General features: G+C 38.3%; 3 protein-coding genes, 1 non-coding gene and 1 pseudogene across 4 annotated transcripts; 3 read left to right on the top strand and 2 right to left on the bottom strand.

Moving 5' to 3' along the window:
* Positions 1–19,853: 19,853 nt before the first annotated feature.
* Positions 19,854–19,925, top strand: TRNAH-GUG (transfer RNA histidin (anticodon GUG)). The gene has a single exon. It is a non-coding gene; the product is annotated as a tRNA-His (tRNA).
* A 385-nt stretch (positions 19,926–20,310) lies between these two features.
* LOC104214711 (cysteine-rich receptor-like protein kinase 10) lies at positions 20,311–32,170 on the bottom strand (annotated as a pseudogene).
* Positions 32,171–38,370: 6,200 nt separating this feature from the next.
* Positions 38,371–48,415, top strand: LOC104226975 (probable UDP-3-O-acylglucosamine N-acyltransferase 2, mitochondrial). Its single transcript, XM_009779096.2, has 11 exons — positions 38,371–38,740; positions 39,312–39,561; positions 43,814–43,890; positions 44,059–44,108; positions 45,072–45,136; positions 45,259–45,310; positions 45,379–45,449; positions 45,617–45,683; positions 46,796–46,867; positions 46,967–47,019; positions 48,155–48,415. The coding sequence occupies exons 1-11, from the start codon at positions 38,554–38,556 to the stop codon at positions 48,174–48,176; spliced, it is 966 nt and encodes a 321-aa protein (XP_009777398.1). The 5' UTR covers positions 38,371–38,553; the 3' UTR covers positions 48,177–48,415.
* LOC138877103 (NDR1/HIN1-like protein 26) lies at positions 47,613–48,452 on the bottom strand. The gene has a single exon (XM_070156633.1). The coding sequence runs from the start codon at positions 48,450–48,452 to the stop codon at positions 47,745–47,747; it is 708 nt and encodes a 235-aa protein (XP_070012734.1). The 3' UTR covers positions 47,613–47,744.
* A 3,095-nt stretch (positions 48,453–51,547) lies between these two features.
* LOC104226978 (peroxidase-like) lies at positions 51,548–52,566 on the top strand. The gene is made up of 2 exons (XM_009779101.1): positions 51,548–51,614; positions 52,148–52,566. The coding sequence occupies exons 1-2, from the start codon at positions 51,548–51,550 to the stop codon at positions 52,564–52,566; spliced, it is 486 nt and encodes a 161-aa protein (XP_009777403.1).
* The last annotated feature ends 19,523 nt before the right edge of the window (positions 52,567–72,089 follow it).

Below are 72,089 nucleotides of genomic sequence, written 5' to 3'. Positions count from 1 at the left end.
CTTTGCGGTTTATATACAATAGATATGGCCACATAGAGGGGTTCAACAAGCCGGAAAACAAAATCTGTAGCAAAGGAAACCGCCTTAAGTGGGAAGAACATAGGTGTTTTGCATTCATGGTAGCCTTTTTGGGACTCCTGGTGTTTCCTAGAAAAGACGGGAACATTGACATACGAGTATCTGAGGTTGTCAGCACTTTACTTACTCAGGCCAACAGCACCCTCGCACCCATGATAGTAGCTGAAATCTTCCGCGCTCTCACAGCCTGCAAAGCCGGGGAAAGCATTTTTGAGGGGTGCAACGTGTTGCTGCAGATGTGGATGATCGAACACCTATGTCGTCATCCTCAATTCATGAGTTATGGGTCGAGGGAGAAAACGTGCATAGAGGAATTTCCTACAAGGGTTGATGGAATCAGCTTACCAGAAGGGGTCACAGAGTGGACAGCGTGCCTCCGTTCTGTCATTGCGAGCCAAATAGAGTGGACATTTGGATGGCTACCTGTGGATGAAATCGTATATATGCCAGCCACTGGACCCCATTTCCTTTTGATGAGGCTCAGGAGTATCCAGACCTATGCCCCATATCGAGTTTTGAGGCAGTTAGGGAGATGCCAGATAGTTCCAAAAGATGAGGATCTTAGCGGCCAAGTAGTTGAGATTAGGCCCCACGGACAATTTCATGAAGCAGCAGTCCGGCAAATCTAGAGCGAATGTCAATACTTAACAACCAATACATGTGTACGTGATCGGTCCAAGGGTGAAGTTTCGCCGCGATACCTTGCATGGTTTAGGAAAGAAATCGAGTTGGGGAGACCAGCCAAAAGGCCCCATCTCCAGGAGTTCGTCCAGGCATCGCAAGAATAGTGGGATTGGTTGGATAAAGAAGAGAGTTACATGGCAGAAATAGGCAAGCTGAGGCAACAGATTAGAGACCTGGAATTTGAAAATAGTCTGCAAGTTGATGCCGATCGCGGAGAAATGAGCAAATTGGCCCAAGAAAATGAGGCGTTGAAGCCCAAATCAGACAAATGAGAAGAGATGCTGACAAACAACAAAGGAGTCGGTCGGATGAGCGGTTAATAAAAGGGTTGAAAAAGGAAATCGGTGAGTGCCGGGATGATTTGAAGAAATCTGAGGATACCATAGCACAACTTCGGGCACAATGGGAAAAGAGAACGAAAGAGCACACACAGTACTTACAGCAGGCGAGGAAAGATTATGAAAAGATCATTGTCAGTCTAAAAAGGAAGATGACCACCCTAGAGAGCAAGGCGGCTAAACAAGCCAAGTCTTTTGAAACCGAAAATAAACACTGCTATAATCTAATGGCCTCGATGGAAGATGAAATACAGCAGTTACAGAAACATCATCTGCATGATTCTCGGGTTGTGAATGCTAGAGGGGATCAGATAGAACGCCTACTCCTAGAGAAAGACCGAACAAGGGACAAGATTCTGACTACTGCTCATGCTATTACCAGGAAATGTCGGGTGTGTGAAAGCATGACCCGCACTACTTTCTTCTCGGCGGTGATGATATTTGTGAAGCAAATCATGTATAAATTGGAACAGTTGGAAAAGGACCTTACACCTAAACCTTCGGCGAGGCCGAATGACGCCCCGCGGGCACCCAAATTTAAAACTTTAATGTGTTCATAGTTCGAATCTGCATTTTCTTGTTCCTTAGAGTCTGTTGTCAGTTAAAGTTTGTTTTTTCTTTCGCATCAGAGTTTGTCAGAAGTTATTGAGTTCGTACTTGGTTTGGTTTCGAGTCTGTTATTTTCCTTTCCAAAAGCGTCTGGTTGGTAATAGAATGTTTATTAATGAAAAATCAAAAATTTCCAAAAATTGTCTCTTTGCTTTTCGCACTTATAGGCCAAAACTACGCACGGTCTGATTCATGCGGGGACATGATACGTAGGCAATCTCTATAGGATTCGACCACCACTAAAAAAGAAAAAAAGAGGGGAAAATGAAAAATAAATAAAGAATGATAGAATAAAGGAAGCTTAAAAAAGGGGCACAATTATGAGAGGCCGGAATGACGCACGCAACCGAAGCAAATGCATGATAGAAAATGGTTAATTTCCTAGGTGCATTGCATCCCAATGTGTAATTGCATATGTGTTAAACTCTAAAAACTAAAAAGTTTGTCAACTTCCAGAGAATTCAAGCAGTTAGTTTGTTTAGAGGATATTGGCACATTATCATTACCAAACCATATCAAAGGGACCAATACCGGAAATCATGTCTATCCCAGATGTCGACACTAGTGTTGAGGTAGAGGAGGTGGACGTTTATAAAATGAAAGATGAGATGCTCAAGCTTAAGCAACAGATGGCCGAAATGTTCCAGGCCTGGTCCAAAGGGCAATCACCGCCAGCTTACCCTGCTAACCCTGCTTTTACCCAACCATTAGCTCAGTCTCAGTATCATCCCACCACCGATCCAGGTTTTTCCATTTATCAACACTGCCGTGGCACTACTTCTCATACGCCACAAGCTCCACCACCAAAATTAATTCCATACCCTCCTCCGCCAATCACCCCTGTCTTTGTGGCATCTCCACCAGCTGCACTCCATAAATCCCCGAGCGAACCTGTGTGCCAAGCTCAGGATAACCAGTATTACGGAGCTCACCTTCAAAGCACCCGAAGCCTATCCATATGATCCACATTCTGACCTATCGGAGAAAGCAGAAAAACTGGCCAGAAATCCTGAACAGGAAGAGATGTTCATAAAAATGAAAAGCATATAGCAATCCTTCAGGGATATGAGAGGGCTAGGAGGTCAGGTAAGCGTGGCTTACAAAGATCCGTGTTTATTCCCGAATGTACAACTACCGGCAGGGTTCAAAATGCCCAAGTTCGGCTTGTACAACGGGCATGGCGATCCGGTAGCTCATCTGAGAGGTTTTTGTAGCAAGATGAGGGGAGCGGGCGGAAGAGATGAATTACTGATGGCGTATTTTATCCAAAGTTTGAGTGGATCGGTGCTAGAATGGTACACCAATCAAGATCATAACAGGTGGTACACCTGGGACGATTTGGCCCAAGCATTCGCTTGTCACTTTCAATATAATCTTGAGATCATTCCAGACCGACTGTCCCTGACCAAACTAGAAAAGAAGCACAGTGAAAGTTATAGAGAGTATGGGTTCTGGTGGAGCGAGCAAGCAGCAAGGGTAGATCCCCCAATGAAAGAGAGCGAGATGGTTGATTACTTTTTGCAGGCTCTGGAGCCAACTTACTTTGGTCATTTGGTATTCGCAATTGGCAAGTCTTTTAACGAGGTTGTAAAAATGGGAGGCATGGTCGAGGAGGGACTTAAGTCCAACAAAATTATGAGTTATTCAGCGATCAAGGCGACCACTCAGGCCATCCAAAGCAGCACTGGGGGTATACTTGGGAAGAAGAAGAAAGAAGATGTCACGACTGTTGAATCCGGAGCCTGGTTCGGATCTAGAGGCCCGTCACCCTACTATATCTAACCACAACTCTACCCCCAAAATTACCCCCATACCCCATATAGCCCTCCACAACATTACTACCCACCGCCAGATCCCCATTTTTTCGTCCATCATGCACAAACCTATACCCAAACTCCAGCACACGCACAATGGCATGCGCCATCTCCACAAAATCCCTACCCAGCTCCACAAAACACATATCCACCCCCAAGGGCCTACAGAAATCCCCCCCCCGGGATAGGTTTCCGACCAAACCCAGCCCTCAAGAATGAGAGGTCACAGAAGCAAAAGACTTTCACTCTATTGGGGGAATCATATACCAGTCTTTTTCACAGATTGAGGCAGTTGGGCATGTTGAATCCAATTGAGCCTAAAATGCCAAATCCTCCCCCTAGAAATCTTGACCATTTAGTGAGTTGTGAGTACTGTTCAGGGGCCCCAGGGCACGATACAGAGAAATGTTGGAAGCTGAAAACAGCTGTGCAAGAGCTTATCGATACTCATCGGATCAAGGTTCAAGCACCAGAAGTACCAAATATTAATCAGACTCCACTGCCAGCTCACCATGAGACACACATGATTGAGTTGATACACAAAGAGGGGGAGCCCATGAAGCTCTCACAGACGGTAATGATGATCCTTTCCAGCGAAACCAACTCAAAGGAAAAAGTAACCAGTGGGAAATCAGTGGTCCAGTTGAGAGGGGTAGATAATAAGCCAGTTGTGGTAGCCGAGAGAGGGTCGTCGAGCCTTGTTGTAGTGAAACCCGAGAGAGCTAAAGTGGTAGTGCCAGGGGTTGCAAGTAAACCTGTTGTGGTCATGAAGGGTGCTCGTACAGGGCCTATTATTATAAAACCGGTAACTCAACTTCCAGTGATCAACAGCAAGGCTGTCCCTTGGAATTATGAATGGGTGACGGTGATTTACAAAGGGAAAGAAGTCAAAGGAGATGTGTGTGAAACCCAAGGTCTAACTCGTTCGTGAAGGTATTTTGCTCCCGCAGAGTTAAGAAAGGCCAATCTAGTAGCAATAAAGAATCTAGTTACCAAGGAAGAGGCGGAAGAATTGTTAAAGAAAATGAAGGTGCAAGATTACTCCATTGTGGAGAAGTTGAGGAAGACCCCGGCACAGATCTCATTGTTATCCTTGTTGATCCATTCAGATGAGCATCGCCAGGTATTGATGAAAATTCTGAACGAAGCTCATGTTCCGGATAAGATCTCTGTAAACCATCTGGAGAAAATAGCAAACAAGATTTTTGAGGTCAACAGGGTCACTTTTTCAGACAATGAGTTGCACATGGAGGGTACTGAACATAATAGGGCCCTCTATTTGACTGTGAAGTGTGAAGACTCGGTAGTCACTCAAGTACTGATTGATAATGGTTCCAGTGCCAATATATGTCCTTTGACCACCTTGAACAAACTGAAGGTCGATGGTGACAGAATTCACAAGAACAACATCTATGTTCGAGGATTTGATGGTGGTGGTACAGACACAGTGGGTGACATCATCTTGAATTAACAATTGGTCCAGTCGAGTTCACCATGGAGTTTCAAGTGTTAGACGTGGCAGTGTCATATAATCTTCTGTTGGGGCGGCCCTGGATCCACGCCGCCAAAGCAGTGCCTTCTACATTACATCAGATGGACAAATTCGAGTGGGATAGGTAAGAGATTGTAGTACATGGGGAAGACAATACAAGCGCCATAAGTGATGCCATCGTACCCTTCATAGAGACTGACGATGACAAGGGGCCGTGGTTTTACCAAGTTTTCGATACGGTTTTAGTGGACAAAGTTCCCGAGGGTGAAAGCATCATACTTCCCAAAATAGCAGCTGCAATTGTCATTAGCCTCGGAGATGTTGAAAAACGGGTTTGTGCCAGGCAAAGGTTTAGGGGCTGATCTTCAGGATATTGTTCAACCGGTTTCTTTGCCCAAAAATCTGGATACCTTTGGGTTGGGGTTCAAGCCTACAGTTACGGATGTGAGACGGGCCCGCAAATTGAAGAAAAGAGTCTGGGTCCTTCCCAAGCCAATCCCGCGCTTGTCCAGATCTTTTGTCAGGCCGAGCATCAAAACGCAATTTCTATCCAAAGTTACAGGGCCTTGGATTGGTGCAGATGGAGACTTAAATGAAGTCTTTGAAAGATTATTCACCTAAATCAACATGGTAGAAGTTGGGGAGGGGTCCAGCAAGGCGGATGTGTAGTTTGTGGGGCCAAAGGCAAAAATCAACAATTGGATGGCTACTCCTTTTCCCATTCGGAGGGAGTCTTGGTAGTTAGCTCTGATTTTCCTTCCTGTTGTCTGGATTATTCCAGGGTTGTAGTCCATATTCCTTTTATTTTGTTTTGTTCATCAAAGTGTAAAACCTTGTTATCCTGTAATTCAATAAAATAAAAAGTTTCTTCTTCATTCCTTATTTAATTTTAATTTTGTTTCTTCTTTTATTTTTCTGTACAGTTCTCTTTATACTGGTCTTAATGACATGGCGTGCATAAGGATTTCTCAGCCCAGTCTTAAAAATCAATCTGATTCCGAAATGATAGTTCAAGAAGTAGATTGTGATTACGAATCAAAATATGATGATGAGGATGAAGCCTTCGAAGAAATTAGTAAGGAGTTAATTCACTTCGAAGAAAAACCCAAACCCAATTTGAATGACACGAAAGCCGTCAATTTAGAGGACACTGACAACATCCGAGAGACAAAAATAAGTGTCCACCTCGAGCCAAAAATCCGGGAGGAGTTAATCAAAGCACTCATCCAGTACAAAGATGTTTTTGCGTGGTCATATGACGACATGCCAGGTTTGAGCACTGATTTAGTGGTTCATAAATTGCCCACTGACCCAGCATTCTCCCCCGTCAAGCAAAAGTTGAGGAAGTTCAAGACTGGTATAAGTGTGAAGATTAAAGAAGAGGTTACCAAACAATTGGATGCAAAGGTTATCCGGGTCACCCGATATCCTGTCTGGTTGGCTAATGTCGTGCCTGTACCGAAGAAGGACGGCAAGATCAGAGTATGTGTCGATTACCGTAATCTCAACAAAGCAAGTCCAAAAGATAACTTCCCACTACCCAATATCCACATTTTGATCGATAATTGTGCCAAGCGTGAGATCGGATCTTTTGTGGATTTCTATGTCGGGTATCATCAGATTCTAATGGATGAAGAAGATGCAGAAAAGACGGCATTCATCACACCCTGGGGAACTTATTGCTACCGGGTAATGCCATTTGGTTTGAAGAATGCTAGGGCAACTTATATGAGGGCAATGACTACTGTGTTTCATGATATGATACACAAGGAGATTGAAGTATATGTAGATGATGTGATCATAAAATCAAAGCATCAGGCCGACCACGTCGAGGATTTGAGGAAATTCTTCCAGAGGCTTCGCAGGTACAACCTCAAGCTTAACCCCGCCAAGTGTGCATTTGGTGTTCCATCCGGAAAGCTGTTAGGATTCATAGTCAGTCGGCGAGGCATCGAGTTGGACCCATCAAAGATCAAAGCCATACAAGATTTTCCCCCTCCGAGGAACAAGACTGAAGTGATGAGTCTGTTAGGAAGGCTAAACTACATCAGCAGGTTTATTGCTCAGCTCACGACAACTTGTGAGCCTATTTTCAAGTTGTTGAAGAAGGACGTTGCGATCAAGTGGACTGATGAGTGTCAAGAAGCGTTTGACAAGATAAAAGGTTACTTGACAAACCCACCTTTGATTCTTTACTTGACAGTCTTGGAAAATTCATTTGGATGTGTACTGGGGCAGCATGACGTCACCGGCAGGAAGGAGCAAGCCATCTATTATCTTAGCAAGAAGTTCACAGCTTATGAGGTTAAGTACACTCACTTGGAAAGGACATGTTGCGCCTTAACTTGGGTGGCACAGAAGTTGAAACATTATTTGTCATCCTACACTACTTAACTCATTTCACGCTTGGATCCATTGAAGTATATCTTTCAAAAGCCTATGCCGACATGAAGGCTTGCAAAATGGCAGATTTTGCTCACAGAATTTGACATAATCTATGTGACTCAGACTGCGATGAAAGCCCAAGCATTGGACAATCATTTGGCCGAGAACCCGGTCGATGAAGAGTATGAGCCACTGAGGACTTATTTTCCTAATGAAGAGGTGATGCATACTGATGAACTAGAACAGGCCGAAAAACCAAACTAGAAACTTTTCTTTGATGGGGCTGCTAACATGAAAGGAGTCGGAATAGGAGCTGTGCTTATTTCTGAAACAGGGAATCACTATCCTGTTATGGCTCAGCTTCGTTTTTATTGTACCAACAATATGGCTGAGTATGAAGCATGCATTTTGGGTTTAAGGTTAGCTGTGGACATGGATGTCCAGGAAGTCTTGGTCTTGGAAGACTCGGACCTTCTGGTACATCAAATTCAAGGAGAATGGGAAACGCGAGATCTGAAGCTCATACCATACCGACAATGCTTACATGATCTTTGCCAATAGTTTAGATCAGTGGAGTTCAGGCATATTCCAAGGGTCCATAATGAGGTCGCCGATGCTTTGGCTACCCTAGCATCAATGTTGCACCATCCAGACAAAGCTTATGCCGATCCTTTGCATATTCAAGTCCGAGATCAGCATGCTTATTGTAACATGATTGAAGAAGAACTGGATGGCGAACCATGGTTTCACGATATCAAGGAATACATCAGAATGGGGATATACCCAGTGCAAGCCACGGGGGATCAAAAGAGAACAGTTCGACGGTTGGCAAGTGGATTTTTCTTGAGTGGGGGAGTTCTGTATAAGAGAACACCAGACCTGGGATTGTTAAGATGCATAGATGCTAGACAGGCTATGGCTGTCATGTCCGAAGTACATTCAGGAGTCTGCGGACCACATATGAGCGGATATGTGCTGGCAAAGAAAATTCTCCGAGCAGGTTATTATTGGCTCACCATGGAGCGAGATTGTATTGGTTTTATGCGCAAATGTCATCAGTGCCAGATACATGGAGATTTGATTCATTCTCCACCATCGGAATTGCACACAATGTCAGCACCATGGCTCTTCGTCGCTTGGGGCATGGATATCATTGGACCAATTGAGCCAACAGCATCCAACGGGCATAGGTTCATTCTGGTAGCCATTGATTATTTCACCAAATGGGTTGAGGCCAAAACTTTCAAATCTGTGACCAAGAAAGCAGTGGTCGATTTTGTTCACTCACATATCATCTATCGATTTGGAATCCCAAAGGTGATCATCACAGATAACAGTGCTAATCTTAACAGCAATTTGATGAAAGAGGTATGTCAACAGTTTAAGATTACACACCGCAATTCCACCCCATATCGTCCCAAGGCGAATGAAGCAATTGAGGCAACCAACAAAAACATAAAGAAGATACTTGGGAAGATGGTGGAAGGTTCGAGGCAATGGCATGAAAAATTACCATTTGCATTGTTGGGTTATCGCACTATTGTCCGTACTTCAGTAGGGGCAACTCCTTATTTGTTGGTATATGGAACTAAGCCGTAATACCTGCGGAAGTTGAAATCCCGTCCCTTCAGATTGTCACTGAAGCTGAGATTGATGATGATGAGTGGGTCAAAACCCGTCTGGAGCAGTTGAACTTGATTGACGAAAAAAGATTGGCAGGTGTGTGTCATGGCTAGTTATATCAAAAGAGAATGGCAAGAGCATACAACAAAAAGGTACGTCCCCGGAAATTTGAAGTGGGTCAGCAAGTGCTGAAACGCATCCTTCCACATCAGGCTGAGGCAAAAGGCAAGTTCGCCCCGAATTGGCAAGGGCCATTCATTGTAACCAGAGTATTGTCCAATGGTGCTTTATGTTTAACAGATATCGAAGGAAAATGCATAGACATGGCTATCAATTCTGATGCAGTTAAGAGATATTATGCATGATTTCTTTTAATTGTAATTGTTGTTTGTTTGTTTGGCATGGTATCGGAGAATGAAATGACGGAGGCAATTTGTTCTTCCATCCAAACACTTCAACCTTTTCTTCCCCTTTTGAGCCTTATTTATTCTTTCATACCCCTCTTTTGGAATCAGTAATGAAAATGGAAAAAGAAAAAAAATAATAATGATAATAAAGACAAAAGAAAAGTCACAAGAAAAACAAAGGAATTGGGAACTACGTTTGACCTGATTCCTCAAAAAGGATACGTAGGTGCCTCACGGCTCGGTCATAGTGTAATAAGAATCAAAAATCCCCAAGCAAGAAAAACTGGGGCAGAAATTGTGTTTATAATTTTGGGGAAAGAAAGTTGATTCCAAGAGTTGTAATGTTTTACCCATCGAAATTATTTTAAATTTTTTCTTTAGCCATACACCAGAAACCCATATTGATGTCCAAAAGACCTCCCGATCAGTATCCGAGAAGTGCCAAGTCGGGCAAATGGAAGTCTGGAGTAACATTCTGGTCCCCAGCAGAAAAGAAATGAAATAAGAGAATCCCCAGCAGAAAGGAAATGAAATGAGAGAATCTTATCAGTAACACCCCAATCCCCAGCTGAAAAGAAATAAAATGAGAGAGTCTTATCGGTGAAAACCTTCACAGGCACCATAAAGCGATGGAAGTTGAGAGAAATAAAATGAGAGAGTCCTATCGGTGAAAACCTTCACAGGCACCATAGGGCGACGGAAGTTGAGAGAAACGAGAGAGTCTTATTAGTGAAAACCCCTCGAAGGGCACTATAAGGCGACAAGGAATTGAAAGTGGGCAAACGAGGTAAGATTGACAGAAATGATCCGTCGAGGCATCAAGCAGAACAAAGATGTTGATTCGGCAAAAGAGTTCGGTGGCGGGACCTTTTGAAATGCAAAGTAAGGTCATCGAAAAGATTGAGTGATATAATAGACTGTGTTGATTAAACTGAAATGCACGACATGATCATTGAGAGCGGTTATACCATTCAGATAAGTCATTTTCCTTTTTTTTCGTCAAACAATTCTTTAGGAAGATTTTTCTTTTTATCTTTTGAAGTCACCATCTTTCATTTCTTTTGGTTAAAGATTTTTATAGTAGTTTGTTTTTAAGAAGGATTTTCAAGGCCAACTACCAGTCGCCAACATGGGACAAGGTAAATGGGGATAAGACAGACCGAAGATAATGTGACGAGACAAGAAAGACGTCATTATAAGACCAAATGATGGATTGCTCTAAGATGTCGTGGAAAATATGGAGTAAAAGTGGAAAACAATGGTCGAGAAGTTGGCAACTAATAGAAGCATCAAGAAGGTTGAAAGTTATCGGCCAAGCTTCAAGATGGTCGAACAACGCAGAGCATGGGAAAAAGAAAAGGGGAAAACCATCCCCAGCAGGAACGTCCCCCACATTTTAAACTAACAAATTTTATTTGATTTGAAGCAGGGACAGGAAATGTTATTGATAACGGGAAGACATGCCACAAGAAAGATTGTCAAACTGGGGCAGAAAATTTTCTCTCATTTCAAAAATTTTTTGGAAGTCTAAACACAAGTTTTGATGGAAGCGGTATCCCCTGCAGTTTTCGGGAGAAAGCAAAACAAGCTTAAAGAAAGCAATTTCAGGAGGAAGATAACACAAGTCGTAAGGGAAGTAGTTTCAGAGGAAGGAAAACACCAGCTTTAAGGGAAGTAATCTTTGAAGGAGGAGAATAACATATTCTTGAAACACAATGTGATATCCCCAGCAGTTTTCAGAGTAATGAAACACCAGTTTTGAGGGAAGTAGTTCTGAAAGAAGATGATTCAAGTTAGAAGGAAAATGGTTCAAGAGGCAGGAAGGAACCACGGCAATAGAACGCATTTAAAGAAGTTGTTGAAATCAGGAGCCTGCCTGGAGAATGGAGGTATTATATTTTCAAGTTGTAGTTGAAGTCAGGAGCCCGCCTGGAGAATGGAGGTGTTATATTTTTAAGAAATCGTTGAAGTCAGGAGCCCACCTAGAGAATGGAGGTGTTATATTTTCAAGTTGTAGTTGAAGTCAGGAGCCCGCCTGAAGAATGGAGGTGTTATAATTTTAAAAAGTTGTTGAAGTCAGGAGCCCGCCTGGAGAATGAAGGTGTTATATTTTCAAGTCGTAGTTGAAGTTAGGAGCCCGCCTGGAGAATGGAGGTGTTATAATTTTAAGAAGTTGTTGAAGTCAGGAGCCCGTCTGGAGAATGGAGGTGTTATATTTTGAGGTTTATTAAAGTCAGGAGCCCGCCTGGAGAATGGAGGTATTATCTTGTTAAGTCATAGCAAAAGTCAGGAGCCCGCCCGGAGAGCGTAAGGTTGCAACAAAGATCCCCATCATATATTAAAGTTCAGAAGTCGGAAGGAAGGCAACACTAGTCAGAAGAAGGCAGTTCAAGCTTCGAAGAAAAAAATAATTTGAAGCTCACAAGAAGGAAATAAGCAGTTCAAATTCGGCAATCAAGAGAGAATACGAGTCAAGTCAGAAGCAAAGAAACATCAGAGGAAACACAAGACAGCAAGACAGCAAGGCAACAAGGCAACAACAGTCACATGACCAAGTTTGAGAATAAATCTTTGTAATTCATAAACCATAGCTTAGTATAACTTCTTTATTTTTATCAAGGTGTAACAAGGAGGTCAGTAAGTAGTGGCAGCAGTAGCAACAGCAGTAACAGTAAATCCACAGCTCCAGGGTAGTCCCAGCTGCCAAAACTTCCCGAACTACTTTGACCTGATTCCCTTTTAGCCAGGGATATGTAGGAAACCTTTGAAACAGAGGTTCGGTCAAATATTTCAAAAATGCTTCACACGGAGTAGCCGAACGGGCAAAAATCGCTCGTATCCACTCACCTTATCTTTGCACGAAACTCTTCGTTTGTCCGGACAAAGAGGGGCAGCTGTGAGCACGTAATTTTTGCCCTATGAAAATTAATCCAAAAAATTCAAATAAAATGGTTTTGTGTTGTTTGTGATTCATTGGTATTTTTTGTCTGTGCATGTTTTAAGAAAAATACAAAAATATGTGTTGCATGTGCATTGAGGATTTAATTTTACAATTTAGAAATTAATTAAACAATCAAGTTTGTTTTACAAAATGGAAAAATCAAAAAAAAATATGTACTTTGCATTTTTTGGCGTTTAATGTCAAATTGTGTGGTTTTATTTTAATTGGTATTTTTAATTTGGTTTATAATTTAAGTTAGGATTTTAGTTTTGAAAAAAAAATTAAAAAAGAGGGAAATAAAAGAAAGAGGAAAAATGAAAAAAAAACGAAAAGAAATCGGACCAGGCCCCATACCAGAAACGGCCCAATACCCGCCCCAAGCCAGTCCGTTTCAGAGACAAACCAAACGACGTCGTTTAGTAACGCTCAATATAGGCCATTGATCTCAGATGATCAACGGTCCAGATCAAATCCTCCAATACCCGACCCATTCCCATCCAAGACCGATCCGGTCTCAAGGGTAAACGAAGCGACGTCGTTTCCATTTATGAATGGATCCAAGCCATTGATCTCATCAGATCGAACGGCCTGGATTCATCCCACCCTTTCATATATATACTTCAAACCATACCCCTACCCCACCCCCAAGCCAAACCCCTCCCCTTCGTCTCCAAGAACCAGAGACCAAACGACCCTCCACCAAACCCTAGTCGCCCTCATACCCCTTCACCAGAAAGTCGGTGGCAACGATGCCGATGACCACGAAACTCACACCCCTGAACCTTCTAGCCACCCTCTCCACGAATCCATGTTTCGTTTATTTCGAATCTCAACGGAACTCTTCGAATCTTCAATCGAAGATCGTCCCAAAAACCTCACCTTCTCCGATTAACCCCAAAATCACACCCCACAACCACCTTGACCTCCTCATACACCATCCATCATTGTTTTCCCTCGAATATTACTATGTTCTTTCGAATCTCAAATCTGAGTCTGAGCCTTAAAGTTTCAAAATCGGTTCTCGATGAGTTGTTGGCATACGTCGACTCAGGGTTGTGTTCCCGTAACAAGAAGATTCGACTCGCTGCAGGAACTGATACTGGTCATTTGTTCTTAACAAGAACAAATTATTAGCCTCAGTTCCCTGCGAGTCAAGATGCCAAGTGAGTTCAAAGTTAAATCGGTGAGCCCCTGTGGCACTTTCTTCCTATTTTACTCGATTCACCTCTGCTTCTCCCTCTTTTCTTCTGCATGTATTTGATTGGTTCATTTTTCTGGTTAAAATTGCAATTTACTTCGAACCATATTTCTTTGCTTTAGATTAGTTTAGCTGTTCGTATTTTTGTTAATTTTAGTTTTCTTGTCCAATTTAGTTGTTTCTGTTAGTTCTTATTTTTTGATTTTGGACATGTTAATCAACCCCTGTATTTAATTGTTGATGTTTGCACCTACCATATGAATCATTAGATTTCTAGTTTTTCGTTTTCACAGTTTATACAAATCAGTTAACTTGTGTTTTAATCAGCATGTTCGTGTCTCGTGGTGTTCTGATTCCTCGTTTGAAATAATTATATTAATTGTTTCGGAAGTCGAATATCAAATAGGTTTGTTTATTGAATGTTTCTTGTTAATGTCATGACAAGTATGTTTTAAAGAATCGTTTGTCCTGGTTATAACAATTTAAAGCTTTATGGGGCTTTAGGAATTTTTAATTAAGAATTGAAAAGGCAGTAGAGCTGACACCCTGTCTAGCACCTTTAGAGAGTAGAAATCAGAGAATAACATGGGATTTTGATTAAAAAATTGAAAAGGAAATACGACTGAACCATGCCTAGTGCCTTTAAGGGTGGAAAATCAGAATAGCATGAGGATAATGATAAAAATTGAGGGATACATGTGCAAGAGGAGGTACAACTTGGAAAGGTTAAGGATAGATTTAAAAGGGATTAAAATATACTTCAAAAGAGGATCCGCAACAGGATAAATAGGACCTTAAAGAAAGCAATTAGGGAGGAGAACAACATTTGGGAGCTTTGAAAGTGATCAGTTTCTTTTAAAGAGTGCTGGAGAGTTTAAGAATAGAAATAAAAAAGAAAGATACTGTTTCATTGCATCCGTAGATGTAATTCAAATTCTGGACAGTGATTTACATTCCTTTTTGATTGCTTAAGTGGTTCAGTGGTCTACTGGTTCAGTTTTGGGTTTAATACAGGCTTGGTTGAGTCTGTTTGTCTTGGTATTTGCTATTGTTGTTAGTTTACAACCTTTCTGGTTTTTTTGGAGTATTGATTGAGTTGCTGCTGCTGGTGTATTACTGTTGTATTGACTGTTGCTAGCCTGTTGCTGACTATTCTTTCTCCTCTTCCTGTGTTGCATTTCTCCAGGTACACATTTGAACATGTTTTGATGTAGTTTCTTCAGTGGAATGGAAAGGCAATTGCTGTTTAACATCCATTAAAGCTTTACTGTTTTTTTTAGTTTATTATGATACAGTTAGCTTTAAGATTTGTATGATAAATTTGTGCATTAATGCGCCTGTAAGGGACTAGCTGGATTATTAACATGCTATGTATTGTTTTATAACTTGTGGGCAACAGGCACCTGTATAATTAAGATTGTTGTTTAACCGATTTGAGTTGTTTTGAATTGTGATGGACTGTTAACTCTAATATGTAGCTCATTTCTGTTGAAATCAAGTCCATAGTGTCAAATAGTTTCATTGTTCGGGTTAATTGCTTGCCACACTAAAAATCAAAGGCAAATCACAGCAAATAGGTGCATATTCACGTTAGTCCAGGTCACGTATGTTTAGTTTCGAATTTCAATGACTCCATGTGTGGTTTAAATCATTATTGGGTAAGTGATGCGTTAGAGTAAGTTATAGGTAACACCATTTCTACTCTAATAGGGATGAGCAAACAATTGTGAGTTATGGGCTAAACAGAAATGAGAATTGAGTTGTGTGTTAAAATCAGTGCTACAATAGCTTAAAAATGATGTCAAGCTCGAGTGCAAAAATTAGAAATTATGAGTTTGATGCAAGTATGATTAATTCTGCAAATTAGCTCCCCTCTGCAACCATTGATCAAGTTGGATTGTCATGATCCCTGAGGCCTAAATAATTCCTGCCCTGGCTATGGAAGTTCCATTGATAGGATACTAGGTGCATGAGCCGTTGTGGGCTCAGGTGGCCCATTTTCTGTGAAATGAAGCTTTAGTCGTGTACTGGAGATGTCCCGCTCTCTTCGTTCAACGCTGGGGCTTAACTGTTTGAAATCGAGTTATGTAATTTCGAATCTTTCATGCACATTAATTAACTAGGACTGCTTTCATTTTAGAGACGAATTAAATAGAAAATTATAGATTGTTTTAGGATGGACCTTTAAAATAATAAAATAAGGCGAGCCTCGCCTAAATGCATAAATTGTGGGGCCCTCGATAGATGTATATATTTAAATCCTTAGATTTCAGGAACGGGCCGCTTAGTGAATTTCACGGTCCTCCCCAAAGATAATAACGCGCTAGTCACTTTAGGCGCGCTTTTAATAAATTACTTTCTTAAACTCGGGTGTACATTTATGTGACCCAAATCCAAATCTCAACGGAGTCAAAATGTGCCACTAACCATGGGTGCATTTATGTGACGTGGTTCGAGACGTGTTTTCACGACGTTGTAATTCTCATTAAAAATAATAATAATAATAAAAGCGGTAAAAAGTTAAAATTTGCACATAAGGTTCAACATGTATTAAAATCAGATAAATAAGCCGAACATGACAATTGAGTAACCGTGCTAGAACCACGGAACTCGGGAATGCCTAACACCTTCTCCCGGGTTAACAGAATTTCTTACTCGGATTTCTGGTTCGCGGACTGTAATACAGAGTCAATCTTTTCCTCGACTCGGGATTCAACCGGTGACTTGGGACACCATAAATCTCCCAAGTGGCGACTCTGAATCTTTAAATAAAATCCCATTTTGATTGTCCTTTATTTGGAAAAACTCCCTCTGCGCCCCTGCGGGTGCGGTGAAAAAGGAGGTGTGACAAATAAGACCTAATCCCTCAAGCCAAGGTTAACCACGGCATTTACCTCGCTCCAACGGCCAAACTCAAAGCTCAACCATGGCTTTTTCTCTCAAACGAGCCTCTGAACCAGTAAAATCTAGCAAATTACCAACCAAACGATTCAATTAAAGCCTTAGGAACTACCCATGATTGCAAAGAAATCAATTTAGACCATTTTTTAAAAAGTCAACACCTGGGCTCGCTTGGTCCAAACCCGAAATTTGGACAAAAACTTGATTACCCATTCACCCCCGAGCTCGAATATATAATTAGTTTTGGAATTCGACCTTAATTTGAGGTCTAAATCCCCAATTTTCCAATTTCCTAGTTTCTACCCAAAAATCCCCAATTCCACCATGAAAACCTTAGATTTTAAGTTGAAATCTTGTAAAATAAAGTTAAAGATTGAAAGAAACTAGCTTAGAATCACTTACCAATATTTTGGGGAAGAAATGGTCTTTGAAAAATCGCCTAGAGAGTTTCTTGTTTTGAAAGTTTTGAAAAATGAAAAAAAATCCCGTCTAAGTCAAGTTTTACCAGCTGCAGATGTCACAAATGCGGCCTCGGCTTTGCAAATGCGAAGCCCCAAATACGAGGAACGCATCGCAAATGCGAACCTTTCACATTTCTGCCTCCTTCGCAAAAACGAAGAAATATTTGCAAATGCGATCCAGTGATCAAATTTGCGAAGAGTGCCTCCCACCCAGTCCCCATCGCAAATGCGGAGAAACGTTCGCAAATGCGAACCTAAGGTGGCCCAGCTTCTCTTCGCATTTGCGATGAGAAGCTCGCAAATGCGAACCCTTCAAAGGTCGCAAATGTGATGCCTGATCTCGTAAATGCGAGATCAGAGGCCTGCAACAAAATTTGATACACCAGCAACTTCTCCAAGTCTAATTTCATTCTGAAACTGACTCGATCCCTCGGTGCTCTAAAACAAAAGTGCTTACAAGTCTAAAAATATCATACGAACTTGCTCGCGCGATCAAATCGCCAAAATAACACCTAGACGAATTTAGTACCAAATCAAATAACATTTTTCAAGAAAACTTTAAAACTTCTATTTTCTCAATCGGACGTCCGAATCACGTCAAAATAACTCTGTTTCTCACCACATTTCATAAATAAGTCATAAATATGGTATTGGGCCTATATCGGGTTCCGAAACTAAAATACGGACCCGATATCTAAAATGTCAAACCTTGGTCAAACATTTCCATTTTATTAAGCCTTTAACTTTCAAATTTCAACAAAGTCCGATATCTCAGGCTAGGGACTTTCGATTTCGATTCCAGGCATACGCCCAAGTCTCAAATCACGATACAGACCCATAGGGACCGTCAAAATACGAATCCGAGTCCGTTTACCAAAAATACTGACCGAAGTCAACTCAAATAAAGTTTTTAAGCAAAATTTCTTATTTTATCAACTTTTAACATAAAAGCTTTCTGGAAACACGTCTGGACTGCGCATGCAAATCGAGGAGGGTAAAAATGAGATTTTTAAGGCTTAAAATCGCAGAATTGAGTTCTAAAACATAAGATGACCTTTCGGATCATCACAACCCCAGGCAGAAAATCAATTTAAGGCTACTTTTATAATAGGATGGAAAGCTTTATAATTTGGTTTATTTAATTTGTTTAAAACTAGCTTAGGAGTATTTGGGTCATTATTAACCCAAATATCAACCATAGTATAAATGTAGTATCTTATTTCCAATTTTTGGAGTCTGGAAGATGCTAGGGTGCATTTAGAATTTTAGATGGATGAATAAGCCAATTGAATCCTTATTTTGTGAACTATCAAGGTAAAAACATAAATAGGCAATATTTAAGATTTTTTTTGAAAAACCTGGCAGCAATAGTTTTTTACTTGACATGGCAGCTAAATAATTACGTTCTTTAATACGTACAATAAATAATGCTCTCCTTATGTGCAGTAAAAGAGGAATAAAATTTACTACTCCCTAAAAATAAGCAAATTAAACGGTAACCTCCCTAAAATAAGTGCCTGCGATATTTACTCTCTCACCAAAATCATGGTAGTATCTTATTGGTATAATAGGGTATACTGATATTTTCAGAATATATTATAGTTGTACAAATTATTTGAATAATATACTACTTGTATACTATTTATACAGCATATATAAATGGTATATACATATGATATAATTATCTAATTAAGTATAACATGAAAAATCTATTATTGGTATATAATATTATATTATTTGGATATGCATAATACATAGTCTTTAACCATATATTCGCTGAATACATGAGGAATATATACGTGATATATTCGGAATGTGTGAAATTAAATAATCTAATTTGATGTACTTTTGTTGCATAAATATAACTATGCAAATACCATATATATTATTAAATACACACATCATATATAAATAGTATATTTTATATATAGGAAATATATGTGATATAACCTGTCTATATATGTATACGTAATACGCATCACATACATCTCATATATTAATAATTTCAGTCTTTGCTTTCTCCGCTGAATCCCTACTTCACCATGTCTCCTGCATCCAATTCCATGGCCACCAAAGAACAAAGAAACCCCCAAACCCGCTGTACACCACCACCAATCTTCATCTCAATCCCACTTTTCAGTCACTTCTTTCTCAAAAATTTCTTACTTGCTGCTCTTAAAAATAATGGATTTCATTATAGAAGACAGAGAATTAATTTTCTGACATGTTCGGTTTGAGATATTTGAAACATCGAAAGAGCCGGTTGAATTTGGAGATTTAGAATATAAACTTCGGAGAGAGAAAGAATATCTATTCCATGATTTGTGATACTGTTAAATCATTAATTGTAAGGCACAACGTTTACAACATGCTAAGATTGTAAAAAAAATTGCTATTAATGGAATAATCAAAAAGTAGTATCATTTTCTTAAATACTAACTTAAAAATGATCAAACGTGTATTTTTCCCATAAAATGTCCTAGCCGCAAAATGCGTGTTTTATAACCTTTTCTTTTTGATTTATCGAAAGAAAATATTTTAATACTTATAGTTTTAAATATGTCATGATATTCACATGGTTATAAAAATATTTTATTAAGAGTAAAAAAAATTAATTATTTTCAATCACTGATTTAATGATATACTTTGCCATGATAAATAACGTAAGAGTGCACGGCCAAGATTAATAGATGACCCTATATATGGGGGCAGAGCCAGTAAAAACTATAATGTTGTGGTAAAAAGAGTTTAAAACTCATTTAATTCATAAGTTTCAATCTCAACTATACCATTGTAATATTTCTTGAATACCTATTTATAAATTCCTATCTCCCCCTGCCTATATGACTACTATCTTATAAGGAACTTGAATTATTGTAATAACTAAGATATTAAAATTATGTTTACTGCTAGAGCAGCAAAGTGGCTGTAGTTTAGTGGTGAGAATTCCACGTTGTGGCCGTGGAGACCTGGGCTCGAATCCCAGCAGCCACATTATATTTCTAACTCCTTACCTTTTGTAACTGCGAGCTTACGGATTAGTCATTATGGTGTTTTCGCAATAATCAGATTATTACTTAAAACACTAATTATGAACTGATATTTGGAAGCGAGTCCTAGGTTAGGTTGCACTAAAATGGTAGAAATTTTAGACGAGACTCGTCAAACTTTGTTAGAGCCAGTGGCGCACTATTCGAAACTCGTAGGATAATGGGCGCTCCCCTCTACACTTCTTACTTAAATATCGGGTTTTCATGTTCTAAACCTTGTACTAATAAGAACTATAAGAAAACTAGTAATGAGAATTCTAGAAATTAATGTATAACTTAACCGTGTATTTCTATGGTCATTTCAACAGATAATGTCATATAGATAGTGCTTTCTGCTGAATGAAATACTTAGTAAATAAAAATAGCATATCATGAAAAATGCCTTATAGCAATATAATTTACCCTCTTAGTCTCACACAATCACCTTATTCATTCCTATTAGATATAGATTTAACACAATATATAAACTTCTTACACCATCAGGTTAAGTTGACCTGTAACAGATTGTAAGTGTTTCACAATAGATGGCATACTTAAGCTCCATCATCGTACGCGTCTATCTTGGATGCAGTTCTGTAATGGATACTTCATTCTCAGACAATAATGGTATCGAGTTGCTTGTAGAATATTGATCTGATTCTAGCCCTTTTGGTAGCATCTCTGTTCGACTACGAAAAAAGAATGCAGGTTGCTGAGGCGCCGGCTTGGTAACAGAGTAACTATTAAGCATGAGCACCACAGATTCCATTGTAGGTCTTTGATTAACATCATCTTGAACACATAGCAATCCAATATGTATACATTGTATCACTTCATTTCTTGAGTATGAATCTCCAAATGTTGGATCCATTATATTCAATGGTGTGCCGTCCCTCCAATTCTTCCAAACCTATAAGATTTATCGATCAAATGATTCAAAATTAGCATCAGCAAGCAACTTATCTAGCAGAAGCTGCATTTATAACTTTAACCAAGTATCGCAGAAAGTCATAAACTATCTTTTTGTAACCAAGAAATCACTCAATTTTGCGATTATAGAAAGTCACTAGTGGCGGCCAGGGGGGATTTAGGGGGGGGGGTGGAAGGGGTTCCGCCAGAAAATAAACGAAATCCGCCTCTATATATTACATTTTGAATCCTCTATCCAAAAGAATAGCTCCGTGGTAAGGGGGTTCAGAACCTTTGTAAGGTTGCTGGTTCAATTTCCACTGACCATAGTCGCTTTTAATTTTTTAACTTTTTCTTTTTTGTATCCCCTAAGCGAAAATCATGCCCCTGCCACTGATCGCAGCAACATCTTCTTGTGCATGATTATAATTGGTGACTTAATATGATACTTAGACAAAGTTGAGCATTTCTTGTATGTAAAACAGTTTAGTGACATCAGGTGATACTTGCACAAAGTTGAATTATTCTATAGTTAATTTAGTGCTTTTCAATAAAATGAACGTTCACTGATCATCCATGAAATTTATCCTGAATGTGAACTTACATAGCTAAGAAGATCTTCAGCTCCATCTGATTGGTAAAATGAGCTATTCTTCTTTCCACTTATGATCTCCAAAAGTAGAACACCAAAGCTGAAAACATCAGATTTAACAGAGTATTGTCCATGCATAGCATACTCCGGCGACATGTAACCGCTATAGTACAACAATCAAGAAGAAATGTTAAGCTAGAAAAAGGATATTTTTTAAAGGAAAACAGACCTTTAACAACTTTCAGATTCTTAGTAGAAGTTGCAAATGTGCCTATATGCAATGATTCAATGAGCAATGTGAAAAGAGAAACAATAGAATCTAACTAGACAGGAAAGAGGATATATTCAATAGCTAATTCAAAACTTACTATGTCCCAACAATCCTGTTTGTTATTTCTTCACTTTGATCAATTTCAAATATTCTCGCCATTCCAAAATCTGATATTTTGGGATTCATATCGGCGTCTAACAGTATATTGCTTGCTTTGAGATCACGGTGTATAACTCTTAGACGCGAATCCTCATGAAGGTAAAGTAGTCCACGTGCAATCCCTCCTATAATCTTGTAACGTCGAGACCAATTCAGTAGCTGCTGCTTTTCAGGATCTAAACATTTATCAGAAACAAAGTTACGTTTAGGCAAAAAGGTGTAAATCTTGGAATCAAGAAAACTAGCAATGACTACTTGAACTACCTCTTAAAGATCTTAAGAAATCACTCTATGTAGAATCTTGCATGTAAGTTGCATAAGCTAGATTTTAACTAAATGCATCTTTGTGATACATAGGCCAAAAAAGAAAAAGAAAAATAGTTCGGCGTACTAAGCGCCGGCTATATGTGCGATCCAAGGAAGGATCGGATCACATTGGATCTATGCACACAGTCTTACCTTGTCTTTTTGCAATAGGCTATTTCTTTCCATTATAAGAAACTTTAGCAACAAACCTAGTGCAATCCCACAAGTGGCGTCTGGGAGGGTAGTGCGTACCCAGACCTTGCCTCTACCTTGTGAAGGTAGAAAGGTTATTTCCGGCAAACCCTCAGCTCAAGGAAATCATAGCAGCAGCATTGTTGAAAAACAATACGGTAGCGTAGAAGCCATGGAAAAAGAGGCAGCAAGATAAAATAAGAAAATAAGATAGCCGAAGCAAAAGAAACAATTAGTAGTAACAAAAATCTAAGAATATGAAAGTACGAGAATACTATTCATACTACTGCCATGGAAGATTTTAGCAACAAGAAGAATAAAATGAATATTAGCAGATTGAAAGTTGAAACCAACCAAATAAGAAATAGTCAAGGCTTTTGTTGGGGACAAATTCATAGACAAGTAGCTTTTCCTCTCCTTCAAAGCAATATCCCAATAGTCTCACTAAATTTCTATGTTGAAGCTTCGCGATCAATACGATCTCATTCTTAAATTCTTGTGCACCTTGCCCTGAACTTCTCGATAGCCTCTTACAGCTATCTCTTGTCCATTAGGAAGTATACCCTGAGTGTGTAATAAGATATCGAATTATCAATACAAGTTAAGAATATAATGGAAGATGGACTGAATTGACAATATTTGGATGTGTTTGAGACGACTGAAGTCATTTTCGATAAAAAATAAGTGAGGGAATTCACAACGGAAAATGACTCTCATGGAAAACATTGTTATGGAAAAATAATTTTCGTCGTAGCAAATACACCCCTTATGTTCTAAAACTGAATTCACCTTGTAGACAACACCAAATCCACCTTCACCAATTTCGTTGTCAGCTGAGAAGTTAGTCGTCGCAACTTGAATAGAGGTCAACTGATATTGCAGTGATTCAGCAGTTGAAATTTCATTTCCATCTACACAAACAAATAAATTCTCCGAGTTTCAGCAGCTGCTACTTTGATTACTTTTAGTAACAGTACTACTAAAAAACTGGAATAAGCTACGAATTTCATCTCTAATTTTGTAGGACGAAAATTGTTCTAGTTATGCCAATTTACCTGTCATATCTTGTGCAACATTGAATTTTTGCGAAGCTCTTCTTCTTAGCCAACAGAAACCAAAAATAAACAGTAGAACTGAAACAGCAATAGGAACAACTATGGCAACTATTACTCCAGATGCAATTCCCCCTTTTCCTGCATCAGTTAAAAATTGTTTTATTCAAACATTAAACCTACAACAACAACATAGGCCAAACATTAAACTTAGATTAGGAAAAAAAATATAAGGTCCCAAAGAGAAAAGCGAAACAATAAATAAGTCACTAGAATTCATTGTGGTTGTCATTATCATCGTAGTTCTTTTTAAACTGTTGTGATTATGCTCAGAGGTGGAGCCAAGATTTAAAGTTACTGGGTTCGTAATTCTAGTATTTTTATGGTACTGGGTTCTAAAGTAAAAATTTGTATCTATTTTGATTTTTTAAGACAAATACACTGTTTGCACTAAAGCTACTGGGTTCGGCCGAACCCATAATCGAAGCTGGGGCCCCGCCCCTGATTCTGCTATCCCTGAGCTAAGGATCTATTGGAACAATCTCTACCTTTATAAGGTAAGGAGTAAGGTCTGTGAATATTGTATACATCACCCTTCCTAGATTCCAATTGTGGGACTACACTGAGTATATATTATTATTGTTTTTGTCACAACAACAACAACAAATCCAGTGAAATCCCACAAGTATGATTTGGGGAGGGTAAAGTGACCATCGACTCAAGAAAAGTGAAAATGAAGCAATAAACAGAGATATAAGAGTACGACACTATAAGAATAGAGTCATTCTTACTGGAAATAATGACACTGTGTAATAGCAAGAGGTTAGTGTTGAAGTTTGGCAAAATGCCAAAGTCCCACATTGGTTGGGAGTTAAGTTTGGGGGGGATTTTTCCCCTATAAAAGAAGGCATAATGTTTAGGATTGAAACACACCTCTCATTTGCCTTCTCATTTGTTTAAGGCATTTGTATCTTTTCTCTTTAGTATTATTTCACTTGTATTTTGGAGTGGAATAAAATATTAGTTGTGTCCGAGGAGTAGGCAAAATTAGCCGAACCTCGTAAATTCTGGTGTTTCCTTTATTGTTGCTTTATTGTCTTATTTATTATTTGGTGGCTGTCATAATTTTTGGTATAGTAGTTGTGACTTATTCACACTATATACATTTGGCTTCCGCAACAATTGGTATCAGAGCCAAGGTACTGTCTAAGTATGCTCTGTGGTTGCAGCATAGTCTGATCTTCCACATCAGAAAAGATTTATCTTGGTAACTGAGTCAAGGTTCTGTCTGAGTATGCTCTGTGGTTGCAGCTTAGTCTGATCTTCTACATCAGAAAGGAAATAATCTTGATTTGTGTCGTCAGCTATTAAATAATATTTGTGTCAAATATGAGAGACAATAAACAAGAAGAATCTACATCAAGTGTCAACAATACGTCATCATTGGCATCTTCGCTTATGACAAGAATTGTGTCAAATGCGAAATTTGCGGTAGAAATTTTTGACGGGTCCGGGCATTTTGGGATGTGGCAAGGCGAGGTTCTAGATGTCCTTTTTCAACAAGGGCTAGATCTGGCCATTGAAGAAAAGAAACCAGATGTTATTGGAGAAGAAGATTGGAAGATTCTCAACCGTGTTGCTTGCGGTACCATTCGATCCTACCTTGCTAGAGAGCAGAAATATCCATACACAAAGGAAACTTCTGCAAGTAAATTATGGAAAGCACTGGAGGATAAATTTTTGAAGAAAAATAGTCAAAATAAATTGTACATGAAGAAGAGACTGTTTCACTTCACCTATGTTCCTGGTACCACGATGAATGAACATATCACCAGTTTCAATAAGTTGGTCACAGATTTGCAAAATATGGATACAACTTATGATGATGGTGACTTGGCCTTGATGTTGTTGGCGTCACTTCCTGATGAGTACGAGCACCTTGAAACTACTCTACTCCATGGAAATGACGAAGTTTCTCTTAGAGAAGTTTGTTCGGCTTTGTACAGCTATGAACAAAGAAAGCGAGAAAAACAGAAGGGCGGAGAAGGAGAAGCACTATTTGTGAGGGGTCGTCCTCAAAGTCAAACGAGGACAAAGAAGGGAAGATCCAAGTCAAGATCCAGACCCAGCAAAGATGAATGTGCCTTTTGTCGAGAAAAAGGGCACTGGAAGAAAGACTGTCCGAAGTTGAAGAATAAGGCCAAACATAACAATGGAAAGGCCATTATGGATTCAAATGTAGCTGATTGTGATGATTCAGATTTCTCATTAGTTACAACAGAGTCATCAACATCATCAGACATATGGTTGATGGACTCGGCTTGTAGCTATCATATGTGTCCCAACAGGGACTGGTTCGTGGAATTTCAAGAAGGAGAATATGGAGTCGTCCACACAGCGGATAACAACCCTCTTACCTCATATGGCATTGGTTCAATACGATTAAGGAACCATGATGGAATGATCAGAACATTAACAGATGTTCGATATGTACCGAATTTGAAGAAGAATCTCATCTCTGTGGGAGCCCTGGAATCAAAAGGGTTTAAAATCATTGCAGAAAATGGAGTGATGAGAGTATGTTCCGGTGCACTAGTGGTAATGAAGGCTAATCGGAAGAATAATAATATGTACCGCTATTGTGGCAGTACAGTTATTGGGACAGCGACAGTGACATCCAAGTGACGACAAAGAGGCAGAAGCAACCAAGCTATGGCACATGCGCTTGGGACATGCTGGAGGAAAATCCTTGAAAACTCTATCAGATCAAGGATTGTTAAAAGGAGTCAAGGCTTGCAACTTGGAGTTTTGTGAGCATTGTGTTAAAGGGAAACAGACAAGGGTTAAATTTGGTACAGCGATCCATAATACTAAAGGCATTTTGGATTATGTACACTCTGATGTTTGGGGTCCTTCCAAAACACCTTCATTGGGTGGGAAGCACTATTTTGTAACCTTTGTTGATGATTTTTCCCGAAGAGTATGGGTGTATACAATGAAGAGCAAAGATGAAGTGTTGGGAATTTTTCTCAAATGGAAGACGATGGTGGAGAATCAGACAGGCAGGAGGATCAAGTGTATTCGCACAGACAATGGAGGTGAATACAAAAATGATCATTTCAATAAGGTCTGTGAAAATGATGGCATCGTCCGACACTTCACTGTTAGACATACACCACAACAGAATGGAGTGGCAGAACGTATGAACCGGACCTTGCTGGAGAAGGTACGGTGTATGTTGTCCAATGCTGGCTTGGGCAAAGAATTTTGGGCTGAGGCAATTACATATGCATGCCACCTCATTAATCGTCTACCATCTGCTGCTATTGATGGCAAGACACCATTTGAAAAATGGTATGGAAAACCTGCTGTAGATTATAACTCTTTGCACGTGTTTGGCTCAACTGCATATTATCATGTGACGGAGTCAAAATTGGATCCAAGGGCAAAGAAGGCTATTTTTATGGGAATTACTTCTGGAGTCAAAGGATATCGCTTATGGTGTCCTATGACAAAGAAAGTAATATTCAGCAGAGATGTTACCTTTGATGAATCTGCTATGGTAAATAAGGTAACAGAAGATACCAAACAAAATAAAGGTGCTTATAAGCAGGTGGAGTTTGAGGGAAAATTTATTTTTCCTACACAAGAAGCAGAGGAGGAAACAAATGAAGATTACCCTCTGGAAGGAGAGCCAGTAGAGGAAATTCCAACTCAGGAACCTCAACAACAACTTGAATCAATAGCAACCATCGTCTCATAGAGACGGTTGCTTGTGCAACCTCAATTGTAGCTGATGATGTTCCTACTACTTATAAAGACGCTGTCCAAAGTTCAGAAGAAGATAAGTGGAGGATTGCCATGAATGATGAAATACAGTCCCTTCATCAGAATCATACATGGAGATTGGCCAATCTCCCGAAGGGAAAGAAAGCAATTGGGTGCAAATGGGTATTTGCAAAGAAGGAAGGATTTCCTAACCAAGTAGATGTTCGCTACAAAGCAAGATTGGTGGCCAAAGGATATGCTCAAAAGGAGGGAATTGATTACAATGAAGTGTTTTCTCCAGTTGTAAAACATTCCTCCATTAGAATTATGTTGGCTTTGGTAGCACAATTGGATTTGGAACTAGTTCAGATGGATGTAAAAACTGCGTTTTTACATGGAAACTTGGAGGAGGAAATCTACATGACTCAGCCAGAAGGATTCAAAGTTGCTGGAAAAGAAAATATGGTGTGCAAACTTGAAAAATCATTGTACGGATTGAAACAATCTTCTAGACAATGGTACAAGCGATTTGACGAGTTTATGTTGCGGCAAGGGTACAAGAGAAGCAAATACGATCATTGTGTGTATTTGCACAAGCTTAAAGATGGTTCCTTTGTATATCTTCTCCTATATGTTGATGATATGTTGATAGCTTCCAAGAATTCGGAAGAAATTGATAAGTTGAAGATTCAACTGAAGAAGGAGTTCGAGATGAAGGATTTGGGTGAGGCAAAGAAAATTCTTGGCATGGAGATAATTAGAGATAGACGTTCAAAGAAACTCTGTTTATCTCAAAAGGAATATTTGAAGAGAGTACTTCAACGTTTTGGCATAGATGACAAGACTAAGCCAGTTAGTACTCCACTTGCTTCCCATTTTAAGCTAAGTACTATTATGTCGCCAATGGATGAAGCTGAACGAGAGTATATGTCAAAGGTACCATACGCAAATGCTGTTGGTAGCTTGATGTATGCAATGGTTTGCACAAGGCCTGACATTTCACAAGCTGTTGGAGTTATTAGCAGATATATGCACAATCCAGGGAAGGAGCATTGGCAAGCTGTGAAGTGGATTCTACGGTATATTCATAATACTGTAGATGTCGGGTTAGTTTTTGAGCAGGAAGACAATCAGTCTGTAGTTGGATATTGTGACTCAGATTTTGCGGGTGATCTGGACAAACGAAGATCAACTACTGGTTATGTGTTTACTTTTGCAAAAGCACCAGTTAGTTGGAAGTCCACTTTGCAGTCAACAGTTGCTTTGTCTACAACAGAGGCAGAGTACATGGCTATTACAGAGGCTGTGAAGGAGGCAATTTGGCTTCAAGGATTGCTAAAGGAGCTTGGTGTTGAACAAAAAGGTATCACAATTTTTTGTGATAGTCAAAGTGCTATTCAATTAGCGAAGAACCAAGTTTATCATGCAAGGACGAAGCATATTGATGTTCGGTATCATTTCGTACGAGAAATCATAGAAGAAGGAGGAGTCACAGTGAAGAAAATTCATACTACGGAGAATCCTGCTGATATGCTAACTAAGGTGGTGACTGCGATCAAGTTTCAACATTGTTTGGATTTGATCAACATTGTTGAACACTGAAGATTGAAGATGAAGACACAACCAAAATTTGTTATTGAGAGAGAATTGAAAATGTGGAATTTTGCCAAGGTGGAGATTTGTTGAAGTTTGGCAAAATGCCAAAGTCCCACATTGGTTGGGAGTTAAGTTTGGGGGGATTTTTCCCCTATAAAAGAAGGCCTAATGTTTAGGATTGAAACACACCTCTCATTTGCCTTCTCATCTGTTTAAGGCATTTGTATCTTCTCTCTTTAGTATTATTTCACTTGTATTTTGGAGTGGAATAAAATATTGGTTGTGTCCGAGTAGTAGGCAAAATTAGCCGAACCTCGTAAATTCTGGTGTTTCCTTTATTGTTGGTTTATTGTCTTATTTATTATTTGGTGGCTGTCATAATTTTTGGTATAGTAGTTGTGACTTATTCACACTATATACATTTGGCTTCCGCAACAGTTAGGAATAGAAAAATACAAGACTAGTATTATAGTAGTTTTTATATTATAAGTTCAAAATCTAAGTTTGCTTAAATTTTAAAGATTTATATATATATATATATATATATATGCATGTATTTTCCGTTTGAAAATATTGAGTTCAAATGAAGAAATTACCTCGATCGCTGCTCGTAGGACCGTGCTGTGAAGAAGGTGGTGGCGGAGAAAGGCGAACTGGCGGCGGAGATGGTGGCGCGACAGCCATAACGTTGTAAAAAGGATACAACTCATACCTAACATTACAGCTAGGAAGAAGAACTCTACGACCTCTACTGCCAACACCAAGTAAATTTCCAATAGCAGCTCTCAAGCAACGGTAACAAGAAGAATCAGAGAGATCAGGAGTGCACTGTGCAAGTGTATAAAGTTTCTCGGGTGATGAAAAATTGGCTTCTTTAGTAGCAAACTTTTTCCCATCATTTTCCTTTGCTGCCAAATTTGCTATTTCATCCATCATATTTCCAAGTTGTGACAATAACTTTCCTGGTTCACTAACATTTTGTGTATTATACAAAATGAGTGCACCTGATTCACCACAGTAGCAAAAATAGTTCGACTTGAGTGAAGTAACAAGCTTTCATCATATACCATATAACAGCTAGTTTCCCCTTTGGACTACATTTTTCTATGATTTCTTTACTAACAGTGACAAACATAACGTGAAGATTAACCTAAATAGTCACCCACTAATCGCTTAAATTGAGAACAGCCGACGAATGTTTACGCATGGTTCGAGAAAGGACTATACACTAAGGGTATGATGTAGACAACCACAAAAGGCGGAGCCAATTTTTAAAACTTATAAGTTCAGTATTTTAATTCTTTTAAGTTATTGGGCTCTAAATTAATAATTTGTGCATAATCCAGTAACTTTTAAAGACAAATACAGGGTTTAAACAAAAGTTAATGGGTTCAGCCGAACACATATCGGAAGGGCTAGCTCCGCCCCTGCAGTCAACCTTAATGCAACCTATAGGTCACACGGAGATAATTCTATTGTTGCTTCAATGTGTTAGGACCAAAAAATCAGGTGTCATGCGGAGCTAGTAAAGTAACACTTGAACGACGATAAATCAAATAACAAAAGAGAAATATACCAAAAGAGACACAAACATTTAACGTGGTTCGGTCAATTGACCTACATCCATGGCGGAGATGAACAATCAACTATATAAAAGATAATACAAAATATCGAGAGAACAACCTCACGAAGAGGCAAACACAAGTGACATACTAACACTTGTCCCATAAAGTTCTTCCCCTAAATACGACTCTCAAACCCCCCATATGACTACATTGTGGATGTTACTGAATGAGAAGAGAGGATCATCGAAGTCTAAACATTTTCCTACAAGAAAAAGGACTAGCCAAATGTGTGAGAATTATAATTTCCTTTCTACAAAAAAAGAAAACTCAATTATGGTAAATGTGTTGCCCTCTCCCGCAAAAGAACCAAATATGGTAAGAAAATTAGGACAAACACCTAACACAAGACTTCCCTTCTAGTAGGCAAATGTGGAATTTATGTATAATATATGTATATTGGAAAAATAAACAGTGTATTCGACTGCATATTCTTGAAAAGATCTCATAAGAATATGGTAGCTTATGTTAGAGGTAGGTTTAAGCTAGTCCCTTGAAAAAAAATTAAACATTTTCGGTTCCTTAATTTTGTCAAAAACTCAAAATTGAGTACTTTCGGCTTACTGGCAAATTTTAGCAGAATTGTGTGTTAAAAAAAAAAAGACACACTAGCAAAGTCCCGTCAAATCCCATAAATTACAATTACAAAACTGCACAAGACACCAAAAATAGACAAAAATTAATAGTGAACACCTTAAAAAATTAACAAATAATAGTAGAAACTTCAAAAATCGAACAAGATAGATAATATGTATATAATTTATGTATACCTGCTAGAAAAAGTAAACAATAAATTCAGTCGACTATCCATATTATTAAGATCCCATAAGAATATGATAGCTTCTTTTCGACGTAGGTTTAAGCCAGTCTCTCGAGTTCTTTATAAAAAAAATAACTTTTGTTCTTTAATTTTTATTAATGAGTACTTTTTGGCTTATTGGCAAATTTGACCAGAATTGTGAAAAACAGTTTTAAGTTTAACCAAACACTAGGAAAGTCCCGTCAAATTCCAGAAAATTGCAACAGTGAAAAGTACACAAGACACCAAGAATAGAAAAAAAAAATAACAACAACAACTCAGTAAAAGTTCTAGTGGGGTTTGGGGAGGGTAGTGCGTACGCAGACCTTATTCCTACCCCGAAGGAGTAGAGAAGTTGTTTCCGAAAGATCATCGGAGATAAAAAAAAAACACCTTAAAAGAATTAACAAATAGTAATAGCAGAAACTGCAAATACTGTACCACAATGGATTCACCTGATTCCTCCAATCTACCAAAGATAGGTAAATTCGAGTAACGTAACAAGCAATCATCGTACCAAATTACAGCAATTTTTCCCATTGGACAATAATTTTCTAAGATATCTTTACTAGCTGCTGTAACACAGTCTTGACAATCAAGTGGCGCAACATCTCCTCTACATAAAAACAAGCCATAAACTATCTCTGACTCCGTACGACCAACTGTAGAGTTGTAAAATCCATTAGGTCGAGAAGCATTAGATGCTAAAGATGATAATAGAACATTGAGATTAGATCTGTAAGTGCTGTTGGGACTATAAGTAGTTGTATTTGGACAGACAGATGCAAGAGCAGAAGAGCTAACTTGGCTATTTTTTAGGCAGAAAATCAAGAAGATGTTGCTACATAGCAGAAGATATCCGGGAATATTGAAATTCATCACCATGATATTTTAGAATATCTGGGGCTCGAGGGATATCCTGGGATTATATTTTTTTTCTATTTAACATAGTTATGTGAAGATATAGAGAAGTTTATTTTAGGTTTTCCTGTCAGGTACAAGTTGGGCCTGACAAAATTCGAATTTGCCCCGGAAAGTCTAGTACAAGAGGTAATGTGGTTTCTAGCAAAGGCGATTCTATATTTAAGGTTTGAACCGGAGATTCCCGATTAAAGATAAAGGAGTGATGTAAACAACCTATCCTAATACAAATATTAATGATAGCTTTTACGATTCGAATCTATGACTCACTTGTAGATCATACCGAAATAACTTTATCCTTGGTCCAATTCACTTATTGGTGTAAGAAAGACCAATAAGACTTGGTTGTAAGAAGACTTGGTTTTTACAAGTCAAAAAATAGGCTTTATTAGGCAGCTGTTGTTTTTGTTGTGTATTAATGAGCTAATGGTTAATTGATGATGACTGAAGTTGAGATGGTGACTGTAACTTGGAATTTAATTTCCCTCGTACTTTTCTCCACCTCGTCAATATTTCACCATGAAAATTTTCCTACGTCTATGGCCCACCTTATCGCAATTTTCCTACGCCTATGGCCAACTTTTATCATACAAAAGAAGGGCCGCCTGCACCTAATGGCGTGAGTGTGGCCTAGTGGTCAATGAAATGAGTGAGAATCACGAGGTCTTATGTTCAAATTCAAACGGAGGTAAAAAGCATTAGGTGAATTTTCTCATCTATTCAAATCTTGGTTTTTATTCTGTGGAATTAGTTGAGGTGCGCACAAGTTGGTTCAGACACCACGGTTATTAAAAAAAGGGTTATCCTATTGTACAAAGCATTTGGCATTCACGTAGGTTCCAGGGAAGGGTTGCATCCCAAGGAGTATAATATAGACAGCCTACCCTAATGCAAAAATTAGTGACTACTTCCACGGCTCGAATCTGTGACCTATAGGTCAAACGAAATTAATTTTACCGTTGCGCCAAAATTCCTCCCATTAGGATTTTACCCTGAATTTTTAATCTATTAGCACTCTCTTTCTTGGAGGAATGAAAAAGACTCATAAAATGAATAAATCTCTTTCATATGTCTTATTCTTTTCTTGGAGGAGAAGTTTTGTATTTCTATAAATTGAAGCTTTCACAACAATAACTATAACAACCTCCATAATGTAGTCTTCTACAGAATTTTGTTTAGGGGAGACTATTCTTTCAAAATTTATTCTCTTTTTATTTTAGTGAGAATTATATGTAGGTCAATTGACCAAATCATAATAAATTATTATGCCTAATTTAGTATATTTTCTTTGTTGCCTGATTTATCATCATTAAAGTTGTCTTTATTGGCTTCCGCATGCATCATGTTATTTCGATCCCAACACTCTCTGCTATACAAAAGATGAATGAAAGAAAATAAAAAGGAAGTTTTCGCTTAATTACGACGCCGCTGAAGTAAACTAATTAGAGTTTAATTTCTTGCAATGGCTGGGTAAAAATGTTTACATCCTCATTTCAATTATAGAGTTAAATAATTGGGGTATTATTATTTTTAGGCCGCATCACAAACTATTTATATTTGGTAGCCGAAAAAGTATATAAAATTTGTATAATTTTTGTATATAACATACCAAATGTATATATATACAAAATAAAATACAAATTTTATACATTTTTTTTACTATTATTTTTATAGCAATTATATAGTGTCATTTTTCCTAAATAATTTGTACATTAAAAGTGCTCAAAGAACTTTTTCCTTGAACTCTCTAAAACGTTGTCTTTTAGATAAGTTGAAGCATTTCCAAATTCCAAATCAGTAATCAAATTAGCCCACTAGGTTGCCAAGTTAAAGACATTAAACTTGTTGTTTGACGCCCAATCAAGCAAGAAAAGTAGTTTCCACAACGCGTATTTCCTCTTTGATCAAAATATTACCTTTCTTTTTCCTTTCCAAAGGAAACATAGAGTTTGTTCCAAACTTTCAATTCAAGGTCCAGAGAAATTTTCATAAAACACTATCTTTTAGTAGTAATTAGTTATCTATAGATACCATTTGCTATATTACAGATTGTAGATACATTTTCTGTTGTTACAAGATGTATTAAATATATTTAAGCTACTGTATTCATGAATACAGTAGCAAAAATAGGCGTGAATCAGGAAGTCTAGCTAATCAGTTGTTGTATTCGAGTGTATTCGACTGTATTCATGGCGTGAAACATGGGATTATAGCTGGACAGATTATTGTATTCGACTGTATTCACTGCGTGAAACGGGAGATTACATTGTTTTTAAACGGAACGTGAATCAATTAACATAATAGACTCCTAATATAACTCAACAAACTCAATTATAACACACAATTTTTGTATTTTCAGTTATAAAAAAGATTCTCAACCGAAAAATACCCCAAAAACATAGCAATCTTCAGAAAAAATTATATAATACATCTGAATACATAAATTATATTAATTAAAAAAACATATGAATACATTCATGGCATATAGAGAGACAGTGAATACAATGAAATACATAGAATACATCGGGATACATTGAAAAAAAGATAGTGAATACAATGAAATACATGGAATACAATGAGATATATTGAATTACAATGAAAAAAAAAGACAATGAATCCAATAAACTACATGAAAATATAGCGTGATACGTTGAAAAATACATTGAAATATATTAAGAGAAAATCAAGTTGCTCAGCCCCAAACTCCGTCGTCTTTGTTCAAGAACAAACCCTAATTTCCGGCGAATCCGCCGTCAAGCAAAAACCCTCAACTCTTTCAAGTTGCTCAGCCCCAAACTTCGTCGTCTTTGTTCAAGAACAACCCTAATGTCGTCTCGTCAAGAGGGCCGCGATTCTGACTCGAAACTCTCAAAATTTGGAGCACACTTGGTCTTGAAGATCTTTGCCCCTGCTGCTTCGTTCCCCAGTGGTGCCTCTGCGAAAGATGCCATTTTTTGAATTTGGGGCTTTTTCTGATTTTCTAAAAGTAGAAAGCAAGAAGAAGGAGAAAGCTTATAGGTTTTTGGTGCCGTACAAGGAAATAACAAGGAAGAAAAAGAGGAGAAGAAAGCGGCAAAAATCTGAAAGAATAAGAGAGAAAAATAATACAAATAGTATTTTATGACTTAAGGGTAGGAGGTAACCATAAATAGATATTTGGCTATAAAAATTAAAAAGTAGCTATAGAATATAATTTTTTAAAATGGTATTTATTTAAAATAAATAAAGTATCAACCTTTGCTATAGGAGGTAAAAATTCCTTATAATTTTGTCAGAGTGAAGACCCACTTGGTCCACAATCACAATAGCTTTAATTCATATCATGTATTGGTCATAAAAATATATTTAAATATATATTAATTATTAATTTAGAATACAATAATTTAATATAACTAGAATTCAGAACTTGTAAATTTCAAATAATGGCTCTGCTTAGGTCAAAGATGAATTCATGCAGCTAGGGTTAAACCTAAACTTGAGAATAAGTAGTAAATTTGGTTATTTGGTGATGGGCAGGGGTGTTCATCGTTCAGTTTGGATCGATTTTTTTTTCGTAAAAAGAAATCAAAACAAGTAAGTCGGTTTTTCAAATATTAGAATTAAACCAAACCAATTAAGTCATTTTTTTATCGATTCGATTTATGTCGTTTTTCGATTGTTTTTCAATTATTTATTGATTTTTTTAAAAATATGGGACATACACTACAAAATACATATTCCGGCGATTACATTTTTAATGTAACACTATCAAACCAATTGCTCTATGATAAATCAATCATACCAAGATATATTGATAATAATTGAATTAAATTGTGATGAATACTTTAAGGACTCAATTAAAAATAGATTATTTTTAAGATAAAATAGATTCTTGTACTTAGCAAAAGAAAACTACCAATCAAACTAGAATATAAATGCAAATAACTAGATTATTATAATAGCAAAGAACTAGAATAAAAATGCAAACAATTAACATGTACCATAAAAATTTAGAAATTTTGTATAAAAATATACATATGTATAGGTGTAACAATAAATTTTAAATAACTACTTCTAATATACATATGTGTAGGTGTAATAATAAATATTAAATAACTACTTCTATAGTCGTTTTAGTTCAGGTTTTTTCAATTATTTTTTGATTAAAATCAAAATCAAAACCAAACCAAATTTGATCGATTTTTAAAATTCAAAACCAAAACCATACCAAAAAAGTATCGATTTTTTGGTTGGTTTGGTTTGGTTTTGTTTTCAATTTGAACTGGTTTTCGGATTTTTATGAACACCTCTAAAGTATTCTTGTTATGTGACGACTACTCTAGTTAATTGTTCAAAATACATTAAGATTACCCGGAAAAAAAAAAAAAAAATAGAGCGGATATTATGGAATTTCCATGATGCAAGGGTATGAAAAAATCCTTGATAGGCAGCGCTTCCCCCCGAATGGGGCCCTACGCGGTGCAAATCCGGATATAATTGTGATTTAATGCGGGTACCGAACACCGAATGAGAAACCAAAAAAAATTGTTTGGAAAAAGTCTTTCATGAAATAAGTTCTACCAAGTCACAATCTTGAAGTCAAATATTATGGTTGAACTTTGGACTAGTCTTACAAAGACTTGTCATATGTGCCTCAAGCCATAATTTCAAATATTACATGAACCTCCTTTGATAAAAAGATAACTATCTGTTTCTCTTTAAGCAAAGTTTGTTTATTTTAATTTAGAATCTTTATTAGTGTTATGTGTATTTTTTATTTATACTTTTGAAAGAAAAGTCTATCTGGAAAAAAATTATGGAATTAACATCTACTTCTCTCTGGCCCAACTTATATGATTAAATTTCCTTTTTACTTTGTTTCAAAAAGAATTATTGTATACGATCGAAGTCGAGCTCGACTACAACTTGGTAGATTTGTCTTAGAACGTGGCGACCACGGACTGGAGATTGACCTCGAGTCTCACCGAGCTACAACCTGGGATCAGAAGATCTGCCTTCGAGGAACGTTGAGTCCGGTATCGACCTTAGCCTCGAGCGAGCTCAGAAATAACAAACGAAAGACCGAAATATCCGCGACCTGGTAGATAATATGGCAGGAATCTCGGCGCATATCGACAAGGAACCGGCAATTAGCAAATCAAGAGATTTTTACCTTTTATAGAAAAGTATCTCTAGTAGGACTCCTCTACTATATAAATGAGGGTCTGATAATTCATTGGACACATTGTAACATGAATCCCAAAGCAATATACGGTTATTACTAGTTCTTATTATCTCATCATTTTGTTCCGATATCAATTAAGACATTTTTGAAATTTCAATATTAATCTAATTTCTCAATCTCTATCAAGATAGATCACGTATCCTTAAAATTGCATATAAATTCAATTATTCCGATTTTGAGAGTAAACAATTATATCTTTGAAATAACTTAATTTTAAATTTTGTATTTAACTTAATGAGATGATTTACAGCTACAACTTATTTACTTCACATGTTTCACAATTCTTTTCTTCTTTTATTAACTTCGTGCTTAGGGAACACAAGAATTTGTTAAGCACGAAGTTACCGAGATGGAGAGATTGAGGGTGTAATACACAAACTTTATGGGGTCGTTTAGTTACCGAGAATAAGATACTAATTTTGATAAAAAATTTGACATTATATTTGTCCAATATTTTGTTACTGTGTTAGTACGTGAAAATAGCAAGGGTTAGCCAGTTTTCGGACTGACAATAAAAAAATAGCCAGTATTTGTAAAGTCATTAAAAATAGCCACTGTTTTGTTGAAACACAGAAAGTTCCAGCATAATATGCAGAATTATGGAGCTCTTACGTTGAAACTTCCAGCATATTATGTTGGAATTCCAGCACTCAAAAAGTTCGAGCATAATATGAAGATTATGGAACTCCTGCATATAAACTTCCCGCTACTTTGGAACTCCAGCATATTATAAAATTCACGCACATTATGTCGGAAGCTCATATGTAGAAAAATTCGAACTTCAGTATATTATGCTGGAATATTTTCGGATTTTTAAAGGTGTTTTTGTTTAGATTTTATATTTACATGAAAAAGTGATTAAATTTTAATTACTTTTGAAATTGTGAATATTTTTCAATTACCACTTGTAAATGTGAATATTTTTTATTTTTTTCCTCTTGGAATAGCTAAAACCGATATAAATTTGTAGCAAAATCTTGATATAAATCTCGATCACATGTTGGATAGTGGGTTAAAATTCTAGGATTATTAATCTCGAAATTATAATTTCAAAATAACCTTGTTCGGAACATATAGTTGCCGAGACGCCTATAAGCAAGTGTTATGGCAAATTTGTGACTCTGCTTTGACTATTACAAACTTTGTTTTGCCGTTGGATCTAGTAATCAGCTACTTCACATAATGGCGTCTTGCCTTAAAAGATTAGCTTCCATTCGTACCCTTTCCTCTATAACTGGACTGGTTCGTAGCAAATCTCACACAAGGTTGGTTGAAAATTTGTTAGCCCCAAGACTTGCATCAGCAACTACTTCTTCTGATTGTTTCTCTGTAGGCCAAAGAGCTTCAAAGCATTACTCTACTGATCCGGGTAAGTTTGCCGGGTATCATTTTCTGCATGTCATTTTACTTTAACATTTAAGTAGCTCACGTGTTTGTGAAAATGCCACTTAGACTGCGTTACTTGTTTTTACAGTGGAGTCTATTCTTTTTCACGAGTTTGGGCAAGAAATAAATTAAGAATTAAGTTTGATAAATATTTAAGCTCTTATGCATACTCTATCCCTTCTATTTTGTGTGGCATATTTTGATTGGATTTTTTAAAAAAGACAGACTTTTGATACTTATAAGCTAAGCAAACCATATAAATTATTTCTAAATAATGGAAAGTGTTATTTCTTTGGGACAAACTAAAAGATAAAATATGGCATATAAACTGGGAAAGATGGCAGATAAATAGATTTTTTAAAATAAAACATTCCATATCAAGGACACCTTTAGTGTTGGTTGTGGAAAATTTAGATTATAAATCAGATGTTGACACTGCTTTTTGTTCTGTTTCTTTTGCAGCGTGAAAGATACGTTGTGTTCTGTGTTTGCTTTGGTGGTTTATCACTTAAGGTTATTTTGCTTTCAAGATGACTATTTCTAGGTTCCATCAGGTACCACAGTGCACCCCGAATGTGCTTTGAATTCAAGACTTCAGAATGATGGTGAGGTTGATCATCAAGATTACCTCAGATGGGGCAATGGTGGTGGGACTTTTCACAAGACGGCTAGCATTGATCCCTCGGCCTTTGTGGAAATTGGTGCTGTAGTACATTCAGAATGTGCCGTGGGTGCAGAGTGTCGCATTGGCTGCGGAGCAATCATTGGACCTACAGTCACTATAGGCCAATCAACGAAAATAGGGTAAACATCTTGTCTATGTTGAAGACAATTCTTTGGCCAGAGTAGTCAAAAACAAAAAGCGTGAAAAAGCACTAAATTCTATTGGAGGTTTAAGCACAAATAAAACGTGTGATTCAGTGAAGAAAAGCACCAATGAAGAAAAAATAAGAAAAATAATTACAGTGCAAGAAGATATAAGTATAACCACAACGATAGTATTTGGACAAAAGAATGGAAAAACTATAATTAAGCTATATATATGTTGTAGTGCCCTTAAAGACAAAATCCATGGGTGAAGGTGTTAGGAAAATATTAGATATGCCCTAGATCCAATCTCATGATTGATGATTTGAACATATTTTTGTGAACGCTATTTGATATAAAAATATATAGCATCTGATATTCTTTTATCATAGTTATTATTAATTGTTTGATTAACTTGATAAGGTCCCTGATTAAATTTGGAGACTTGACATTATGATGGAGATCATGATAATGAGAGTGAAGTTTCTTATAATTTAATCTAAAATTATTAATCTAGACATTAGTAATCTGGTTAGATCAATATTTATGTGATCGTCTTTATGAGATAAAGATTAGTTGATTTCATTAACTAAATTACAGAGATAGATGATGCATATAGAGATATGATCATTGTCCGGACTCATTGGATAATTCCTAATGGTTAGAATTACTATAAACTGCAATAGGATATCCTCTTGAAGAATATGAAGTAAGAGTTTCCTTTGACCTGAGATCGTCATAGTAATTGACAAGTTATTTATTGTGCTCTGATACCACTATTGGATTGCGTATAGGTGTTCATAACACGCAGCGGAAGACAATAACAATCCTAGGCAGATCTTTTTGTGTTTAAAAGTTATTTACATGTCAAATTCAAAGATCGGATCTAAGACGTACCTGGTGAAGAGAGTCTCGTTTCAAAATTCTTCGATAGTTCGAAGGCTCTATGCGTATCCACACTGAGACGGATTTTTGCTATCAACTCTTTGATCAACGAAACCCGCAAATAAATTGAATAAAATTGATGCTGAATTTTTTTTTAAAACCTTTCATCGTAGCAGTAAATTGACAAGAAAAATAATTTTTCTTGTGAAGAACGTCTCTCTCAGCTTTGGCCTTTTTCCGGAAAACTATTTTTCACTGCTTCTATTTGGATGATATATATATATATAATATCAACCATAGACTGCTTTCCTTTTAGGTTAAGGAAAAACCAATGGTGGTAGCTTCACGTGGCTAAGTCCAAAGTTTTCAAAACTTGGACTTTGCACAATTTTCTATTGAAAATTCGAATCCCATTCCTAATGGGAATTAGATTGCCGACAAGTCCCTACGACTTTACACGTGAAAATAATTGCAAGCAAAATTTTTCCTATTGTGGAAAATGAATCCCATTCTAAATGGGATTATGGTGGTTGCGTCCTTTATGGACTTTCCAATCCAATTCCAATTGGATTTCACGTTTTTATGGAATTTCATGTTACTAATCCAATTCAAAACTGGATTTCATTAACAAGTCTTCTGTTTATATTAAGGACAAAACTCACCAACCGTGAAGACCAATTCTATAATTGGATTTTTCCATAATATTCTAATGGAAAAATACAATTCCATTCCATATTGGTGGCTGCGTCCTTTATGGACTTTGACGTGAATCCAATTTCAAATTGGATTTCACCAATTAGTCTCATTAAAAAAGCGTGTAACCCATTCCTTATAGGATTACTAGTGCCATAGGTAGTTATTTGTGGACTTTGAGTTAATCTCCTTATTAATATTTAATATATAAATAAATATTAATTATAAGTACCAATTCAAAGTTTCTTTAACTACTACTGATGCTTCATTGTGGGTATAAGATATTGGCAGTGGTTATACCATCTGCAATATGTTGCAGGGGTTCCAAATAAGTAGAAGGTTGAAGAAAGGAGAAATTAATCTACAAGTTGGAAATGGTGCAAAAGTTGCGGTCGTAACTGTAGGATCAATTTCTTTGATAATGCCTACGGGCAAAGTACTTATGTTGGGTGTTTGTTATTACGTTCCTAAATTTGTTTCGAATATAATTTCAGCTTCTATGTTAGACAAATGTGGTTTTCGCATTATTATAAGCAATGGTATTTGCTCTATTTATTATGGCGATAATTTATATGTGAATGGTTATCTCCAACATGATGTTTATGTCTTATAATTAATATTTATTTTTATATGAAATATATATTAAATATTAATAAAGAAACTAATTCAAAGTCCACAAATAACTAGCTACGACACTAGTAATCCCATAAGAAATTGGTTACACGTTTTTTTAATGAGACTAATTAGTGAAATCTAATTTGAAATTGGATTCATGTCAAAGTCCATAAAGGACGCAACCACCAATATGGAATGAAATTGTATTTTTCCATTAGAATATTATGGAAAAATCCAATTATAGAATTGGTCTTCACGGTTGGTGAGTTTTGTCCTTAATCTAATGGGATATAAAATATTAACAGAAGACTTGTTAATGAAATCCAATTTTGAGTTGGATTGGTCACATGAAATTCCATAAAAACGTGAAATCCAACGTAAAAATAGCACGGTCTAGCCAGTTTTCGGACTGGTCATTCAAAAATAGACAGTGTTTACCAAGTCAATGAAAAATAGCCACTATTTTGCTGCAACAGAGACCGGTCCAGCATAATATACTGGAGTTCGGTGCACCTGTGTATGAACTTCCAGCATATTATGCTGGACCGGTATACTTTGCTGGCTCCAGTATAATATACTATAGACTGGAGCACCGGTGCACCAAACATCAGTATATTATGCTGGATCGGTATATTATACTGGAACTCCAGTATATTATGCTGGAGTATTTTGAACAGTGTTTTCGTTCAGATTTATTTTTACATGAAAAATGGCTAAATTTCGATTACTTTTGAAACTGGGCTATTTTTGAACGACACTTGTAGATCTGGCTATTTTTGAATTTCTCCCAAATCCAACTGAAATTGGATTGGAAAGTCCATAAAGGACACGGCGACCATAATCCCATTTAGAATGGGATTCATTTTCCACAATAGGAGAATTTTTGCTTGCAATTATTTTCACGTGTAAAGTGCTAGGGACTTGTCGGCAATCTAATTCCTATTAGGAATGGGATTTGAATTTTCAATAGAAAATTGTGCAAAGTCCAAGTTTTGAAAACTTTGGACTTAGCCACGTGAAGCCACCACCATTGGTTTTTCCTTAACCTAAAAGGAAAGCAGTCTATGGTTGATAATATATATATCTTCCAAATAGAAGCAGTGAAAAATAGTTTTCCCGAGAAAAGGCCAAAGCCGAGAGAGACGTTCTTCACAAGAAAGATTATTTTTCTTGTCATGTTACTGCTACTCTGAAAGGTTTTAAAAAAAATTGTAGCATACAATTTTATTCAATTTGTTTGCGGGTTTCATTGATCAAAGAGTTAATAGCAAAGATCGGTGTTGGTGTGAATACGCATAGATTCTTCGCGCTATCAAAGAATTTTGAAACGAGACTCTCTTCACCAGGTACGTCTTAGATCCGATCTTTGACATGTAAATAACTTTTAAACACGAAAAGATCTGCCTAGGATTGTTATTGTCTTCCGCTGCATGTTATGAACACCTATACGCAATTCACCAGAAGGTTCACAGGCCTAGCACCTTGACGCATACGCAAAGCGCAAATTAAGTAATCAAACTTCAAGGTTGATGGACCTTTAAGAGCCTTTAACAACATTGTATTTGGCCTCATTTTGATGGGATATCTCTAGTAGGTAGCTAGAAGACTGCGTTCTAAATATTGAGTTGAAATAGGCCCAGCCTAATAAATAGAGCTGAGGTATAGTTAAAAAGATAGTTGTTATTTGGTTTCAGTTGGCAAAATAATATCGTTCTTCCGAGCAAAATCTCGCCAGCCTTTCTTTCATGATTATATTAAAAAATTATCAATTATCTATGCTTAAGCCTTTTCTCGATTAGTTAGGATGTCTTAGTTCTGTGCTGGAGTCTCCTAAAGAAGGAAATCCAACTGTTTAGAATTGAAAAAAAGGTGGATGGGATACAGTAGAGGGGGAGTAAACTTAAGATAAAAAAGCTATGAAAAAGCAAGATGATCCGTTTACTTTCTTAGCTGTAGGAAGTGTCTCAATGCATCTGGTTTTGTGGCCTGAATTCTATTTTGCACCATTTCTTACAAGTGACTTTTGGTCTATGAATTATGCACAAATTATCTTCAGCTACAATGTTGCATTGGCTAATTGCATGGTTGGCGACTTTTGTGTTATCCACAGCGGAGTCTGCATTGGTCAAGATGGTAAGGCTGAATCTAATGTGGAATTTTCCTTTTCAGTTCATTAAAAAGAAATCCAAGACTATTCTCTTTTCTGGTACATATTTCGGTCTACCTGTCGCAGACCTGCTTTTAATTTACATATTACTGCTAGTGTTAGATTCTAAATAAAAAGTTCTTTTCTTGTTACAGGTTTTGGATTTTTCGTAGATGAGCAAGGAAACATGGTGAAAAAGCCTCAAGTTCGTCAAATACTACTATTTCTCTAAGAGATAAAATTGTTACCTGTGATCCTTGATATCATGTCTTTTACATGAACCAAAAATGTGTTTTTAATTCTTTATGCTTGTGGCTAATTCAAGACCCCTAAAGTTTTTAGGGTCTTAAATGCAAGTGACCAAGAGTAAATAAGCAAAGAAAAAGTAAGTGTGGAGAGCTACCAAATGAGCTCCTCAGTGAAGTGAGCTAGAATTTGAGTAATTCTAGTAATCGTTAGAGTCCTATAGTTAAGTCTGTTGATCGTTCTTGTGTGTAGTGAAAAGGTGTGCAATAGATATTTAATATTAGAATTTAGACAAAACCAATTTGATTATTCTTCATTGTTTTTTTATTTGGTGTTACATTTTAGAACGATATTTGACACACAAAGTGTCAACATTTGTGGTTGATGTTAACCTTATTAGTTTCTTAGCCCGTCACTTCACCTCTGCTCAACATTTATATGTTCATATTACTTGTATGATGTCCTTTCTTATTTTGGTATTTTGGTCCTTTAAAAATTAAAAGCTGACATGAGGGATTTCTGATTTAGATATAATACCATGCTATATGGGGCTTGATTTGTTGATCAGAAAAAAAATATCCTTGAGTTTGGTCCATGATCATTTATGTTAATATCTCATTGTTCGCGCTGAAGCCCAGTAAGCACTTGAGTATAACTTTGACTTATGCTCAAGCTTGACTGTTCTCTGAATGAATCAGGGCTGACCGTACTTGAGCTAAAAATTGTTAGTCCTTGATATGTTTTTCATTGGTTGATACCAGATCAACTACCTACCAAAAATTTTAAAATGAAAGAAAGGTTGATAGCAGATCAACTATATAAACTTATCCTGGATTCTTTTTCATATACTTGATATCTTATGAGCTACGACTCTTTGTAATCTTCCAAGACTATTAATTTTTTTCTTTTATCTCATCTGCAGACCCTGAATGTGAGAATAGAAAACCATGTAGAAATAGGTGCAAACACGTGTATCGATAGGGGCAGGTGAAATAAATGCTCTTTTTGAATTCTTCATTGTGGTTGTCTCAAGTCTTTCCAAATTAAATCCCCTGCCCTAATGTTTCTGAGCTTAAACATAAATGCCTCATCACTCGGGGGCTATGCAGTTGGAGGGATACAGTAGTTGGAGAACATACAAAGATAGATAATTTAGTTCAGGTACTTTTCTACTTCTAAATTTTGGAGAAAATCTTGGATCAAGACGGTTCTTATGATCTATAATACAGATAGGTCACAATGTAGTAATTGGGAGAAGCTGCATCATATGTGGACAAGTCGGGGTTGCTGGTTCAGTGACGTATGTTATCCTTCTTATTGCACTTTGATAAATAATTGAAGTTAAAAAAACATCTATTTAGATTTGATCACTAATTTATTTTACTTTCTAGTTCAGTATACTTTTAGCTTTCAAGATTATATATTTGTTCTTTTCTTGGATTAATCTACATAATTTTCCTTTCCTAGTATAGGTGACTATGTAACATTCGGAGGAAGAGTCGGGATCCGTGATCATGTAAACATTGCCTCAAAGGTATAATTTTCTAACTGGCGATTTGTTCCTTGGATTCTATGTGAAACGACTACTCCATACAATAAATGTAATTTATGTTTTGTAGATTTCTCATGTTTTTGGATATTATATTGCATGGAACAGATGCAGATGCTAGAACACTTAACTTCCAAGCAAGCAGAGATTGTGTGTTATCACTTTATGCATCATAAGTTCTATATGAAACTGTTTAGCTTGACATTATCATGTTTATTCACTGCCTAGTCTTGATCTTAATGGACATGGTAAGAATACATAAATGTCATGAATGAGAGGGTTCTCATAATAAAAAATAAAGCTGCACTTTGTGTACCCGTTCTCTTGCTTCAAGTTTGTCCACCTTTTCCCTAGGTCTTAAGCTAACTGATATCATAGGATAAAAGACGAGATATTGTTGGAATAAACCACAGGTGGAGAATTCTATAGCCATACAACTGCTTATTTTAGTTTGCTTGACAATGCTGCTTATTATCCTCCAACTTCCTCCTAACATATATCAGATTCAGAATGTTATGGCACATATTCAAAAGAGAATCAGAATGCTATTACATTTTATGATGGTTATGGAATCCTTGTAGCATGTTCTCTGTTTCAATAGATCTCTATGTTTCTACTGCCAATACCATCATTCTTGCTCCCTGTTAACCTTTTAGTGTCCTAGTTTGACGTGCCCCCCACATGGGATAAAAGGATACTTTTCAATAGGTTTGAGATGTAGGAGTTTTGAGTGTAAAAGGAGAAATTTGAATAAAAAGTGGGCTCCATATAGCTTTTGAGGTACTATAATATATTAAAAAAAATATATATGTAGTGGAAAAGTTCCTTTAACGGAAAGCAGATACCCTTTTGGGCGAAACCGAAAAGTAAAACAAAACAATCTCTTTGTAGAGAAGGGAGTATCCTATTGGCCAATTCTAAAGCTTCTCTAAGACGTCGAGGAATGCTGTGAGCCATAAAGTACTTCAACTTAATATGAATCAGGATATTAAATTTCTCTGTGCATACTGCCTGCTCCTTCTGTTGATTGTGCACATCCTATGTGGTTATTCTTCTATTGACAGACTGTTACCAAATAATAGCATTTGATGCTACAGGTCAGGTTAGCAGCTAATAGCTGTGTCACCAAGGATATTAGTGAGCCTGGAGATTATGGTGGCTTTCCTGCTGTAAGGACTCTACCGTTGTTCATGGTGTTATCTAGTCTCTTCCAAAGAAGTCTGACCTTGTTTTTACAATTGTTTGATAATACTTGTGGCTAAATGCAGATTCCTATACGTGATTGGCGAAGACAAATTGCTATTCATCGTCAATCCTTGAAGTGAGTATTCTGCTTGAATCCAATCATAAACTCAAGATTTTGAACAATTTTTTGTATGCTATGCATGCCATTTGATGTGCACATAGTGAAGCATCTCCGGAACTATTATTTTCATATCACTTGTATTCTTTTGCTCCTATGCATGTTGAGCATGTGTTCTTTTGGATAGCTTAAAAATGATTACATGAAATTGTTGTTCCACTTACCTTTTAAAACATTGCATGCTCCTTTGAAAGCAAAATCATGTATAAAAACATCTATTAGGCCCGTCTTGATGGTTAACGTGATATCTTTAAATTAGTCCTGGTGCTTCATGGCCGCTGTTAAATAACTAGGCAGTTTTGGATGTGTCGATATCTTCTGACATATTCTTAATTGCCGTTAGCGATTGTTTAGTACATCGCTGAGATTATCAAAGGAATGAACTAGAAAATCGACACAAATACAATTCGAGCTTTCCAATTAAGCCCTTGCTGCATTCTTCTCCTTCGAGTTTTTGAAGATTTTGTACTCTACAGTCGTTTACATGCCAATTCTAAAGTACATTTTCCACTGCTATTTGTCATACTTTGTTAAAGAAACATATATATCAGTTGGTTCAATAGAGTTTCTTTACTTCAGAAATAATGCAGTTCAATTAGTAAAATACAATCCGAAAAATGAAAAATCAATAAGAATAAGATAACAAATGGAAAAGATTTGAATTGAATGCTCCGCTTCCTAAATCAGTTAAAATAAACTGGACATCTCTTATCCATGTAAGCAGGCAATATCATGCCATCTTGTCCTACTGCAACAGGACAATTAGCATGCATCCTATGACGTTTACTGTTCCACGACGAAATCTTAAATCTTATAGTTGATGTTAATTCAACACGAAAACTCACTGGCCCCCTCGTTCGATCATTCTGCATTTGCTTCCATTGCGACCCTGTTACTGTCAATGATGAACCACTTAGCATACTAGCAAAAATGGTACTGTTCTTAGGCTGTTGATAGAATGGTGTCAACACTTGGTAACCTCCAATACTTTGTTCTTGATAATACACTGTCACTTGACTTGCATCATAATAAACCCCAATACCTTGATTAGAATTTCTTGCTGTGACTTCGAAGTTTATTTGTGCATTTTCAGGTCCACCAACTCCTTGGCCTAAAGCTGGAACAGAGAAGTCATTGAGGAAAATTCGTGGCCGATGAGGGCGAAGACTTAGCCATAAAATGAATGTGATGAGTCCAACAATTGCAAGAAGGCCTAAGAATATAGAACATACTAGTTTTGAGACTCTTGTGGTTAAACTTTCTTTCACCCAATGGGCATAATAACTAGCACTATGGTGTCGCCTTATAGGGCGATCTTCATCGCGGCCATAAACGGGTAATTCAGGCCTAGACTGCATTTTTTTTAAGAGGATGGAATTGAGGTTGATCATGAACAGTTTTACAGTACATGATTATATATGCAAATTTAAACTGTGAAAAATTGGTGGATTGAGCATAAAGTAATGTTTAAAGAGATGTTGAGATCTTTTTAGGAAAGAAAAGAATCAAGAAGAACTAGTTATGTCATCTTGGTATATAATACTACCTCCTTGAAAAGTACTGGTATTGGATTCTTGAATTCAGGGGAAAGTATACATTGTTCTGTCCACAAATTTATTCCTTCTCAACTCTTTAATTCTTTCAAAATTATTGAACACTATGACTTATTGAGCCGAGGGTCTTTCGGAAACAGCCTCTCTACTTTTTCGGGGTAGGGGTAAGGTCCGCGTACACACTACCCTCCTCAGACCTCACTAGTGAGATTTCACTGGATTGTTGTTGTATGACTTATCGGCTTGAAGCTTCTTCTTTTTTTTTTTTCCTTTTTTTTTTAAGTATTTTGGATAACCTTCTATATTTCTTTTTATGATGTCCTAAGACCACCATGCTCATCTCAGGGTGAAAACTCTTTGGTTGGCTATTGACCGTATGATGTTGGGGGGGCGGGGGGGCTCTGTTTCTTTCATTTCGGTCACTTGAATATCTGGTTGTTATTTGTGTTGCTTTCACATGTCTTTTCGCTGTTGCGCTTTTTGTTTTTCTCTTCTTTAACGTGGTCTTTATGCTTCTCTGAGCCGAGGGTCTATTGGAAACACCCTATCTCCACAAGGTAGAGATAAGGTTGCGTACACACCACCCTCCTCAGAACTCAATATGTGGGATTATACTGGGTTTATTGTTGTTTTCTTTTTCGCTTAATCAACGGTAACAAACATCCATTAAATAGTTGAGATTAAATTTCACATAATAATTCACTTAAAATTGTTATATTAAAATTAGATATTTAGTAAAATGGGACCTATGCTTCTTTAATGGAGAATTAAATTATAATATGATAAAAAAACTCACCTATAAGAACTTAAGTTTTACTCCCTCTGTCCCAATTTATGTAGCAGTATTTGATTTGACACGGAGTTTATGGGGAAAAAAATACTTTTGAAACTTGTAGTCTAAAACACGCCATAGACTTGGGCGACTCATATTAAAAAGGAAAGTTTAATCATATTCCAACTTATAGGGGCGGTTCAAGCACATAAGTGGCCTAAAGCCAAAGTTTAATATGAAGCCTAATTTTTTTTTTAAAAAAAAGATTATAATATATATTTGTATTTGAAGTCTATTCTTTTAGCTTTTTGAGATGCAAAATTGTTAATAAATTTTTTGTAATCATTTTCTTCTAACAATTCCTTGTCAATTGATAATTTACCAACATATTAATTTTTTTATTAAGACATTGTTGGTCTTTAGGTAATATAAGCATTTAGAAAAGAATCAAGTCATTTTATTTGATTGAGTATATCGATTAGAGAATATTATTTTACGTTAACAGTTTTAATTAAAAAAAGGCCAAATACATATACAACCCATTCAATTTGGCACCATTTTTCATTTGGAATTTTTACATTCCTATGTCATATAGTAAATTATATTACCCTCCATGCTTAACTTTTAATATAATTATCTTTTATATACCTAATTACCATTTATATACATTTTAGGGGTTTTAATGTTATTAATTAATCTCCTAATTTAACTCTACCATATATTCTCACTCCCCCAAGTTTCTCTCTCCAAATCTCACCCCCTCACCCACGTATCAAACCACACCCCACGATTTCCTCTTCAATCACTCAATATTTCCTCTTCTAAAACCAGCGAAAATCTGTAATTCCTCCACCATTGACAACCGTTAAAAAGCTTTGAAGCTTTGAATTCGAATTTGGGTTTTCAAAAGGCATTGTTTGTTTGAATTGGATGTTGTTGCAAAGAATTGAGAATTCTCTCTACGTCTCTCTCTATCTCTCAACCCCAAATTTCAGTAATATAAAGCAAAGGAAAAGAGAGCAGCAATTCCATCATTGACAGCCATTAAAAAGTTTTGAAGCTTTGAATTCGAATTTGGGTTTTCAAAAATCATTATTTGTTTGGATTGGGTGTTGTTGCAAATAATTGGAAATATGGTTTGGACTTTATATCTCGATTTTGAGGGGTTTTGGTGTAGACTAGACTTGGTTTTGGCTGAATTTCAGATTAAAAGAAGAAGAAGAAGAAGAAGAAGAAGAAGAAGAAGAAGAAGAAGAAGAAGAAGAAGACGTGACATACATTATATTGCAGAAATTGTAGTAAAATTGTAGAAAAATTGTATTATGTTGTTTATTTATTTTTGTTTTATTCATTTAACTATTGTATGAAAGTTGAACAACATTGCATAAAAATTATATTTAAGTTTTATGATATTGTAGTTGTATATAACTGAGTAAAAATAATGTACGAAAATTGTAGATAAGTTGTATAATATATAATTAGTTGTATGAAATTTGTTTTTACTATGTATAAATCAGATACAAAATATACAAAAGACATATTGTATAAAGTTTATATTTAAGTTGTATGTTATTGTAATTATATTTAACTGGGTAGAAATAATGTATGAGTTGTAGATAAATTGTATAATATATAATTAGTTGTATGAAATTTATTTTTATTATGTATAAATTAGATACAAAATATACAAAAGACATATTGTATAAAATTTGTATAAAAATTGTATTTAAGTGGTATTATATTGTAGTTGTATATAACTGAGTAGAAATAATGTATGAAAATTGTAGATAAGTTGTATACTATATAATTAGTTGTATGAAATTTGTTTTTACTATGTATAAATTAGATACAAAATATACAAAAGACATATTGTATAAAATTTGCATTTGACGATTTGACCAAAAGAGCTAAATTAGGATTTTGAATATTGTTAATTTGGATACAAAGGAAGTAAAAAGTTTCGACATAATGTGATTGAACTTTTGGCAAAGTCAAAAAAGTAATAAGGAAGATTGAAATGGAGAGAAAAGAGTAAAAATTAGAAAATTGAAATAAAAAGTAACATCAAAGAGAAAGCTAAATTAGGAGTTTTGACATGGTTAATCTGTTTGACATAATGTGATATTGAACTCTTGAAAATGTCGAAAAGGAAATAAGGAAGATGAAGGCAGAGTCTATATGCTCAGGCACTTCTGCAGATGAGCCTCCAAACAGTCCATTTGTTGGAGGTATGGTTCCTACTTCATAAGTTGCTTTTTATGATTCTATTATATGTAAAGGATAAAGCTGAGATTCTGGGAATATGGATATAATGGTAATTGATGTAAAAGGGGAATCTAGAAGCAATTTATGATTGTTGGTGGGAAAAGCAAAGGTAAAAAGTAAAAAATTGAAACAAAAAGTTTACACCCAAAAAAATTGGGTAAGATCCACGGAATTGTGATATATGAGTGGAAACATAAGGAAAGAAAAGAGGAGAAAAAAAGAAAAGGGTGTAACTAAATCCCTTAATTGAAGACACTAATAATGGATTGGGAGTCTTTTAAGGTGGAATGTATATATTTTGTAAACAAAACTTGTGTAGGTAGAGTAATTTACTAAACACGAACATTTAGGATAATAAAATTTCTAATAATGTATAGGAATGAAAAATCCTTTTTCATTTTAACACTCTATCTCAACCTTGTTCCATTTTGGAACTTCAACTCTTTTTTTATGTTCTACTTTAACACAAAAGCTTAAATCGGTGCAAAAAATATAGCGTTTGCCCTGGATGGTGTGACTGCACTCTCCGGCGGCGACACCATCGGCCAAGCACGTTGTACAACCTTCAGAACCCGCATATACAACGATACCAATATCGACGCGCAATTCGCCACCACAAGAAGGGCCACGTGCCCATCTTCTGGCCGCGACGCAAACTTGGCTCCTTTGGATATTCAGACACCAAGTCGGTTCGATAACGATTATTACCAGAACTTAGTGGCTCGACATGGGTTGCTTCACTCGGATCAGGAATTGTTTAATGGTGGATCTCAGGATGCGTTGGTGAGGAGTTATAGTACGAATGGTGCGGCTTTTACAAGTGATTTTGCTGCAGCTATGGTTAGGATGGGGAACATTAGTCCACTTACTGGAACTAATGGTGAGATCAGAAGAAACTGCAGGGCTATTAACTAATTACTATAATATATAATTACTTATTAGTAAAAAATAGGGTTCGGATATTTTAGTATTGACCCGTTTGCCGTGGATGAAAAGAATCAGGTGACAACATTTAATTGAATATTTATTACACCTCAGATTTGTGTATACACACACGTTATATTTTTTTGCACCGATTTCAGCTTTTGTGTTAAAGTGGAACATAAGAAATAGAGTTTGAGAGCGAAGATAGAACAAGGTTGAGATAGAGTGTCAAAATAAAAAATGGGACCAAGTTGAATGGGTTGTGTATGTATTTGACCTTAAAAAAAACACCAACTCAAAATTCGGACGTTTGGAAAACTATTCTCTAGGGCTATTTATAAGTAAGTCAAATGATTACTTTATTTACATAACGAAAAAAAATTCTTTCTTCTATATGAAAAGTCTATCTTTGTATTAAAAGTACTTAATATTATTATTTTAAAGTACATATAAACTTGTTATGTTTTTTGTAAGCACGTAATTTTTGACCCGCACAAATTTTAAAGTTAGTTTTAGTATTTTAATATTTTTAAAATATTTACTTGACTTTATTTTAATATAATTTTAATCTTTTTTTACTTTTAGTCCTAAGACATAAAAAAAACATAAAATAATTTTATTTATCGTGTTTATCGCTTTTCTATATTTTTATCTTTAGTTTAAGATCAATTAATATATTTTTATTCATGGTATCTTAATTTTATCATGACTTTAGCCTATTTTCTTTACTTTTTTTACTTTATTTTTAGAACATTTAAAAAAATATGAAAAAGTAGTTTCATTTTTAAATTTTGTTTATTTACTTAACTAAGTTTAATTAATATTTTGGTAGGATTTTTGAGTTTGTCTTTGTCCAACAAGAAAATTTGTAGGCCCAAGGGTGTGAGTCCATTCCTTTTAACTTAAACTCAATTATTCCTAGCCCATTCTTCCCAATCCACTAGCCCATTTATGTGCAAGATTTAATCCTAGTCATCTATTTCTTTCTAATCCAATGGCCATCATCCCTTCCCACCTTCATATAAAATACTCAATTATAGAAATCATAACCCAAGTTTTCACCTCCTAGTCTTGAAAAAGGGACCAGCCGCAAGCCCTCCCTCCATCGTCGGGTCACCAGCGATAACCTCACTCCAAACGCCCACCACACCACCATACCAACGAACCTAATCTCCACAACCCCGTCGCCGCCGCCCGTAACAAAAATCAAACGGACCAGCAAGAAATAGAAAAAAGCAGAAAAGTTTTGGATTTTTGCTTTCTCAAAATGGAGTTTATGTGAAGCGTTCGAGTTCGAAACTGGATTTGCCGTCCGAGTTCATTTCTGAAAGTTTGCTGCTCTTTGAACTCGCATGGAGGTCTTTCATCAATTTCAATTTTGATCCCTGCTTTGGGCTCCACCTGAGGTCGAGTTCTTACTTTGTTCTCTACTTAATCTAGCTCACGTGCATGATTTATGCCTGTTCGCGCTTCGTGCATTAACTATTGTGCTATGACTGATTTTTATTTGTTTTTTTATTTTATTTTAAAATCTGTTTGAATTGAATTTTCAAATATGAACATTGTTGAATTCCTGTTTTTGTGTATATGTATTGATGCATGAGAAAGAAATAATCTCAATGAACCAGTGAATGATTTCAAACAGAATGATAAAGGAATGGACATTAACTGGGTCGTAGGAGTGGTATTGGACATGATAAGAATCTAGTTAATGGGGGTTTAAATGGGCTTGAGCTTTGGTCACAGTTTTACACGTGTGAACTGGATTTAAGATAAATTTCACTTAATATCATTTTATTTTTAATCGCTAGGAGTATGCTTAGGCCGCTATCATTTGGGTAGGCAAGCCTTAAGATTTTTGTTGGTTTCACGGCAAGAGATCATTCCTTTAGTTGAATATATCCGGGGAATGCCCCGAGAAATTTGTATATATTTTTATATGGGGTATAAGGCCAGCGATGGAACACTTTGAGGAAGCATAAAATAGTATTTTTATTTTTACTTTTATTTTTATTTTGTTAGGTGGGGACGACCTCGAGCCTCTTTTGATTGCTTGTTTCTTTTTTATGTGTTTTTTTACCTCAATCTAAATATTCTTTAAAGCCAACTTGATTATGTACGCAACTGTACTAGCTATGGGACTCGGGGAATGCCTAGCACCTTCTCCCCGAGTCAAATGAATCCCCTTACCCTAATCTCTGGTGCAGACTTAGTTTTGAAGTCCAAGTGTTTTAAAGGAAAACTTTTTTTTTTAAAAACGATGACCTGACACACCAAAATCAAAGTCAGGTGGCGACTTTGAGTTATTTCCTTTTGAACACAATTTTGTCATTTTTTAATTAAAAACCCTTTTGAGCTTTACTAATTTTTTTTATTTATTTAAGAGGGTTTAGTGAAGTTTGGTTAAAAAGGGGTGTGACATCTCTGGCGACTCTGCTGGGGAACCTGCAGGTTCGAGCTGGTATTTGATCTTGTTGGCTTTTAGGATATTCCGCTGAGGTGTTTGCTTTCTTTATTTGCTTTGTTTATCTTATTTCCTTGTTTTGTTGGTTATTTGTTTATCGCTTTTCTTAATGTGTTACTATTTTATAAACTATCATCATGTGCATAACCATGTGTCTTCTTTCTGCAACAAGTCTCGGAGTACGTGTCGCGTGCATGAACACTTTGTTGAGTCACCCTTAATTTAGGAGGGGGGCCGTCGGACGTATGGAGTGGGTGGAAATCTTGAGCATCCACCATCGACCATACGCTCCCCCGAATTGCCTTGTTAGTGAACCCCAAACTTAGGTCAGCCTTTAGGTCATTTTTATTTGCATCATGTCATTTAGACCTAACAGGGCTCGGTCCCAGGTACCGTGTCCCTTTGTAGGAAGCCTATCCAAATTTTGTCAAAATGGGCCCGTGGCCCAAAAAGACATTCAATCATCCCTATGTGATACATGTTGCATCTTTGAGGGTAAAAAGGTCATTTGGCGGACCGATGCTTGGGAAAGAAGGGTGAAAGACGAAGCAAGTAGGGCCCAGTTATATTTTTCTTTCACTACTTTTTTAAAAAAAAGGAAAATGAAAAATGCAAAAAAGATTTTACATTTTCCCATTATTTTCCAAAAATTCAAAAAAAAAAAAAAAATCCAAAAGATTTTACATTTTCTATCATTTTCCAAAAATTCAAAAAAAGGAGAAAAGAAAATCCAAAAAGAGTTTACATTTTCCATCATTTCTCAAAAAGACGAAAAATATGGTTTTTCCAAATTAATTGCATTTTTTTAAAAAAGACTTTCTCCCATGACCAATCTTCCCGAACTACGCGAACCCGATTCTCGTCTTCTGGGGCGGGATACGTAGGCAACTTACATAGGGTCCGGTATTCCTATTAGGTCCTAGGTTCTTGGCTTCCAGGGTCGTAGCCAAATCTTGCATGTATAGCCATATTTGGCCACTTTGGCCGTTTTTGCAAAAATAGAAGTGTTTTCTCAAAGTAGTTTGTTATCTCTTGTCTTAGGATCTTGAGTGTACAATAAAGCGTCCTCTTAATTCTAAGGTTCATTCCTGTCAAATTCGCATGTCTAGCCACTTTTGGCCACATCGGTCATTCTTGCAAAATAGGGTTATTTTCGCAAGAGTGGCTCAATTACCCATGTCTTAGGATCTTGAGTTTATAACTCGGTGTCATATCTCTTTAAGGTCCATCCATGTCGTGTTTGCGTCCCTAGCCACATTTGGCCACATCGGCCATTTTTGCAAAAAAAGGCCCATTTCCGCAAAGTAATTTTTTAAGACCATGATTGTCGGGATATTAGAGTCATGTAAGCTTTAAATGGAGTATTTCTCATGCATTAGGGGTCAACTTTGTCAATTTTGCGCTAATAGCCACTTTCAGCCACTTAGTCCATTTTGCAAATATAGCCAAGTTGTGTCCTGCATTTGTCGACTAGGAAATGTGGTGGGGTCACGTAGTGTCTCGAGCCGCTAACCATGTTTGCTTCATTCAGGTATGGACCCGCTGATTCGATCCAAAGTGCTGATGGTAGTAAAGATTCCTAGGAAGTTGATCAAGTGGTGGAAAATGTTTTCATCGTTAGAGCAGCATGAGTTAATGCAGAAATTGGGCACCCTAACTTCCCTTCTTGATATCGCACCCCGCCCAGACTTAGTGGAGGCGATGCTGACTTATTGGGATCCGCAAAATTTGATTTTCAGATTTGGAGAGTGTGAGATGACTCCTACCTTGGTGGAAATGTCTGGTCTCACTCGTTTAAGCTATATAGGCAAGGACATGATACTTCTCCGAGACCACTCTAGGACAAGATTCCTCAGCGACCTGGGCCTGAAAGATAATAAGCATTTAAAATGTCTCGAGCAATCCTGGATATCCTTGGATTATTTGTTTGCTAGATTTGGACCACAGGATAGTTTTGACGTCTTTTGGGATGAGTTCACAACCAAGGCAAAGTGGCAAAGACGTCGCCTTGAAGCTTTCAGCCTTGCTTTGTTGGGATTATTGGGTTTTCCATTAGATGAGAGGCACATTAGCACCCGTCTACAGTCAGTGGTAATGGTACTATTTCATGAGAAGCAACGCAAAACCGTTACCGTTGTGCCGATAATCTTAGCAGAGTTGTACCGAGCCTTGAGTGAGGCTAGGGGAGGTGTCAGATATTTTGAGGGAAGTAACCTTTTGCTACAGCTATGGATGATGGAGCATTTGCACACCGCTTCCTTACTTTGTCCCATCGACCGTGCCTTGAGGGATCGGGTGGTATGCATCGAACATAGGATGAAATCTCCTAAGTTTACGTACCTAGTAGGCGTCACGGCTTGGATTGAGTTCCTCGGTTTGAGGACAAATGGGAATGTTTTATGGGCTTACCTTTGGCTACCTTTGGATGATATCTTGGTAGGGTGCCTCATGCAGCCTTTCCTGATGCTGATAGGACTCAAGTGTGTCAGACCGTACACTCCCGTTAGGGTAATGCAACAATTGGGCAGAAGACAAGAGGAGCCTCCAACTTTGAATCTTCGGAGGCACATCATAAATTTTAGCAAAAAAGCGGCTGATGAAATCAAGTATGTGCAATACTGGAACAATGCAAAGAGGATGAAGAAAACTATATTAGTAGAGGACGTCGGCAGTCCCGAGTGTACTCAAGAGTACTTGATTTCGTTACAGTCCATCCCGCCAGGGGTCAGCACCCCATTGCCAGCACAACTTAGGGGTCGGGCAGTTCAGACAGATGATTTTGAGGAGGCATCAGACCAAGATCCCTGGGATAAGCTTGAGTTGATAAAGTCTCAGTTAGCGGGATTGGCAGCAAACGTGGAGCAGCATGGCCAGTATTTGTTTAGGGTCGGCCTTCAGGATGCGGGGGCACACGCCAGGGCCTTTATTGCCAGCATCGGTGTGTCTTTACGAGGCATGTTACAGAGTTTGAGCATGACGGACAGCCCAGGACCATCCCGGTCAGGATAGTCGCATTCAGGAGCAGCTTGAGGAGTCATTCTATTTGGGTGTTTTGAGATTGTCTTATGTTGTCTTTTACTTTTGTGTCTTGTCTAGAAGTATTGAGTCCTTTAGGTAGTGTCAGAGTCTGTCGTAGTGTAGTTGAGTCAGTCATGTCTTTCATTATCGTATTTCCTTTTGCATTTTAATATCGAAAAGTTTTAAATGTAAAATCCCAAAAATATTTTGTTTTCAGTTTATTTTCCACCACTTCTCCAGAACTACGCTTGGTCTGATTCATGAGGGACATGATACGTAGGCAACCTACATCGGGTTCGATCAAATCAGTTTTGGTTCAAAATAAAAAGAGAAAGAAAAAGAAAAGAGTGATAAGAGGTGTTGGAAAAGAAAGAGAATAAAGGATTGAAATGAGGAAATTGGGATTATTCCATATGACTCTGCGACCCTCAAAGCCATTTTAGAACCGTTAATCGTTGCTAGGTGCATTGTATGTAAGGTGATATTATTATTTGATAAATGCTCTAACGCTAACATGGTGGTTTTGTGTTGTTGTCCTCTGTTATCTCTATTGAGTTTCAGGAAGGTGGTTAGTTTGTTGGCATCCTGGCAAGTCATCCATACAACACCCGATCAAAGCGTCAAACAGTCATGGCTAGCAGGAAAACAAACACTGGAGCTGTAGACCCACCAAGGGAGATTGTTGAGTCGGAATCGGAACTGCAAGAGGAGATCCGGAGGTTGAGGCATCAGATGGCAGAAATGTATCAAGCCTGGATTAAGGGACATCCTCCACCTTCGTTCCCTACCAACTACACAGAAAACCCTGCTTCCATTCCACCACTCTCTCAATCCCAGATGCCCAATATCATTGATCTTTCCCTACAACACGCACCTGGCTTTACCCCTTACCACAACTACCCCGGCACTTTATCCCAAACTATTCATGCTCCGCCAACCAAAACAACCTCATACCCTGCTCCGACATCTGCTCCTATTTTTGTACCCCCTCCACAAGCTACCCTCCACCGATCCTCTAGTGAGCCTGCATTCCTCACTACAGATGCCCACTACTATGCACCGGAGCCCACCTTCAAAGTCCCAGATCCTTACTCTTACAATCCCCAATTTGAGCCTCATGTTGAAACTAACAAACTACCCAAGAACGCAGAGCAAGAAGAGATGTTTAGGAAGGTACAAAGTCTGGAGCAATCATTGAGAAATATGCAAGGGTTGGGAAACCAAGTGAGTGTAGACTATAAGGATTTGTGTTTGTTCCCCGGTGTCCAATTGCCTGCCGGGTTCAAGATGCCCAAGTTTGACTTGTATGACGGACATGGGGATCCTGTAGCTCATCTGAGAGGTTATTGCAGTAAGATGAGAGGCGCCGGGGGAAAAGATGAATTACTAATGGCATACTTCAGCCAAAGTCTGAGTGGGGCAGCTTTAGAATGGTACACCCGCCAGGACCCCAGCAGGTGGTACACCTGGGACGATATGGCTCAGGCCTTTGCCCGGCACTTTCAGTACTGTCACACCTCCTTTTTCCGCGCCCGAGGGGGCGCAAGGGAGTTTTTTCCAATTAAAGGACAATCGAAACGGGATTGGTTTAATTATTTCAGAGTCGCCACTTGGGAGATTTAGGGTGTCCCAAGTCACCAATTTTAATCCCGAATCGAGGAAAAGAATGACTCTATATTATGGTCTGCGTACCAGAAATCCGGATAAGGAATTCTGTTAACCCGGGAGAAGGTGTTAGGCATTCCCGAGTTCCGTGGTTCTAGCACGGTCGCTCAACTGTTATATTCGGCTTGATTATCTGATTTTATACAAGTGTGAACTTATGTGCAAAATTTAACTTTTAACCGCTTTTATCATTTACTATTTTTATCAAGAATTGCAACGTTGTGAAAATGTATCTCGAACCGCGCTACAATCAATGTACCCGTGGTCGTCGACACACTTTGACTCCGTTGAGATTTGGATTTGGGTCACATCAATGTGCACCCGAGTTTAAGGAAATTAAATTATTAAAGGCGCGCCTAAAGCGACTAGCGTGTTTATTTTGGGTAGGACCGTGGAATTTTACTAAACGGTCCATCCCGAAGTCTAAACAATTTTTAAAGCAAATATTTACTGAGGGCCCCGCAATTTGTATTTTTATTTGGCGAGGCTCATCTTATTCTTATTATATTTTTTTTTTTATATATATATTTTTTTTTTTTTTTAAAAATGAAATTGCAACGTCATGGACACGCATCTCGAACCACGCCACAATCAATGTACCCGTGATTAGAAACACATTTCGACTCCGTTGAGAATTGGATTTGGGTCACATAAATGTGCACCCGGGTTTAAGAAGGTAAGATTTATTAAGGCGCGTCCTAAAGAGTCTAGCGTATTGTTATTTTAGGAGGGTTGTGAAATTTGCTAAACAACCCGTCCTGAAACCAAATGCTTTGATAATATACGTTTAATGAGGGCCCCGTATCTTGTGCGTTTCTGTTTGTCGAAGTTCATCTCGTCTTTATTTTAACAGGATATCCTATAGCAACTACGTTTCTTGTCGCATTTGTCTCTACTAGTTGAGGTTAAAAATGACCCTATTCAATTACATGCTTGCAAGTTATTATAACGGAATCCCGAGTGCCTTTGCAGAATAAGAAAACATGACCATGCCCATGGGCAGCTAATCGAGCACCGCGGGCCCAAACCCAGCCCACACAGCATTGGCTGGACCTGGGCCGATGCCTTTCTGATGAAAGGCTGCTGGGTTCGATTGATTCGGGCTCGACCTTCGTGAGGTTGAGAAGTGCAGCCTTGCGCCGTTTATTTTAAAGCGATGGTTTGTCAATTATAAGGAGACAATTTATCAAAAGGACATGAAATTAACTAACATGGATAGTTCTATGTTTTAAGGACATGCTAACCATAAAAACCTAAGATACAGCCTACTGCATTTGAGACCCTTTTACCTATCAACCTACATATACAAACTAGCATTTAATCACCACATATTGCCATCTATTGGGCACACAGGCTACCTTCAGTATTTAAACAAAGATGCAAACTATTACATATTACATGAATATTTAATGTAACCATCTATGTATGAAGACATTCTTCAGGACTTTCATTTATATTCATGCTCAACTTTCCCAATTACATTTGACAGTGCATTGGTTGTGTACCTGATATAGAAGACAAAGAGGAAAGGAATGATCAGCTGGGCAGTACGCAGTAAACACAGCAACAACAGATACACAGCAACAACACAGCAACAAAATCAACCAACAAGGATGAAGCTCCCGAGTAGTCGAGCAACAAACAGCAATCCCAGAAACAGAATATGAACCAGCGGAGACAACAAAGTATTCAATGTAAACACCCCAACAATTCAACAACCACAAGCAGCTCAAACAGGCCACGAACAGTAATTGGCCAAGACAGCTAAACCAACATAAACTCTTATGCAATTTTCAAACAGTGTTTGGTTACAATATTCCGAGACTTTATGTTTCTTGTTTTTCTTTTCTGAAGACTAAGAAATGTCCAGCCACAGAAATCCAGTGACCACAAGAAAGCTTGGCAAACGACAGAAAAGCAAAACCACAAAGACAACCTGATCCAACTGGACTCTTACACCGTTTCTTCTAGACAATATTCATTCACAATGCTCTGAAATTTATTTCTGTTTTTCCTTTTCAGTTTTCTTACTCACCGAAATCTCTTAAGACTCAAAAAAATGAATCCCCTTTTCTAACGGATGGTCCTCTCTTTTATAGCCTAACCTTAACACCTTCCAGTCTGTTTTACCACTCAAAATTACCCCCCCCCCCATGTTGCTTTTCCACTCACTTGTTTTAAATAACCAAGCCCCCATGAAATCCCTGACAGCCCCTCTCTCTTTTTGGTTGTTAAAGTGTACTGATCACTTGTTTGTTTAATCAAAGTATGGGCAGTAGGAATATAATCTGACAGCACATGCTGTCCGATTATTTTAATTCCTTAAAGCAGATCATACACATGCTGCCCACAGTCCAAACCAAATGGCGTTGTGTTTAAAAATCAAAATCTGAATCTGCCATTATAACCTTTCCCCCTAGATGTTCTTTTAATTTAATTTGAACAAAATCAATAGGCAATACAATTCAGTTCCTAATGGGACTCAAATACGATCACAGCAGAAATAAGCAATACGAATCAAGTTGTTACCATTAACGATTGAAACTAATTGACGACATATATCGACTCGACTATATTAATCGTAACACATAACAATCAATCGTTCATATGAACAACACGTATAGAGTCCCGAATGACTTCAGACCAATTTGTTCAAACACTGGGAACTTATGTGAATTAAACTCGTTTGACGACTAATCTATATCACAGGGTATATTCAGAACACAAACAGAAGACAATTGGCCAAATAAAAAGGCCTTTAACAGAGATGGAAGAAATCCGACTGAAAAATAACAAAATAACAAACAAACACAAAGAAATATGATGACAACTTAATTAGAACCAAACAAAGAGAAAAGGAAACTTACTGAAAAAGTTTGAAATCAAACGGACCCAAATCAAACTCGACTTCGAACTTTTGAGGCCGAACAAACTTTAATCAGGGTGTTCTCACATGAGAACACCTTGATTAAGGTCTATTAGACCTCAAACCTATGTCCAAACCGGCCGGATTCCCCAAGTGCATGTGTCCTAAAGTCTGGATATCCAGATCTGGATTTTTGGGAGTTGTGGGTAGATTCGGACCAAACCAAGTTTGGTTTGGTCACGAGGAAGGTCAGGGGAGTGTCTGGTATGAAGATGGGATGGTTTGGCATAGATCCGGGTTCGACTCAAATCTTCAAATGAAGATTCGAGACGAACGAAAGTGATTCGAGGCTCGTGGTTAGTGGATTCGTGTTCAGGTCAGTGAGGTGGTCCTAGGGTGTTCAGGAGGCGGCCATCGGCGTTCATGCCGCCGGCTTTAATGGCGAGGGATACTGGGGCGGCTGCTAGGGTTCGAGGATGAGAAGGGGTTGGGGAAGGAGATGACTGAAGGGGGGTTCGGATAGGGGGTGCGGGGTAAAGGGCTGAGTTTATATATGGGGGGGTTGATTGGATCTGAGCCGTTGGATCATACGATCTCAACGGCTTGGATCTGAGGGTGAGAAACAAGACGGGGTCGTTCAGTAGTTAAACGGGGTCGTTTGGTTTAAATGAGGGGTTGGGTCGGATTGGTTATTGGGTCGGGTTTGAACACGGGTTGTTGAAAAAGGTCCTGAGCCGTTGGATTGGCCTGGACGGACGGCTCAGATCGAACGCCCTATACGGCGTCGTTTTGGGGGCGTGCCTGGGCAGGCCTGGTTTGGACTGGGTCTTGCCTTGGCTTTGGGCCTCATTTTGGGGCCCAATCCGATTTTCCCTTTTCTTCTCTTTTTTTTTTCTTTTTCAAATCAACAAATTAAACTAAAAATTCCTAAAAATTATAAAAATTAAAATAAACTCACACACATATTGGTTAGCACCTATAACAATTAACACAAAATGAACAAAATAAATAATAAAAAAAATAAAAATAAAAATGGTTAGCTCACAGCTGAGAATGAACGATGCACACATACACATTTTTTTTGAATTTTCTTTTAACGACAGGCCTTTTTTTTTTGTATTTTTGTTTGATAATGACTAGATGCAAAACGGACAGACTCACAAACGATTAACAAAACATGTCACGGAAAGACCGAAAAATTGTACAGCGAAGCCCTTTGCCGCTATTTTTATTTTCTTTTGGAGCAATTGTCCGTGAAGCAAAAATCACGTGCTTACAGCTGCCCCTCTTTGCACGAAGACACGAAGGGTTTTTGCGCAAAGATAAAGCGAGCGATTTTTGCCCGTCCGAATACTCCGTGTGAAGCATTTTTTGAAAATGATTTGACCGAACCTTTGCTTCAGAGGTTTCCTACATATCCTGGGCTGAAACAGGAATCAGGTCAATGTAGTTCGGGAAATTTTGGTAGCTGGGACTACTGTGCGACTGTAGTGTTTGCTGTTGTTGTGCGCTGTTGTATGCTGCTGTAGGATGCTACTGCTCAACCGATCTCCCTATTACATTGCTCTAAAAGGAAAACAAGAAGCTAAGTTAAACTGAGGATCTTAAAATCTCATCCATCTTCGACTTGTTCTTGTTGCCTTGCTTTCTTGTCGGCTATCGCTTTCCTCTGACGCCTTTATTTTGTGAACTTGGAGATGATGCTGGTCCTTCACCTTTTCTGAATGTCAGTTCTCATCACTTTGCTTGATCTGCTGGGGATACGGCTTTCTTCTTTAAATCTTCCAATGGTTTCTTCAGTGGTATGGCTTTTCATCAGAATTGTTATACTGGGCATGCTACAACGTTCCCAAATTACTCTTTTGAGACGCGTTCCTTTTTCCTTTTGAATTGCGCGCTTGCCTCTGCAGTTGTCTGCTTCTTGGTGCTGGGGATTTCATTGTTTCCCGTTTGGGGATCTCTGTTGTTCCCTTCCGTCTTCAGGTGGGGTGACTGATTCCAAAATCTAGAGCTGAATGTATTCCCGCATTATACTGGTGGGCGACCTAGAACTTAAAAGTATTCCCGCATTATACTGGTGGGCGACCTAGAACTTAAATGTATTCCCGCATTATACTGGTGGGCGACCTAGAACTTAAATGTATTCCCGCATTATACTGGTGGGCGACCTAGAACTTGAATGTATTCCCGCATTATACTGGTGGGCGACCTAGAACTTAAATGTATTCCCGCATTATACTGGTGGGCGACCTAGAACTTAAAAGTATTCCCGCATTATACTGGTGGGCGACCTAGAACTTAAAAGTATTCCCGCATTATACTGGTGGGCGACCTAGAACTTAAAAGTATTCCCGCATTATACTGGTGGGCGACCTAGAACTTAAAAGTATTCCCGCATTTTACTGGTGGGCGACCTAGAACTTAAAAGTATTCCCGCATTATACTGGTGGGCGACCTAGAACTTAAATGCATTCCCGCATTATACTGGTGGGCGACCTAGAACTTAAAAGTATTCCCGCATTATACTGGTGGGCGACCTAGAACTTAAAAGTATTCCCGCATTATACTGGTGGGCGACCTAGAACTTAAAAGTATTCCCGCATTATACTGGTGGGCGACCTAGAACTTAAAAGTATTGAAATTGTTTCCCCGTTCTTCCGAGAAAATTTTCGACAATCGGCAGAAAATTTTCTGCCCCGGTTTTTGGTGACTTCCATGGCGATGCGTCTTGCAGCCATCATCAATCCTTTGTTTTCCTGCAGCAGACAAAAGGATTTAATCAGTTTTAAATCGTGGTGGTAGAGGGTGCCTTTCTGGCGAGCAATTTTTCTTTCTTCCTTTTCTTGCTCTTTGTCCCCATAATTGGTTGGCGGGCAAAGTTGCCTGTTGGGGTCTCTAGCCTGCTGGGGATTGGTTTTCAATTTATCCCCTTTTCTGCTTTCTTTTAAAACACATGATGTGGGAGTCTGCTTCTAACTCCCGAAACCACTCCCTTTTGGAGCTTACTTCTTCCAACATTTCCGAGCACAATCCCTGCATTGCCTGGGGCCGGCCTTTTAAGACTGTTTGTATTACCCTGCATTGGGTGAATTTCCCTTCGGTTTCTGGTAGTAAGCTTTGAAAAATCCTTTAAAGACACTTTTTAGGAAAAGAAAATAAAGATATGGAAAAGAGAAAAACTTTGTGAACCAATATTTTGTGGGAGGAGCTAATCAAAAGAACTTATCTGGAGGACACAACTGGTCCCCGTGATCATGACATGCACCATAGATTCCCGACACAGTCTATTTGTATCGATCGATTCGCCCGATGGTCTGACTTGCTGGGGATGATAAAGGAGTGTTCACTTCGTTTCGAATGTGGTAGCTTTGCTGATCTGTCTTGCCGCCTCATAGTGCCCTTCGAGGGGTTTTCACTAATGAGACTCTCTCTTTTCTCTCATCTCCCGGCGCCTTATGGTGCCTGTGAAGGTTTTCACCAATAAGACTCTCTCATTTCATATCCCTCATCTTACATCGCCTCTCGGTGCCTGCGAAGGTTTTCCCCGATGAGACTTTCTCATTTTATTTCTTTCGAGGAATCGGGGTGTTGTAGATACGACCCTCTCTTCCGGGGATTCTTTTGACTATCAACTCATTCCCAGTCTTACGATCCTTTTCTTTGCTGGGGATCGGTGTATTATTCTCGGCCTTATTTGCCAGATTTGGCATCTCTCGAACATTGATCGGGAGGTCTTTTGGATGTCGATGTTGGTTTTGGTGTGGGATTGAAGGAAGGCTAAAAAATGAAAACAACTTGAAGGGTGATGTGCTACAACTTTTGGAATCAAACCTTTGTTGGAACTTAAAACATAACTTCTGCCCCAGTTTTCTTGCTTGGGGAATTTATTTATTTTTTACTCTTAGGTTGTGCTACGTGCGTTACGCACGCTGTGTCTATTATGCACACCATGTACATTATGCATCCTATATTTATTACGATGCATACTATGACCGAGCCGTGAGGCGCCTACGTATCCTCTTCGAGGAATCAGGTCAAACGTAGTTCCCACAGTTTTATATTCCTTGACTTTTCTTTTCTTTCTTTTCATTTTCTTTTCCCTTTCTTTCGTATCTTTCCCATTAGTGATTCCAAAAGAGGGGTATTGAAAGAATTTGCTCAAGGCTCAAAGGGGGAAGCGAAGGTTAAAAGTGTTTGGATAGAAGAAAGAATTGCCTCCGTCATCTCATTATTCAACAAATGCCAAATACAAACAAATAAACCAAAATTGCCATAATTTAAAGAAATTACGCATAATATCTCTTGACTGCATCTGAATTGATAGCCATGTCGACGCATCTACCTTCGACATCTGTCAAACACAAAGCGCCGTTGGCCAAGACTCTGGTCACGATATAAGGCCCTTGCCAATTTGGGGCGAATTTGCCTTTCGCCTCGACCTGATGTGGGAGGATCTTCTTCAATACCTGCTGCCCTACTTCAAACTTCCTGGGGCGCACCTTTTTATTATACGCTCTTGCCATTCTCTTCTGGTACAGCTGACCATGGCACACTGCTGCCAATCTTTTCTCATCTATCAGGCTCAATTGTTCCAGGCGAGCTTTGATCCATTCATCATCATCAATTCCGGCTTCAGCGACAATTCGGAGGGACGGAATTTCGACCTCTGCTGGTATCACGGCCTCAGTTCCATACACCAACAAATAAGGAGTTGTGCCTATGGAAGTCCGGACGGTAGTGCGGTAACCCAACAAGGCAAAGGGCAACTTCTCGTGCCACTGTCTGGATCCTTCCACCATTTTTCGCAGTATCTTCTTGATATTCTTATTGGCTGCTTCGACTGCTCCATTTGCCTTAGGACGATATGGGGTGGAATTGCGGTGTGTAATCTTGAATTGTTGGCATACCTCTTTCATCAGGCTGCTATTAAGATTCGTACCGTTATCCGTGATGATCACTTTTGGGATCCCAAATCTGCAGATGATATGGGAGTGAACAAAGTCCACCACTGCCTTCTTAGTTACCGATTTGAAGGTTTTAGCCTCAACCCATTTGGTGAAGTAATCGATGGTCACTAGAATGAACCTATGACCGTTGGATGCTGCTGGCTCGATGGGCCCAATGACATCCATGCCCCATGCTACAAACGGCCAGGGTGCTGACATCGTATGCAATTCTGTTGGCGGAGAGTGAATCAAGTCTCCATGTATTTGGCACTGATGGCATTTCCTCACGAAAGTGATACAGTCGTGTTCCATGGTGAGCCAATAACACCCCGTTCGAAGGATTTTTCTTGCCAATACATATCCACTCATGTGGGGCCCGCAAGCTCCAGCATGTACTTCTGCCATAACCGTCGTTGCCCGCCCGGCATCTATGCATCTCAACAATCCCAAATCCGGGGTTCTTTTGTACAATACCCCTCCACTGAGGAAGAAACCATTCGACAACCGCCGAAGGGCTCTTTTTTGGTCTCCAGAGGCATGTTCTGGATATATCCCCATCCTGAGGTATTCTTTGATATCATGAAACCAGGGTTCGCCATCCGCTTCTTCTTCTATGGCATTGCAGTAGGCGTGCTGATCACGGACCTGGATGTGTAGAGGATCAACATACATTTTGTCAGGGTGGTGCAGCATTGATGCCAAGGTGGCCAAGGCATCTGCAACCTCATTGTGAACTCTCGGGATGTGTTTGAATTTTACCAATCGAAATTGCTTGCTCAGATCATGCAAGCATTGTCGGTATGGTATGAGCTTCAGATCTCGTGTTTCCCATTCGCCCTGAATTTGATGTACCAAGAGGTCCGAGTCTCCCAAGACCAAGACGTCTTGGACACCCATGTCGGCAGCCAGGCGCAGACCCAGAATGCAAGCCTCATATTCGGCCATATTGTTGGTGCAATAGAAGCGTAGTTGAGCCGTAACAGGATAATGCCGTCCTGTTTCAGAAATGAGTACTGCTCCTATTCCAACCCCTTTTGCGTTTGCAGCTCCATCGAAGAAAAGCTTCCAACCTGGTTCCTCAGGTAATTCCAACTCATTCGTATGCATCACCTCTTCGTCAGGAAAATACGTTCTTAAGGGCTCGTATTTTTCATCAACGGGATTCTCTGCCAAATGGTCTGCCAGTGCCTGGGCTTTCATGGCCGTCCTCGTCACGTAGATGATATCAAATTCTGTGAGCAGAATTTGCCATTTTGCTAACCTTCCCGTGGGCATAGGTTTCTGAAAGATATACTTCAGCGGGTCCAAACGGGATATGAGATAAGTAGTGTATGAAGACAAGTAGTGCTTCAACTTCTGAGCTACCCAAGTTAGGGCGCAGCATGTTTTCTCGAGTTGAGTGTACTTGACCTCATGCACTGTGAATTTCTTGCTAAGATAGTAGATGGCCTGCTCCTTCCTTCCTGTGTCATCATGTTGCCCCAGTACACAACCAAATGAATTTTCCAAGACCGTCAGGTAAAGGATTAGGGGCTTCCCGGGCTTAGGCGGGACCAATACGGGTGGATTAGATAGATACCCTTTGATTTGGTCGAAAGCCTCCTGACACTCTGTCGTCCAACCTACTGCAGCATCCTTTCTCAGTAGCCGAAATATGGGTTCACAAGTTGCTGTGAGTTGAGCGATGAACCTGCTGATGTAATTGAGTCTACCCAGCAAACTCATTACCTCTGTTTTGTTCCTTGGCGGTGGCAAGTCTCGGATGGATTCAATTTTGGATGGGTCTAACTCAATCCCCCGTCGACTGACGATGAATCCTAGCAACTTTCCTGATGGAACCCCGAATGCGCATTTGGCCGGGTTAAGCTTGATATCATACCTCCGGAGTCTTTGGAAAAATCTCCTTAGGTCTGTCACATGGTCCTCCTGACGCCAAGATTTGATGATCACATCATCGACGTACACTTCTATTTCTTTGTGTATCATGTCATGAAACACAGCAGTCATTGCTCGCATGTACGTTGCCCCAGCGTTCTTTAAACCGAACGGCATTACCCGATAGCAGTAGGTTCCCCATGGCGTAATAAATGGCTGTCTTCTCAGCATCCTCCTCATCCATTAGGATCTGATGATAACCTGCATAGCAATCTACAAAGGATCCGATCTCGCGCCCAGCGCAATTATCGATCAGGATATGAATATTGGGTAACGGGAAATTGTCCTTGGGACTTGCTTTGTTGAGGTTGCGGTAGTCGACGCACACCCTGATTTTTCCATCCTTCTTTGGGACTGGTACCACATTGGCCAACCACTCGGGATACCGAGTGACCCGAATGACCTTCGATTGTAATTGCTTAATCACTTCTTCTTTGATCTTTACACTCATTTCTGTTTTAAATTTCCTTAGTTTTTGCTTGACCGGAGGGTATGCCGGGTCAGTGGGCAATTTGTGAACCACTAAATTGGTGCTCAATCCAGGCATATCATCATATGACCATGCAAAAACATCTTTGAATTCCCTGAGAGTTTTGATCAATTCTGCTTTGACATTTGGCTCAATGTGGATGCTAATTTTGGTCTCTTGGATGATATCAGCGTCTCCTAGGTTCACAGCCTCAGTGTCGTTTAGGTTAGGCTTGGGTTTCTCTTCAAATTGGCACAGTTCTCGGTTTATTTCTTCGAAGGCTTCCCCTTCGTCACATTCGGATTCATCATCACAAAAGACCTCTTGTATCATTGAGTCAGATTCAGATTGATTTATTAGACTAGGTCGAAGATCCGCTGTGCATGCCATGTCATTAGGACCAGTAAAAAGAGAACTGTTCAGAAAGAAAAAAGAACAAAACAAGAAATTAAAATGGGACAAAAGAAAAGAACTTTATTAAATTCGCAGGATAAAAAGGGTTCACACTTTTACAAAACGAAAGTAAAGTTGGGATTACACCCTTGAATAATCCGATCAAACAAACAAACAAACAAAACATTAATCAAAGCCTACTACCAAGACTCCCCTCGGACAGGAAGAGGAGTAACCGTCCAATTGTTGATCTTGGCCTCAGGCCCCACAAATTGTATCTCTGCTCTGCTGGAACCTTCTCCAGCTTCCACCATACTGACATCCGCAAATAGCCTCTCAAAACTCTGATTGAGGTCTTCATTTATACCGATCAAAGGTCCTCGAATCTTTGGGATCGCTGACCCCTTGGCACTAGCTTTAACAAAAGACCTTGAGAGGCGTGGCACTGGTTTAGGCAGAAACCAGACCTTCTTCTTCATTTTTCGCGCTTGCTTCCTGTCTGCTGCGGTTGGTTTGAACCCCAACCCGAAGGTTTCCAGATTCTTAGGAAGGGAAACAGGTTGGACTATCCCTTGAAGTTCAACTCCCAGGCCTTTTCCCGGCACAAATCCGTTACCCAGCATCTCCGATACCATCATGACTGTTGCGGCAGCTACCCTAGGGTGCGGGATGATTTCTCCTTCAGAGATTTTGTTGGCCGACCCTGTATCGAGAATCTGGTAGACCCAAGGACCCTTGTCATCAGTGGTCTCTATGAAAGGCACAATGGTTCCGCCCATGGTGCATGTTGTATCCTCACCGTGCAACACGACCTCTTGTCTTTCCCACTCGAACTTCACTGTCTGATGTAGGGTGGAAGGCACCGCTTTAGCTGCGTGAATCCAGGGTCGTCCTAACAGCAGGTTGTAAGATACCGTGGCGTCCAATACCTGGAATTCCATGGTAAACAGGACCGGGCCAATGGTTAGTTCAAGTACAACATCCCCCACAGTGGCTGTTCCGTTTCCGTCAAACCCTCGGACACAGATGCTATTCTCCCGGATTCTTCCACGGTCAATCTTTAACTGGTCCAGGGTGGATAATGGACAAATATTGGCGCTTGAGCCGTTATCCACCAATACTCGGGTTACCACCGAGTCTTCACATTTGACAGCTAGGTATAGAGCTTTGTTATGCTCCGTACCTTCCACCGGCAGGTCATCATCTGAGAATGTCACTCTGTTCACCTCGAAAATCTTGCTAGCAATGGTTTCCAGGTGGTTTACAGAAATCTCACTGGGTACATGGGCCTCGTTCAATATCTTTAACAGGGCCCGACGATGTTCCTCGGAATGGAGGAGTAATGACAATAGTGAGATCTGGGCAGGTGTTTTTCTCAGCTGCTCAACCACAGAATAGTCTTGCACTTTCATCTTCCTCAGGAAGTCTTCAGCCTCTTCTTCTGACACTGGCTTCTTGGTTGCCACTGGGTTGGTTTTCCTTAACTCCACCGGAGCAAAACATCGACCTGATCGAGTCAGCCCTTGCGCTTCACAACTGACTTCTTCCACCTGTTTTCCTTGGTACGTTATCACTGCTTTTTCATATTTCCAGGGGACAGCCCTGCTGTCAAGCATTGGCAGTTGGACCACTGGCTTTATGGTTACCCGTTCTCTACATACCCCTTTCAACACGACCGCCGGTGTGGGCAGGATCCCTGGTATTGCCAACTTGCTTGGCTCGGGTTTGCTTGCTATGACGGACGGGTTCTTCCCCCAT

This window comes from Nicotiana sylvestris, chromosome 9, assembly GCF_000393655.2.
Source record: "Nicotiana sylvestris chromosome 9, ASM39365v2, whole genome shotgun sequence".
Classification (NCBI taxonomy): Eukaryota; Viridiplantae; Streptophyta; class Magnoliopsida; order Solanales; family Solanaceae; genus Nicotiana; species Nicotiana sylvestris.
This window is presented reverse-complemented; position numbering and strand designations above follow the sequence as displayed.

Excerpts from the sequence above, each read along its gene's own strand:
- LOC138877103 (XM_070156633.1), bottom strand. The coding sequence starts at position 48,452 with ATGATCAACCTCAATTCCATCCTCTTAAAAAAAATGCAGTCTAGGCCT.
- LOC104226975 (XM_009779096.2), top strand. The coding sequence starts at position 38,554 with ATGGCGTCTTGCCTTAAAAGATTAGCTTCCATTCGTACCCTTTCCTCT. Across the intron at positions 45,137-45,258 it reads ACGTGTATCGATAGGGGCAG|TTGGAGGGATACAGTAGTTG; the intron begins GTGAAATAAATG and ends GGGGCTATGCAG. Across the intron at positions 47,020-48,154 it reads ATTCATCGTCAATCCTTGAA|GTCCACCAACTCCTTGGCCT; the intron begins GTGAGTATTCTG and ends GTGCATTTTCAG.
- LOC104226978 (XM_009779101.1), top strand. The coding sequence starts at position 51,548 with ATGAAGGCAGAGTCTATATGCTCAGGCACTTCTGCAGATGAGCCTCCA. Across the intron at positions 51,615-52,147 it reads AAACAGTCCATTTGTTGGAG|CGTTTGCCCTGGATGGTGTG; the intron begins GTATGGTTCCTA and ends CAAAAAATATAG.